This window comes from Prenolepis imparis, unplaced genomic scaffold, assembly GCF_030444845.1.
Source record: "Prenolepis imparis isolate NDT839.2.m4 unplaced genomic scaffold, iyPreImpa1.0 SCAF_13, whole genome shotgun sequence".
Lineage (NCBI taxonomy): Eukaryota > Metazoa > Arthropoda > Insecta > Hymenoptera > Formicidae > Prenolepis > Prenolepis imparis.
Genome location: NW_028141171.1, coordinates 1,805,997 through 1,866,940, shown reverse-complemented (window position 1 = coordinate 1,866,940; position 60,944 = coordinate 1,805,997). Strand labels below are relative to the sequence as shown.

Here is a 60,944-nt window from a genome sequence, read left to right as displayed (position 1 = left end):
AAGCAGTGGTATCAACGCAGAGTACTCAATATAAGATTGCGAGTTAAAAAATATTAATTAATTAAATAATAAAATATTAAATATGAATGATGAAAATTACATTGGCTATGCGAGCCAAACGTGGATGTCAGTACGTATGCTTCCAATGAAATTAATTTTTTCGTTGGAATTTAATTCATTGTGCACGAGGCACGAATTTTTGCTTGATACTTATGCCAAGACTTTATTTGGGAATAATCTCAATTCGAGATTTAATTTCCCGAATCCCCTCTAACCCCCCTACAGAATTATAGGCGAGAAAAATATAGATCCGAAAGTCGCTGAATCGGGAATCGAACCCGAGACCTTTCGCTTGCCGGGCGACTCCTCTCACCATCTGAGCTATTCAGACCCTTCGATTCTATACTTTTCTCTGCCTTGATAAACAAATTTTTGAAAATAACGCCTTTTCTCAGCCGGCGTGAAAGTTAAACCATGTGAATTTATAAACGCTCGTTATATATCAAATATGAATGATGAAAATTACATTGGCTATGCGAGCCAAACGTGGATGTCAGTACGTATGCTTCCAATGAAATTAATTTTTTCGTTGGAATTTAATTAATTCCATATATCCAGAATAAAATATTAATTAAAAAATATTAAAATTATTATTTTAAATAATATTTATTTTTAAATGGTTATTTTTCTTTCTGCAAGAAAATGATAGAGCGCTATCATTTCCACACCACCTTGCGATAGATAGCATGGCGCATTTTTTTTATAGTGGTATCCTCAATAGGTCTAATCCACTTTTTTGCATTAAAATATTCTCATATTTTAAAGTTAATGCAAAAACTGTTCAAAGTGCCTTCCTCGTTCTCGTAAACAGAGTTCGGCGCTTCGAGTGATATTGCGCGTTGCGCGGTACGCCATTTCCGGCGAAATGGTATTGAAAGCTGCGAGAATTTCTTCTCGTACCTCAGCTTCTCTATCTTCACGCCTGTGCTCTACTAAATCTTTGATGTAACCCCAAACGAAATAGTCGAGCACGTTAAGATCCAGCAATCGCGCCGGCCAAATGATTCTCGCAGCTTTCAATACCATTTCGCCGGAAATGGCGTACCGCGCAACGCGTAATATCACTCGAAGCGCCGAACTCTGTTTACGAGAACGAGGAAGGCACTTTGAACAGTTTTTGCATTAACTTTAAAATATGAGAATATTTTAATGTTAATGCAAAAACTGTTCAAAGTGCCTTCCTCGTTCTCGTAAACAGAGTTCGGCGCTTCGAGTGATATTACGCGTTGCGCGGTACGCCATTTCCGGCGAAATGGTATTGAAAAAAAGTGGATTAGACCTATATATTCCGGCGAAATGGTATTGAAAAAAGTGGATTAGACCTATTGAGGATACCACTATAAAAAAAATGCGCCATGCTATCTACCGCAAGGTGGTGTGGAAATGATAGCGCTCTATCATTTTCTTGCAGAAAGAAAAATAACCATTTAAAAATAAATATTATTTAAAATAATAATTTTAATATTTTTTAATTAATATTTTATTATTTAATTAATTAATATTTTTTAGCTCGCAATCTTATATCGCGATTGCTATTGGCGCCGATTGCTATTATGTATACCGTTTTTCATTCTATGTCGTTAGAAAATTTTATTTTCATTGAAAAAAAAAATTATTATAGCATCAATTATCAGAACGGGAGTCCAGCGTTATGCGCCGCTCGTGCGTAGCCGCTGCCGCTTGTAATAAACAACTCTCCGCGCGCCTAGCAACCTCGATCGTTGGGCTGTCGCATCTTGCCGCGCGCTTGCATTCGACAGTAGGCCGGTCTAATACGGCGATTTTTAATAATTAATTATTCGTTAACTATTGCGAAAATTGCAAAGTGGTAGAGGACTTTTCGACTCAGTTTGGTCCGCTCTACCTGCAATTATTAATAAGAAATTAATTTAAAAAGATCGGTCAATTCGCGCGCTTACAAGCACGCGGCGAGAAGAGACAGCCCACTCGGGGATCCAGCGTTATCCGCTGCTCATACATGCTATTGTCTTTTGTAGATCGCTCCTCCCCGCGCTTAGCAACCGCGTAACATTAGACTGTTTCTTTTCGCCGCGTACTTAGTAACCATGTAAGACTGGGCTGTCTCTTCTCGCCGCGTGCTTGTAGGGCGCGCGAATTGGTCAATCTTTTTAAATTAATTTTTCATTAATTATTGCGAATTTTGCAAAATGGTAAAGGACTTTTCTATTCGGTTTCACCCACTCTACCTGCCCACGACAGGTGAAACGCGAACCACTGGACACCCTGTATATATATACATATATCGAGAGAATTTCTTTTCATATGGAAATCAGTGATTACAATATATTTGGTTATACAAAAAATAAAATTGAAAATTTTCATATGTTTTGTTTGTTTGTTTACACATTATTTCTTTTTAGCGAATGTAAAATTATAAATAACTAATTTATATACTTATATATTTATTATATTATACTTTATTCTAATTATATATACTAATTATATATTAATTCATAGAATTATTCCATTTAATAAATAAAAAAATCTGCTTTTACAATATAATTTTACATTATGTATAAGACTTACATTTTTGTTAAATTGTTTTTAACATATAAATTTTATTTGCAAAATTTTTTATTGTAAATATATAATATTGTAAATGCAATATTTATATCAAGTATACTTATATCATTAATAAAAAATAAATAGTGAATTAAATCTTTCTAAAATAGGAAATTTTGTCTTAGGTAACATAATCTCTTATTTTATGCTTGGTTTCTAATAGATTTTTTATTTAATAAAAATTGTTGGAACGCTGTAAATTACACTTGTAATAAATTTGTAATTTTGTAATGAATTTGTAATGAATTTATAGCATAAATATTGTGTGATAACAAATGTAGGAACACGTGAACGGTAGCAATGAATAATTTTTCTAAGTCCTTATACGATAAAATAAGAATATATTTGACTCAATTACAAAGTGATTCGGCGATCTTAGCAGTATCGAAAACGAGCAAGGACTCTCTGCCGTGGCGGTAAATCGGATGTATTTATTTCTTTCGCTTCGGTTTCTAGAACGTTCTTGATTTTTCGGTTACCGTTTTGTCTGTTGACTTCGTCAAGGTACTCGGAGTTATTCTCTTTTACTTATTTGCCTTACGAAACAAAGCGAGTCGACCCACACTGTTTTGTTTACGTTGCTATTATACTACAGAGTTTGTCTCGAACAAATAACGGTTGAAACGAATATTCGGTTTTATCGGTTCGCTTATGAGAGAATTATTCACGCGATTTAATATTACTTCTAAAATAATTCTAATCCTACACAAACATATAACTTTTTATTTTGTAGATTAAAAAATTAGATTAAACTCTATTGGACATCTGACCATAGTTACTTTCGACAAAGTTACAAGGAAAGCGCACACACTAATAAAATAAATTCGATCCAAACTGAGAATTTAATACGCTCGAAAAAGATCCAAAAAAAAGTATCGTTACTTTTACATATAATATTAATAACAATTAACCAATATTTGTCATCTCACATACATTTCTCTCCGTTCGTCAAATAAATCATAAAGTGACAAGTAGAAATACAAAAATAGTATGGAAGATCCCGGTTCTTCTAGACAGCCGAGCGCCACACACAGAGATGAGAAATGATACAAATATAATCTTTGCTCTGATCAATTCAATTGGAAACAAGGTCTGAATTGTCACATGAAGCGTAAACACGGCGAGAAAAATTACTCTTGCGATATATGCAACAAAAAGTATGCTGTGAAGGCTGACGTGAAAGCACATAGACTTACCCATGAACGCACGTACAAATGTAACTCGTGCAAAAAGATTTTCAAGTTTAAAAAGAGTCTTGTTGATCATATAAAGACTCATACAGGCCAGTTACCTTAATATGAGTGCTCCCATTGCTCCAAGAAATTCCACCGGAAAGAATATTTGCAGAATCACATGAGTGTGCACACAGACGAGAAGAATTACAAGTGCACATATGCAAAAAGTGTTTCACCGCTAGAGGCAGCTTGTGGAGGCACAAACAAATTAAACACTCCAAAAAAAATCCGAGTCAGCAACGGGACGAGACCTCCAGGTTGGAAAGTGATCTCGAACATTACAAACTCGATGAATCTTGCGAATACTCGAAAGAATCAAGTCGAGACGAGTTCCAATACAATTTTTGCGACAAGACATTTGGCTGGAAACAGGATTTGCAGGAGCACATGAAGGAGCACACAAGCGAGGAGAATTTCAAATGTGGAAATTGGAACACGAGTTCCGACCAGATGAATAAATGGAACAGCAAATCTAATGGACATGTACACTTCAAGAAAGTGCCGTATAAATGTGAGTGCGGCAATAGATACAGGCATGAAGATGATCTCAAACATTACAAAGATTCATCTCTCCAAGAAATATGCAACTTGGAAAAAAATTATTAGTCCGATTTAATTCCATATAATTTGAATATTTTTCGATATCTAAAATTCAAAAAGTATTCACCTACAAAAAATTTTATGTAATCACATAATTCAACGTACGATATATATGTGCACAAACACATACATATATAAAATAAGCTTTGATATATATTTACATCTGTATATACATCTGTATATACATATATGTATATTCGAAGCATATGTATAAAGTGTGTGTGTGTATTTATAAAGCATATTTTATATACAAAATGAACGTTATTAAAGTACAAAAATAGAAAGGATAATTCCAATTTAAAAAAACAAAAAAAATATACTGTTCAATTGTATCGATTACATAAAATGTTTTGTTTCTTTAAAATTGGATAATTATTTACATCTCTCCACTTTTAAATATAGACAACTCTTAATGATCTTATAACATTATAATTTTATCGTTGTGTCATTAATTATTATTTGATCAATATATCAATATATATATTTTGGTAAATAATAATTATTTTTATGATATAATTATTAATATAATTAATAACAATTATAATATTAAGTATTACATATATTAAGTATATAATAAATATTATACTTATTGTTAGTATAATATTAGTATAATATTATATTAAGTATAATATATAGTATAATATAATATAATATTATAGTATAATATAGTATAAGTATAATATTATATTAAGTATAATATTAAAATTAATATTAAAATTAATATTATTAACAATTAAATTTTATAATTGTTTACATATAATTAATATTAATAATAATTATAAATTATTTATTACAGAATTGTGCATTTGTTTGCGTATTCATACATGTACATATATTTAATAATTATAATTATTACTTTAATATCAATTGATGATTATAAAATTTAATTATTAACATTTTCAATTCTAAAATCAAATTTTCCGAGAATGAAAGTTCGTATAAGAAATTTTTTAATTATATTTTTCATTGAAACTTTCTCTATGAAATTGTCTTCGAAATTGATGGTTTTTATAATACACATTATTTATTTATGCACTAATAATATAATAATATAACAGAAAATTGAATTACAACGACAAAAATTTTATAATTTGAACAACGTAGCGATCATATAGAGGCAGTATATATTTTTATCATAAAACATCATTGAATATAAACTGATAATTATATAGCATCATTAAAAATTGACATTTTAGGTAATACTAATAAAATATGTTCATTCATTTATGTTAATGCTAATTTCCTTTACTTTGTATTTATACTTTGTATTATAAAATATATCACGCAAATCCGGGACGTATGATATTTCAAAGCGCACATTATTATGTCTTTATTAATATTCATTAGTAAATAATAAAATAATAATAATAGTTATTGTATATGTATATATAAAACAAAAAACAATCCAATTTACAAATAACACATTTGGAAATGTATATACATATTTATTAAATGACTAGAGATAGTTCTCTAAACCAAATTGACTTTTATTATTTTGTTAATTTGCATTGTTATTTCCTTTCTGAATGAGTTCTCAGTTGTTGCGTCGTAATCAATTCAGCTTTCAACAGTAAAAAAAATGCAGATTGTATTGATTTTATTGAAAACGTACAAGTTTTAAATATCTTTTCCAATACTATCATTATCCCTAATTAAATATTTGTTAATTCATTTAGACGATATTTGAATAATCGAAGGGTGTTCTCTACAAATCGAAAACAAATTAATATAACAAACTTTTGATGTAAATATAATACAATCTGAAATGACAAAAATCCGTGTATATTTTGATAGTTACAGTCAAAGAAACAATCTTATATGTGTGCGCGCAATAAATAAAAAATTATTCATGTTCGAAATATCGCCGCACCATGACTTTAGCATACAATTCTGGTAAGAGAAGCTACTGAAAAAACCGACGTGTTCTATGATGTTCCACATGTTAAAGCAATCATCTTTCATCACCGATGCATTCCTATCGATCAACGGAGACACGTGTTATCTGAAGAAACAATGCGAAAGTTTTTTACAAAGCCGTAAAGGTTTCTAGAAGGCTTAAATGTGAAAGCAAAAACTGTATGTTTTCCGAAATATCTGGACAGTACTTGTAAAACGTTAATCTATTACTAACAGTTAAGCTTATTAAGTCTGATGACGAATAGTATGTCGATTCAACGTTTTTCTAATTGCTGTGAATTGCAGTGCTGTTTTAATGTTTCGTTTTAATGTTTTCTAATTTGAATTTGAAACTGTTTATCATTATCTACAGTAATCGGAAGATTTAAAAGAAACATCTGCAATCTTCGAATGCTTAAAAAGTGTCTTTTAAAAATAAATTGCACACTGAAACGTCATACGAATCGTGCGAAAATTGCGATGGAACAAGGATCAGACTCCATATCGTTGGAAAAATATTATATCTTCAAAAGCATTCAATTCAGTATAGAATTAAGAATTAATAATTTAGGAAACCGCACATTTGTAACGTGCAGCTGCCATTTTCATATCAAGTACGAAACGACATTCTTTGACCCATTCTAATGATAAATCTTGGTGTTGTACCGTTTGCAGTCTCTCATTTTGATAGAAAAGATATTTATTTAAAGATATTTATTGTTAATTAATTATAAGAGTTTCAATTTTAAACAGGCTCGGCTGCAAAGTAATTTTCACATAGAGACATATACACATAAATATAAACAATATTTAATGTTTATTTGCGGATATGTCCAGACAAGACATAGAACACACTTATACACAGTACCGACCGTTAAATTCGTCGTCGCGGAATTCGAAATATCGATTGTACACGTCGTAACATCATTCTGGTCAAAGTAAAATCTTAATACGAATTATAATATATAAATTACGATATAAATAACGATGATCTTTTAATAATACGTATCTGCGCGAATTCTTCATTAAGAAGTGCAAAATCGGAGAATGTTTAATCGAATAGAATCGTATAAATAAGAAGGAAAAGAAAATCAGGAGCAAAAAATACGAAGGAAAAAACAAAGTTTATGTAAATTTAAGTATGGATTGAAGAGGTTTCTACAGAAAAAAGAATAAATTATACGGAAAATATATATATTGAATATTTTTATCATTATTTTCAAATTTGTTATATATTTTAGACTATTAGATAATTGATGATTAAAAAAACAAAATAAAATAAAAATTAAGCTTTGGAGATTAATGTTATCAAGAAAAAACTAGATAATAACGACATGAAAATGATAACATTCTGTGCAATATTTTGTTATTTTAAAAATTAACTTTTTTTCCAGAGTTCGTTAAATAACATTATTATAGGAGAAAGCTAAGCAAGAAAAAATCTGTAAGTTGAGTTCAGAAAGTATTTTAAAATTATTAAAGAAAAATATTATTAAACGAGTAAATCAGACATTTCTCATATCTTAAAATTTTTAATTGTTTTGAAGCATTGTCGTATATATGTATATGCAACGAGGAAATTTCTATTGATATAGAAATCAGTGATTACAATACATTTGGTTATTCAAAATAATAAAATTAGGAATTTTCTTCATATCTTGTTTATTTGCTCATACATTACTTCTCTTTAGCAAATATACAATTATTAAATTAGTAATGTATATATTCACTATATCATAAGAGCATTTTCTCTTAGTTAGTTAATAAAAAATCTGCTTTTGCAATATAATTACTTTTATAATATAATTACTAATAACATTTTTATAAAATTATTTTTATATGTAATATTTAAATTAGTCATAAGAATTTATTATTGATATATAATTGTATATACAATACTTGTGAAGTAATTGAAAGAAAACAGTGAATTAAATCTCTCGAAAATAGAAAATTTTATTTTGGGCAATATAATCTTATTTTCTGCTCGGTTTTTAATAGATTTTTTATTTAATAAAAATTAATAGAACGATGGATAGATTAATGTAATGAAGACTTGTTGTATAAAATTGTGCGATAACAAACATAAGATTACTTAATTTTTTTATTAAAAAATTAGATTAAGCACGATTGGACAACTGACCATAGTTACTTTCGAAAAAGTTACAAGGAACACGCTGGAAAGCACACATTAATAAAATAAATTCGATCCAAACTGAGAATTCAATACGCTCGACAAAGATCTAAAAAAAAATATCATTATTCTTACATATTGGAAACAGTAGATATACTAGGAGAGTTCTAACTCGGGTCCTCTGAGGGGGGTGCAGGGCGCGGGGAGGTTCTCCGGGGCGAGGGGTATGACGTCACGCGGGGCGGGGGTATCTCGGCGGCGCGGGGCTGACGTCACGCGGGTGGAGGGGATGTTTCGACAAAGAAGGGGAGGGGGTCTAAGCATGTTCGGCAACTGATTATCTTTGTGATTTATAGCTACCCGAAGCCATAAAACTATGTTTTTCATTTTATGGACATTTTATCATTAGGAAAGGAATGAAGATTTTAGGGGCAACGCTGCGACGAACATGTCTAAACGTTATTTATAGGTGCAAATGTAAAAGCGTTGACGTTCGGCAGCTTTGTACCCTCGCGGAAAATCTCCCATAAAAACGAGAGCGAAACATCTTCCTTAATATTTTTTAAGGAAGAATGCAACGTATCGGCGCCAACGTTCAGCAGTTTTGTACCCTAGCAGAAAATCGGTCGTAAACGAGAGCGAAACATTTTCCTTAATATTTTTTAAGGAAGAATTGCGATAATTTTGAGAGGGATGGGGGTTGAAGCTTATGGAGAGAGGGTCTGTCTCCGCATCAAAAAATCTCGAACAGTCGCCGAGCGAAGTGCCAGTGAATAAAGTGTTAAAATGGATTTTGAATCAGGAGACATTTTCGGGCCAAGTTTTTGGAAGAACCTGTTTAGGAGAATATTCACAAATGTTCCTTTCCTAGGATCGAAGGAGATTTTTAAGGATACATTTTTTGGAACGCGGTTTTTTGAGAGCGTCATTAGGACCATATTTTTGATGTTCGTTTCGCCTGTAAGTATTGTTTTTTATTGTGTGTGAATTGAATTATTAAATTTCCTTATGTTACTTATATATAATAAAAATTTTTTTCAGGACGCTATAATAACAATGGACTCAATTAGAATTGATGGCTTTATGAACATTGAGAATCGTCGGTGAATACGCATGGTGCGTCGCGATGATAGGTATTGGTTTGATCACATGTGGGGTGATACTGTGGACGCCCGCGAGTGGGAGGAAAACAACCCGTGGATGCGGGTAGATATATTTGCACTTCGCGAGCTCTTCGGATTGGAACCATATCCTGAGGATATAATAGAAGATTGGAATCCCCAGGAGCCCGAGGAGCCCGAGAATTTGGTGGTGAAGAGGGCAAGATTATATTGTAAGTTTTAATTTTATAATAATAAATAAAAAAATTTTAAGATTATTAATGTTTTTTCTGTTATGCAGGAGTCGCGCCTCGCAGCAGTCCCACGGCCGTCGCCTTACCACCCCCACCATCGTTGGCACAGCCGCCCGGCCGCCTCACCGCCTCGCATCCACAATCGTCGGCTCCACCATAGCCACCTCCACCACCGACAATTTTTATATATTATAATATTCATTTATATTCTCATCTTTATATTCTTATCTTTATATTCATTTATATTTTTTAAAAATTTTATATCCATTTTATATTATAATTTTATATCTTTTTTATATTCACATTTATATATTCACATTTATATACATTTATATACATTTATATCCATTTATATTCTTTTAAACACACACACACACAAATGTATAATACACATTTATTCATAATTAAAAATAATTAATATTAAATTAATATATTCATTTTAAAAATCCTTCTTCTTTTCCTTCACTGCGTCATCTCTCGCGTGCGCCTCTCGCTATCTCTGTCTCTCGCGTTCACCTCGCGCTCTCTCTTTCTCTCCTAAGCGCTATCTCTCTAGCAGTCCCTAACCTCGCGCTATCTCTCTCTCTTTCATGTTTCTCGCTGCGACACCTCTCTTGCGGTCCCTAGTCTCCTCTAAGTGCTATCTCTCGCGATCCCTAGCCTCGCAATCCCTAGCCTCTCGGTCCCTAGCCTCGCGATCCCTAGCCTCTCGGTCCCTAGCCTCGCGATCCCTAGCCTCTCAGTCTCTAGCGTCACGTTCCCCCTTCCCCGCATGACATCATCCCCCGCAAGGACCAAGCAACTATTGGGAGCTATACGTATAAGAGCTAGGGAACTGTTTACAGGTGGGAGAGAGTGTGGAATGGAAATGCGTGCAAAGAAATTACATCATAATTTAGACTTAAAAACTCTTTATTCTTCTTTTAAATATTTTTTTCTTACATATTATGGACTAAAAACTAAAGCTGCCAGCTCGCAATCGATGAGCTGATGCTTGTTGAAGGCGTTGCTAGCGCGTATTACATTTAATACTTCTTTAGGATTCGTTACATTGGACGCGATATTTGAAAATTGCGTAAACTTGATATCGACTGTATTGGTAATTTTAACCAATCGGTCAAAAGTTACATCAATGCATGGATCGAGATCGAACATACGGTGTAACGTCGATTCGATCATCATCATACATACATTTGAAGATTCAAGACTTACGAGGGTTGTCTGAAAAGTTTCCGACCTAACAAAGATACAAGACATTTTTTCTTCAAATTAATTTTTATTTTTCTACATAGTCTCCTTGTAAGTCTATACACTTCTCCCAGCGATGCTCCCATCTCTTCAACCCGTCCAAATAGTACTCGGCGTCTTTCTCTGCAAAATAGTTGTTTACGAAGGTGATGGCCTCCTCATTCGACGAAAATCTCTGTCCTCCGAGCGCAACTTTTAGCTTAGGGAACAAAAAAAAGTCGCTTGGGACTAGATCTGGTGAGTAAGGAGGGTGGTCAAGCAGTTCAAACCGTAATTCGTGGATTTTCGCCATGGCAACCGCTGAGGTGTGAGACGGCGCATTGTCTTGGTAAAACAAAATTTTTTTTTCTGCAAATGTGGCCGTTTTTCCGCAATTTCTGCCTTCAGCTTGTCAAGTACTGATGCGTAGTATGCTCCTGTAATGGTTTTTCCTTTTTGAAGATAATCGATTAAGATAACTCCATGACTATCCCAGAAAACAGTTGCCATCACTTTCCCAGCCGAAGGAACAACCTTTGCTTTTTTTTGGAGCCGATTCCCCCTTCGCAGTCCACTGTTTTGACTGTGTTTTTGTTTCTGGAGTATAATGGTGTATCCAAGTTTCATCTACAGTAATTAATCGGCGCCAAAACTCTGATTTATTGCGCCTAAACTGCGCCAACATAGCGTTGGAAATGTTCATTCGAAACACGTTTTTGGTCCAAAGTGAGCAAACGCGGCACCTAACGCGCGGACAGCTTTCTCATGCCTAAATCTTGATTCAATATGTGACAAACACGTTCTTTGGACATGTTCATAGCCTCTGCTATCTCTCTAACTTTAATTCGACGGTTGTCTAGCACCATTTGGTGAACTTGAGCGATATTATCGTCAGTGGTTGCAGTTTTTGGACGTCCCGAACGTTCATCGTCACCCAAGCTGGTACGGCCACGTTTAAATTCAGCAGCCCAAAATTTCACGGTGGTAAATGATGGTGCAGAGTCCCCGTACACAGCGTCCAACTCGTCTTTGATTTGCGTAGGCCTATCGCCTTTCAAAAACAAATATTTAATGACAGCTCGATACTCGATTTTTTCCATTTTCACAAAAACACTCACATCGACTCACTCAAACGATTGTCAAACAACAACTACGCGTCCAAAATGGCTGAAATTTTGGTGAGTACCTTTCAAAGCATGCGCAAACACATTCCCCAACTTTTGTTTACGAGTGCTGCCATCTTCATGTTGAGGTCGGAAACTTTTCAGACAACCCTCGTATTAACTTGGCGTCGTTAATTGTACGAACTCGCACTGTTAACGGTCCAACGCTTATAAAACTGTAGGCATCTTTAGAGTCGTTCCGAAGCAGATTCTGAATATTGTAACGTTGCTCGTAGAGTCCCTTCCACGCTTCGAGAGATAGTATCAGTTCCTTTCCTCGATGATCTCCTATGGCGATTTCCACGTAACTCGGTGGATCCACTTTGATACCAATTTCGAGGAATTTAAATTCCGTAGCTGTCAATGCATATCGTCTACCTAGTACACGAACTGCACGAGGCTCCAACGAAATGCTGTAAAAATGAAATTAGTTTGAAAAATAATACAATTTGTAAAAATATAAAGACATAAAAATAGAAAAATAGAAAAAGTTAAACTTACTTGTCGCATTTGTTCTCAAACGATGGAGTGTCATCACGACTCGGTACGTAATTATTCACACGTCTGCCGGAGCCACTGCTTCTTTCAGCGTAGTACATATTTCCAGATTTTAAAAGTGAAACCGCCAGTATGAACGGTTAACGCGACACTGATCGTATAAAGAAATTAATCGAGTGTTGTACATGACGCTTATTTTTAAAAGTAGTGGGGTAAATGTGGTGGGAGATTCTAGAATACTATTAGCGCTATGAAATTTAGGAGAAGGGGAAACGACGCTCGGATAAAAAGAATTCTTAGAATCGATTCGTGAGGAAAGGAATGAGGAGGGGAATAAGAGATAAAACACATTAATGTTTAAATATTTTATTTTTCCAAATCTTGCAATTCTTTCTGGCGTTGCGACCACCAGTTAAATATTTTGTAATGCGCAATTCTTAACATGTTTTCCACATCGCATAGTGTTTTTAACATCTAGATTATTTAGAGACTCGATATCGTCGTAATCAGCATCCAAGGTCTCAATAATGAAACCATTTCCCGCATCATCCAATATATCGGCTAACCATTCTCGCTTTTCAAGTCCTTTTACATATACGAGAATGGATTCTTCTTCTTCTTCATGTGGTCCACCAACGATAGCTGTTGTAATCAAACGCTGAGCCATGCTATATGGAACGTTTCCATCTACCCATTGCAATCCATGATGATTTCGAGTCAACCATGAGGCTTGGTGTCTCTCAGATTTTATGAGCACACCCCATGGTACAGGACATGCGAAAAAATAATGTGACAAAATAAATCCTCTTCTCAGGATTGCCGCTTCCTTTACAATGAATTGTTTATTGAGGATAAACCCCTGTAGATCCACAAACGTTGGTACGGACATGACGAGATCTCTCTCTTCGATGCATCAGTTAAAAAGAAGAATGGCAACCATCTCATAACACTTTGATTTATATTCTGCTTCCCCCTCTCTCGCTAAATTGTTGGTGCGTTTAGGTGATTTTGCGCACAACGTTGGTCAACGGGTTGTACTGGATCACGCGATCGTGTATGATGAGACAGTACGCAGTGGTATTCATCGGCACATTCTCCTTACACTCGAATTCCAATCTCACATCCACGGTTGCGCTCTTGACCGATTCGTTTTATCAAGAACAATCGATGATCACGAACGGACCGTTACGTAGAAATATTGAGACGGTGAGACTCGGCTCGAGATACTCATATCCATAATAGTTCTTGCAGAAACGCGCATACGTATCGTACAGAATCGACCATCTGTTTTTATCGAAATCCAGATTCATATCGTCGTACGGATAACATTCCGAGTTCAGATAGAGTTTCACTTTGGTCATCTTGCAATCGTCGAATCGACTCATATCCTCAGACATGATGTTTTTCCGACCTGTCTGCAGAGCGAAGATAACATATCGTGGTTTCTCCAGCTGAGTCGCTGTCTTGATGGCCCATGAATGCTTGGTTGTACGCTGCAATAGCGGATACTCATACAGATCCCACGAGCGAAAACCCATGCTGAGGTAATGTCCGCTTTCCAGAGCGCGCAGCATCGACAGCTTCTTAATCTCGCTCAATAACACATGTGGCATTCGCCATTGTATCTTGAATATGTTGATCACAGACTCCAGCGTCGAATCTCCAACCAGACAATTGTTGTCGTTGCGCGATCGTTTAAGATTAACTCATGACGAGCGTTAATCACCACTCGTCTGTAATCCTCGCAAAATCCCAATAACATGTAAAGCGGTACGCAAAAATTGAAGTTTCCATTTGCAGTAGTCGGATCAGTCCAGCCGGCGTTTCTCATAATCACGCTTCTATCGGGTGATATCGTTACATAGTTTTTGAGAAAACTTGTTATTCCCACGTTTCTGTTGCGATCAATCTCCACGCCATCGAGTTCGTATCGAATCTCATTGAACATGAATGCGACACAATTATTTCCCAGTATCACAGCAGATCCTTCGGCTGGTTTATTTATCTTTAGTTCTCCCTCGATGTATAGGAAACTTTCATACGGCAACGTATACAGATCCTGTTGTTGTATGGGTATTCTTATCTCCATCACTGTGTCCGTATGTTGTGTTAGCGAACGGGTTGTACGTGTGACTCTCGATCTCGACGATGCGATCGTCGAAGATTGGCTCGTCTCCAATGTTGAGGATGTCGGTCATTGTTCAGATGTTTCGCACCGCGAATCCCAAAGATTGTAAAAACGCAACGTTTGATGCGTTCAGTTTCTTTTTCTTAGTGCAACCGGATTGGATATTAGTGAATGTCGACGTTGTTGTTGTTGTCGCTTGCTCCGTAAAGATTGTGTTATCTCTCGTGTCTTTCGATCCGTTCAACACGAGCATCTCATACGCCACACATGTACGTTATCGCTGTCGTCGTCGTACGTGCAATCTAATGGTGATCTCTTCTCCTCGAAAATCGAGCAATCGTCTGTCCTGGTCGACAACGCGTAACGTTAAATCCGTAATGCTCCGCACGATGATCGGCAGGTAAATGATGTGCGCCGGTGTTTCCGATATCTTATAACCTGGTGGTACCCTCGGTGAAAATTCATGTATCGTATGAACGAGTTTGCCATTGCTGTACGCGCCCGCGGTCACATTACATTCTACGCGGATAATGTTCACGTTGATAATATTAATCGGCATGTCCGACTTGTACCATTTTCGCGGCTGCAGTATACGGTTCGAGAATCCCAGCAGCGATCCAATGTTGTTAGGCTTGCTAAAATTCATTCTGTAGGCGCATTTGATCTCGCTCCTCATCGTATTATAAGGCGTATTATAGCGCGGAGCACTATCGGATATTCTCCATCTTCAAAGTCACCGTCGTCATTCGTCCGAATATGCGTGGTGTCAGTGTGTTTTTTTATCATCGTCACGAACAGCGTGTCGCGGACGTTTTCGTGAAATTGCATGTTTCAAAAATCTCATGTATCGCTTGCAGCTCGTATGATCCATCGGGAATCGTAATTTCCGCGTCATCTTTGCCAAGTAAAATTTATTATTCGAGGAATTCACGTTCGATATCGTATGATAAGTCTCAAAATCCGCTAGACCGAGTTCGTATTCATCGTCGCTCAAATCTACGGCGGGAAAGTAGTTTACCGCGAGAACACTACTCTTCCCGGTCAGTGTGAATGTCATAGACATGTTGACAAAACTGTTAAACGAATACTGAGTTAAATAGCGCAATGTCAGTCTTTAAATTCACGTGCATCGACCGCTCGGAGAAACTGTAAGCACAATTGTCCACAGATGCTTTGATTGTAAGTTTGAACAGGTGTGTAATTGTATTGTATCTTTGTCACATTTAAATATCGCACCAATTCATTCGGCGGTCGAAGATTGCCGAAACTGTCAAAATATATAACGCGATCCCCCCTCTTTGCATACGCTACCCAATGAGTACCCGATCCTTTAGCGTTATCCAAATTTACGATGCCGCTCTCGTTTCGATATATACCACCGATCGGTAATGAATCACGCATGAAAACATCTCTAAAATACGGAATGTGCATACGTTTTGCCAGTTGTAGCAATTGTATGTTGGTAGTTAGCAATCCGCAAGAAACATCGCGCTTTGAAGACCGGTAAGATCGATGACGATATCGCGGTCAAGACCCATTTTAGACCTATTATTGAGCCGCTACAAAAGATTGTCGACAACTCGATCGCGGTGAAAAACGAGCCGGAAAGTACCGCAAAGATTAAAATCTCACCCATCAAGCGGTACAAGGAGGAGGAGGAAAAGGAGGAAGAGGAGAAGGATGATGACACATGCGACACCGAAAAAGAGGAAACGGTCAAACCCGAATCGCTCATCGATACCGCGTACATCGGATGCTTTACTGGATGAACCGATGATAACCTCTACACCGTTCGCGACAACGAGAATCGTACAACCTATACCCGAAACACTCGCAAACGAAAATGTTTTCGAAACCTCGGGCAGCACGCTCGAAACATCGTTTGTTCGAAACACATTACAAACGCTGGAAGGTCAAGAAAGCACTTGGGACCACTGGGACAAGAGTACATGAGCACTCTCCTCGGTGGCGACAAAGAAAGGAAAATCGATCAGTACGGTGTCTATTTCGACAAGGATGAAATGCGTCTCGGTAACAAACGATTCGACATTGACAAATATGACTCTATAATTATAGACAAAGTGAGGTACATTGGTACACCAGGATTATACGAGTTGATTTTCAAGAGAATTCCCGATGATGACATTTACACAGAGGATGATATGCATAAATACAAGAGCATATTATTGGCGACGAACGCGCATAAACGCAATTATGACACACAAGGCCAATTACGAAGCAACAGGGGATACAAGTACAAACATATAATCGCACCATTGATACCGATTGAAAAAGAAAAAATCTGGAAAGGGAGTATTCATGCCTCACGCGATGGCGCTAACCGACAATAAGATCGATTACATACACTGGGATCCCAACGAGCTAGTGGATCGGGTACGATTGCTGGACGCTTCGCGCCGAGCTGGCCACAACGCTCACGACAATGAGATCCTGTCGATCATCGAGGAACTTCGCGAAGCAGGCATTATTATAAATTGAATGGTGTCTCGACAAATCTAATCAGTCGATCAGCGTCACTCGTGGTCACTATCGGGAAAAAAAATGCCTATCAACAAATTTGGATTATTCGAACCAAGAAATGATGCAACCGGCACAAGCGATTCTTGGGATAGATTGGTGAAAAGTTATGTGCACGAAAACGCTCTGTGTCGCGTCGTTACGGACTATGACGCAAAGTCGCGGAAGATTCGTCGTGTAGCGCAACCTGAGGCTGACACCGATACCGTCAACAAACTGTATGTGGAATCCTGCGTTAAAAGATTGATGAATCAACAGAAAGAATCAGATGAGAAGCTGACTTCGTTCGAGAAGGATGTGCGGGCAATACAGATTGTGATAAACGAACTTCAACGCGCGGCTAACGCTAACTTAGAAACGGCTATCAACCTGAATGAGCAGCAGTGAACGGGTTAGAAGCGGCTATCGAACGGTTATCGAACATCTATGAAGGGTTATCGAACGGCTACGAACAATTATCGAACAGCTACGAAGGATTATCGAACTACTATCTAACTACAATGAGTGGTAGTGGTAGTGGACGGCCTAGCAACAGCGAACGAGGCTACCAACAACTCAAGCAGGGCTGCGAACGAGGCTACGAAGTCTTTAAAGGCTACATGCAAGGCTACAAACAACTCAAGCAGGGCTGCGAACGGGTCAGTAACGGCTGCGAACGAGTCAGGAAAGGCTACGAACGGGTTAGAAACGACTGTGAACAAGGCAGCGAACGAATCAAGAACGATTTTCGAATGGGTCAAGAACGGAAGTAAACAACGCAGAACGGCTCAAGAACGGCTCAAGAACGGGTCGGGAACGGTTGCGAACGGCTCAAGAACGGGTCAAGAACGGCTACGAACGGGTCAAGAAGGGCTACGAACGGGTCAGGAACGGCTCAAGAACGGCTATTGAAGAACGACAAACGAAAATGAATCATAAAACGAGCGACAAACGGCGATCGAGAAAAACCGACGAAGCAAAGAAACAACATAGTTTGGAGAAACGGCAGTTGGTGAACGAACTGCACGCGCCGGCAAGGAAAAATTTTCCCCGAAGACACGTCATAGTGCGGGGATACGATGACCTGTGGCAAGCTGACATCGTCGAGATGCGTCCGTACTCTCGTTTCAATAGAGGTTACCACTATATACTCACCGTCATCGATGTGTTGAGCAAGCATGCATGGGCCATTCCACTCAAGAGTAAAGGTGGAAGCGAGACGGCTGACGCTATCGCCGAGATAATTCGAGATAGCAAGAGATGCCCGAGAAACATGCAAACCGATATGGGGAAAGAATTTTACAACGCCGACGTGCAACGGCTTATGCGGAAACATAACATCAATCACTATTCTACATATTCAGTAATGAAGGCATCGGTCGTCGAGCGATTCAATCGCACGCTGAAGAACGACATGTGGAAGATGTTTACGCTGAACGGAACTTACAAGTGGATCGACGCGTTGTTGGAACTCGTATCGGATTACAACGCGCGCAAGCATCGAACGATCGGCATGCGACCCGCCGACGTCACCCCCGCGATCGCTGATAAACTTTTAAAAACAGTATATAGTAACATAAAGATTGCTGCTCTGGCAAAGTTCAAAGTAGGTGACCCGGTACGCGTTAGCAAGTACAAGAAACTTTTTGAGAAGGGTTACACACCAAATTGGACAACCGAAGTGTTTAAAATTGTTAAAGTGCAGCGTACTAATCCCGTAACCTATCTACTCGAGGACTATCGCAAAACATCTGCCGCTGGAGCGTTTTACGAGCACGAGTTGCATAGCGCGAATTATCCGGACGTATATCTCGTGGAGAAAGTACTGCGCAGGAGGGGTGACGAGTTTACGTAAAATGGCTGGGATTTGACAATTCGCACAACTCTTGGATACATAAGGACAATGTGATTTAATTCATACAAGCTGTATTTATTAATTACTCAAAATTTAAAAAATATATAATGTGTACAACATATAAAAGTATTTGAAATATAAAAATATACATGAAATATATATGAAATACAAAATCTTTATTAAAACATCCTTTCCGTTCCAATATATGAAATACATATACATATGTTATAACATTATATCGCACATACATTATATTACATTATATTTTATAAGGGTATCTGGTAATGTCCCCATGGTAATGTGTCGGTCGAATCAGGTATGATATACCGCTTGTCATCGTACGGACTTAGAGCAATTTTCGTCTCGCGAATGGTGTATACTTCGTGCAATTTCGATCTTATACAAGACTGACTACGTGTCATTTCAATATCATCATTCAAACACCGCGTATAATCGTCAAACGTTATCGTTCTCGCGACGACGTTACTCTTGACACCTTTTACTTTTTTGGTATCTTTCTTGCCATCCACTCGCAAGGCATACATTTTTGCTCTAAGCCCTACAAATTCAGTCATAATCGCACCGTTATTTTCGTCCTTCATAAGACCCGGTATCTTTTTATTCACGAGCGGTATACCATATGCATTGTCAATTGGATAATCGCTCGTATCAAATTTGCTTATGTCACACTTCATATTCTCATACACGTCTTCACATTCAATGTGATATATTATGCTGTCTGTATCAGTGTACATTACCCGGCATCTGTCACGATAGAGCGGTGACATGTACTCGTGATGAAATTCATACAAACACGTTTTAGAGATGTCGAGTATGCACATACCGACATAGATTGGTTTGTACAATTTTACTTCAAGTTTACATAATTCAATGGCGATTAGGTTTTCAGCAAAGACGCTCCTGCTATGGAAATTTGGTTTCGCGATCATCGCCTCCGCACCGTATCGTCCGTCCCACTTTGTCAATAATTTTACATCCACATGATTTTGAACGTTTTCCATAGTTTTACCGAATACCGCGTTGTTCATCAGTTTATACAAATTTTTCTCAAAATCATTTTTCGCTTGTGTTCTAAATTTTGTATTTAGTTCGATGTAATCGCGGAGCCATGCGGATTGAGTAAATTGTAATACGCGATGTATTTTTGTAACGCGAAGGCCGTGTCGCATACATTGTTGCAGGTTGCGGTAGTGTATGACATAACGCTTCTTATCATATAGCGTTGCGAGAAGCTTATCTTCCCGCTTGCCAGGCGGCTTGTCGCGCGTCGGGCAAAACGGTAGGTTAGCGTGCGTGTCGTGAAGATGTTGTGGATATTCTAAATCTACTTCGAGGATATAGCCTATAGGCGAATCGAGCGTGATAGATGATATGTCAAAATTAGATACATCGTCGACCCATCGAAAATCGGCATATGGCAACGGTTGACACATTGCCCATCCGTATAAATTATTTACATCGAAATACATAAGGTACGACGATGGTTTCGATGAGTCGTACGATTACATGTACTTGTTATTAGCATGGGCGTATCTGTTGGAACATTGACTTAGACCACCGCGTATACCCTGTTCGATAAACATGACCATGTCGATATCGGTAAGCAATTCGAATGTTATATTTGTATGTTTTAACATGGCGTCCCACGTAAAACCGGGAAGAGTATAATAATACGCAGAGTCGAGTCCGTAACTCGCGATGCAAGTGTCGCGAAAGTTTTCAAATATATCTGCTAATAACAAGACATCAGTTTTTAAGTACAGATCGCTGTATTCACCCAAGGTTTGAATGGAGAATCGATTCCATACGTTTTCGGCGTGCGCGTAATCGCTCTCGGATACAGTGTCACCGGTCAAGGAACTATAAAATGATTCGCGCGGTGGTAAACGCGTGTCCTGCAGCCTGTCCACGCAGTCAATGTACTCATACGGAAAGACACCTTTTCGCGTCAATAATTCGAAATTGTGAGCGGATAATGTGGAAAAATTGGAACATAAAATTTTGAGTTTATCTTTGTTTAAAAAAGATGCTAATTTGTCAAGACTAGCACTGAGAAATTTGTATGAATCGATGAATCGTAATTTTACGTAATTTTACGCAAGTTTTCCGATCTTTGTCCTCGGTACTATTGACAGTCTTTGTAAATGAAATATATTTTTCCTTCGTTATCGGAAGTAATTCGATTTCCCCTTCGAACGCTGTAGCTATATCCCCGATAATGAAATGTGCGTCGTAGCCGGATAAATTGTGGAAAACTATAGGAATGACATAAGAGTCTTTGTAATTTAGATTACAGTTTGAGTGTGCGGGACCTCTGTATTGCCCGGTCAGATGACAATGATCGCGTACGCGTATATCGTCTTGTACAAACGGTTTTTCGCAAATGTGACATTGCGTGGCGCTATGAAATTTTTCCCATTCATCTTGCGTTAATTTTGTCATGGGCACATTATCAGACAAAATACCCTTTACGCGATGCGCTAAATTTTTAAGTTTGTTGGCGAACCACGCGACACAATCGACGCCGCGATAAAATCGGTAGGCGAATAATGTTTTATCGTACGAACATTGCACGTAGTACCCGACGCTAAATACCTCGTGATGTTGATCGTATGACACGTGTTCCGGTATCTTCCTCAGTACACATTCCAAGTCGGCATATACTACAAACAGAAGCCGCTCCTTTCTGTTGTAGTTGTTGAAGCTGAGCCACTTATCCTTATCGCTTGGTAATCTGAGTCGTTCATCTCTCCGCAGTCTACCATGTGTGATTGCAACTTGTCCTCCGATCCGAAATAGTGCAAGCATCTATGAAAGAAAAAATTAAAATTTTATTTATGATTATTTTTATATATAATTTTATTGCAATAAATATACGTACCGATCGCAGATATATTTTTGACCATTGTGTTTGCTCAGTTGCGTGCTGACAAGCCGGGATAGATTTTTGATATACGTGAAATGCCCAACGTTGTCGTCCTCCTCCACATACAGCAAATTCACATGTTTTTCTCTTTTCCGATCGGCGAGTCGTATCGGAACAATTGATAGTTCCTTCTTCCTCTCGATGCAGTAGACGTTGATTGAGATATCGTTTATATGTTCAAACTTTTTTATTTGGTTCAGCGTCATCGGAAACTCAATGTTTTGTAAATTTAGCACTGTCGTATAGTGCGGATATGAAGATTCCCGTTCCATATGTCTTTCAGCGGGGTACAGAGCGGCCACCACTGACCACGCGAAACACGCATTGTCTCTGGATTGCACATTAATTACCGCTCTCTTCGTCATAATTTCTCGCGGTAATTTAATATGGCATCCCGCGCGCATTGAATTATACTTGTTTATATTTATAGTCAAGTTAATTATTTGTGATAACGCCCAACCACTATCGCGTTCTTGAAACTCTTCTAGCGATGCTAGCGTGGGCTCGATAACGCGGCGCTCGTACCACTCGTGTAAATCGGACGTGCGAAAGAGTTCATAGTTTCTTGTATTGACACTTTTGTTGGCGCGTTTATCACCGGACACAAACTCGCCATTAAACACGGTGTTCACTTTTACATTAATGTGTTTTTGCATCACTTTCTGCACGTGTTCGATCACAATGTCTTTGGCATCTTCGAGAAATTGACGAGGTTCGATGTAATTATTGTTTATTACCGCACCGGTTAAGATGCGACTCTCGAACGCCGTATCAATCTCTCGCCAAACTAGTCTTTCCACGTTATTGTCGCCGCTGTATTCACCACCATTGGATATAAATTGTTTCTGCAATCGAATTTTTGCACCCTCGAGTCGCGTGATTCTAGCCACCAAAGATTGTCTATTTCCAATCGAGAGTCGCGGACGCTTGTTACGGCTGTTTTCTTCGAGCAATTTGATAAATTCCTCGCAGCGCAGCACCCATGCAAAATATTCACTCAAGGTGGTGACTTGGCGGGACCGCTCCAACAAGTCGCGTTCGTTCTGCTCGATGTTTTCCATTATTTCTTTTATTCACTATTATACCACTAACACTTCTAATACAAGAAAGTAACCACTAAACTTTTTTCACCGCTGCATCTATGCGCTTTCAAATCGTACTATGGTTTGACGCGCTCTCATCCTCCTTATATATATATTTCACCTAATTCTATCTCCTTTTCTAACATTTGGCGTATCTCAAAAGATAGTTTCCCGAGATATTGGTTTTATGGATAGAGGAGTAAGGACACAAGCTGCCAAACGTTGGCGCCGATACGTTGCATTCTTCCTTAAAAAATATTAAGAAAAATGTTTCGCTCTCGTTTTTATGGGAGATTTTCCGCGAGGGTACAAAGCTGCCGAACGTCAACGCTTTTACATTTACACCTATAAATAACGTTTGACATGTTCGTCGCAGCGTCGGCCCTAAAATCTTCATTCCTTTCCATAATATCCTAATGATTTTATGGACATTTAATGGACATTTTGTCCATAAATGAAAAAAAAACATAGTTTTATGGATTCTAGAATGCTCCGGTTACAAGCAGCCGGACATCGGCGCTTCCGTAATAAAATTATACTAACGAGGGTACAAAATTGTCAATCATCGGCGCTTGTTCTATACCTTTTTTTGGGAAAATGTCTAAGAACCCTCATAAAAAAGTTGTAAAGATACCATCTACAAATATTGCACTCAGAAAACTCCCCCCCCCCTTCTTTGTCGAAACATCCCCTCCACCCGCGTGACGTCAGCCCCCGCGCCGCCGAGATACCCCCGCCCCGCGTGACATCATACCCCTCGCCGTGGAGAACCCCCCGCGCCCCGCACCCCCCTCAGAGGACCCGTTAGAACTCTCCTAGTATATCTACTGGTAACGATCAACCAATATTTATCGTCTTACATACATTTCTCTCCGTTCGTCGGATAAGTTACAAAGTGACAAAGAAGTAGAAGACAAAGTGAAATAGAAAAACAAAAATAAGATGGACGAAGGTCCGGTCCTTCTAGACAGCCGAGTGCCACACACAGAGATAAGAAACAGTACAAATGTATAATTTCTGCTCTGATTAATTCAATTCGAAAACCAATCTGAATCGTCACTGACCTGAAGCGTAGACATGAGCGAGAAAAGTTATGTTTACGACATATGCACAGTATTGTGCTTAGATGATTTTAAAATTAGCTAGATAAAGATGAGATAAAAATATGTAAATTTATCTTACAATTAGATAAGATGAAGATGATTGTGTTTTAAATATATCTAGATAAAAGATAAAATTATATGGCGATTCATCTAGATAACTTCCAGATAATATTATTTTTAAAACCGCTTATGTAAACAGTTAAATAATGTAAATAAATAAAAATGTAATGTAAAATAAAAAAATGTAAATTATAAAAATATATTCATACTTTTATTTATAAGTTTTTATCGTTTACTGTTCAAGTTCTACTACTTAAATATTTTCATGTGCTATGAAACTCTAAACCAAATTATCTGAATGTTATTTTAGATAATTTAGGAAAGATAACACTTCTTTTCATCTAAGATGCAGATATAGATAATACATATTTTTATTATCTATATAAAGATAAGATGACGCTAAAATTTCATCTAGATGATCATCTATATAATTTTATTTAGATAACAGCAAACACTGCATATGCAAGTGTAGGATGGCTCTTTATTTCAAACTTATAGATGTGTACAGATGTATTATAGTTCTCTCGGAAGAATGATCGAATAGTGACCGATCGCTGTCGGGCGCTCGCTTCTTATACGCTGGCTTCTTTAAGGGATAGAGTTACGCGATAAGTCGCCGGCTCAATCCTAATTGAAAAAATTGACTTGGGTTTCATTCGGCCCAAAATTTAAATATTTTTTTTAATAGTCCCTTTGAAACCCTACAACTTTTATTTGAAATTTTTTTTGCAAATGCTTTGGTTTTGAGATATTTGAGTGTATAAGTTAAAATGGGACACCCTGTATATATATATATATATATATATATATGTATATATGTATATATATATATATAATGTGTGGTGTGTGTGTGTGTATCACACAACACAATGATATCTATATAATTTCTATAGAATATATATATCTACATAGTAATACAATAAAAGTTCTTAATAAAGATTCATTTTTAAATGATATGGCACATAATTCAACGAAAAGAAATATCTTCAAAGGAATATAACGATTGAAATATGATATAGAACTGAACAAAAGCAACCGCTATGGGTCCTAAAATCTGTCTTGTATGTTTACGCAATTCTTTGTGCTGTGTGTGTTGTGTGTGTAAGAAAAAAATAATTTTATATTTCTCCGTCAATCTTCACATTTTGGTTTTATTTTTGCTAAGAATACAAAATAAAAATAATTATTATTATTAATATTAATTTTACATATACATTACTGCATTAATTATTACATCTATTCTTCAAAATTGTTTTAGATAATTATTTTAGTACTTTATCAAAGTTTATTAAATTTTTTTAAAAATATAATTATTTTAATATTTTACATAACACTATTTTAATAATTTATTATCGTATTTTAATTTACAATGCTTCGTTAATAAATGATGCTATCTTGTTATTTTTCATCATTGTCACATGAGTACCTTCCACGTAATGGATTTGTACTGTACTTTCCGTAACCTAAAAGATATTTTTCTTATAAGAAATATCTTAAATATGATAAAACACTACGTAATTGCACAAACCTTACCTTATATAAACCATAATCTTCTTCGTTATAACTGATAGGTGCAAGTGTAGGTTTTAATAATATTATAGATGATTTAAGGCGTGGCAATAAAGATATATTATAATCTTGTACAGCGATTATATGATCGTAAGTTGTTGAACATAAAAATTTTTGATTTTCAACAGTTAATTCATTGATCTCCTTTGAAAAGTGAGTCAATACTTCTAATTTTTCCTCCCATGTATTGCACTTATTCAGCTCTAATGCAAGCTATAAATAATAATACTGTATTATGCACAATTAATAAAGAAATAACAATTTGTATTTTAAACTGACAATGAGACAATAATATATTTATACTATCAGTATATATATATATATATATATATATATATATATTATTATAGTAATATACATATTTATACTATTTATATTATATTATCGTGTACTAGAAGTAATGAATATGCCTGTGTATTCTTATTCAATTACTTTTTCTACAGTTCAAAATTATACATATATTATAACTCGAATTATTTTTTCTTCTTTTGATCATTAGCAAAAATTTATATTAGCTGAAAGTATTATTGTTATAATTTATTATTCAACTTATATATATACTCAAATAATAAATGCTGTATTCTAATTATTATAAATATTATATAATTTGTTGCTTATTCAATAAATCGTTAAAGAAACTTTCCAAAACTTCTGTAATCTATATAAAGTAAGATAATAAAAACGTCCAAAATAATTCTTAGCTTCTAATAATCTTGTTAATTCAATAGCAAGTAAAGCTCCAAATGAATAACCCACAAATAGAAATTCTTTTTGACTTTTTATTTTCTCCAATATATGCTAAAAAAATAAACATAAACATATGTGACATAATATGTAAAAAAGTAGACGAGCATGGGCGTACGTATGTGTATGTGTATTCAAATGTTATTATTCAAATACACAGCAATTTTAATGAATATCTAAAAGTTTGTAGATTATCTTATAATTTCGTACAGGCAGAAGATATGTTGCTGATTTCATTATTGAATGAGTAACACCTGGCATATTAAGTGTACCATGTTGCAAACACATTGCTGAAAATTTAATTTCTGATTCCATTAGTTTATATACACTTGCACATCCATCAATTCCTGGTATAAGGAATATTTCGCTTCGCGCAATTTCCTTCTTTGTACCTATTTCTACATAAATATGTGAACTCAAATCTGAATCGTTAAATTTTCGAGACAATATTTTTAAACCGTCATTTATATCAGCTTCAGTGGAGTCGTACTTCTTTTCTTCCTCAGTTATATTTGTCATTTTTTTAAGTTTAGCAAAATTGAGATTTCGAATATCTTGTACTGTTAATAAAATATCGAATTCTCTCTCCAACGTCTGTTTAATTTCCACTGCCATCATTGAGTCCATTCCTAGTTTAGCCAGTGACATATTTGGCGTCACTAGGTTTGGATTTTTTAATCCTATTTTATAAATTAGAGAAATAAATATTTAGTCATTTTAACCGAACCTTACTCTGTATTGAAACAGCAATCTAACAATTATTGAAATTTCATTAACATTTTTTTCTTTAAAGCTCTGGATTATTCTATTATGATATACTCTTAATGATATATATTGTGTAATAAAAATTTACTTCGTGTAAATAAATGTTTTTGTACGAATCTTTTACGTAATAGTTGCTTATGAACTCACCCATAATATTTGCAACCACTTCAAGTGGATTCGTCGCTTGGCTTTTCTTTTCTCAGCCACAATCATGCTACTTACAATTGATCGATCTTGTAGTAAAAATATTCCTAATGTATTCAAACAAGAGAATATTTCTTGTTGCAATGTACCTCCAATAACAAGTTCTTTAACGTCTTCTTGCATGTCTGCGACAATCCCAACATTACCAATAGCACCCCATTGTATTGCCAAACCATGTAAACCTTCTTTCATTCTTTTTTCACAAATTCTTTCCATTACAGAATTAGCCATTCCGTAATTCGTTTGGCCCGCGTTACCTCTTCCACATGAACCGGAAGAAAAACCGACAAAATGTCGAAGTTGGGGGCAAATGGTTCTTGATAATTCATCCATCATTTTTGTTGTCCATGCCTTTGACAAGAAGGAATCTTCGAATGTTTGCGGGGTCTGATTTTTGAATATGCTATCTTTCAATACAACTGCAAGATTAAATATAGCATCCACAGGACCTTGTTCTTCAGCAAATTTTAATATAGATTTACAGTCTTCGTATTTCGAAGTATCAGCAGCTGTGACGATTTGTACATTCACACCATAAGATTGCCATAACGTTACTCTTGATCGCTGATAACCGTTCATTATCCCAGTTCGAGAAGTCAGTACTAGATTTTTTGCACCATGTTGAATTAACCAATTAATTAATTCTAGACCGATACCACCTAGGCCACCTAAAACGATGTAGCATTTGTGTTCCAGGCAGTAGTAACGGGGATGTGCGAGTATAGACGCATTCAAGAGTTCATCTTCTTCATGAATTTTTATCATTATCTACAAATAATATTGATTTAAAATGATAGTATATGTATATATTCTAAAATATCAAGAAGAAAGAAAAATGAGAAAAAAGATGAGAATAAGAACCCCAAAAAAGGACGAGAAGCTGTTAGAAAGAACGAAGACAGATTGAAATAAAGATTACAGTTAGAGTAAATACAATCGGCACAAGATCTATAAGAATGAAGAAACTGCCAAATGAAGTGTGGCTGTACAATAAATGAGTAAGAAGAAAGAATTAAATGTTAAATAATTAATAATTAGATGAAACAGTTTTAAAAAATCAGTTTAAAAGAAAGAGGGTTATTCTAAATGAACGAATGAAAAAAAGCGATAATTATGTCCGCAAAGATTTAAAAAAAAATTAAAGTAAAATAAAAATTTCTAACAATGTTTTACTGCTGTGTACGTACATACAATATACAAGTTGCATCTTGATTAACAGATGATATAGACGGAGAGATTGAAAAAAAAGATAAAGAACAAAAAGATGGAAATACAAAATGAAAGAATTAAAGATTAATGAAATACAATGGATAACTTGTACATATTACAGATTACAGCATAATTAAGCAAATACAACACGCGAATACAAGAAAAATATGATGTTTAATTTTTTTTATCTCAAACTCTTTTTTAGCTCAACTTAAATATGGAAATAAAGATAGGGTATATAATAAATTAAATTGAAGGCAGATTGCAACTTTTGATTGCTGACACATATTGATAATATAATGACAATTTAATTAAAAAAGATTGCGTGCACACACACACATTTTTTGAACTTATTATTTCGATTAATAAACTCCCTCCATTGTAAGTATAATTGAAAAATAATCGTACCTTGCCAATATGCTTCCCAGCAGCCATATATCTAAACGCAACTTCTACTTGATCCTTTTTGAAGACTTTTCTGCATAATGGTTTGATAGCACCGTTTTTTAAACCTTCTGTTATTTTATTCCTCAGTATTGTCTTACTCTCTGGTTTCGCAAAAAATAATTTATCTAATAGGATGCCGTAGAAATTAATGCCTTTTGATGTGAATAAAGTTAATTCTAAAGGACTATTAGCAAACATGTCAAATTTTCCAATTTCGAGGAAACGACCGCCCTTTGCTAAGCAACGAACGGATGCTTGCAGTTTCTCTTCGGCTAAAGAATTCAAAACGATATCCACTCCGCGATCTCCCGTTTTCTGGATAATCATTTGTTCAAAACTCGTGTCTCGAGAATTTCCGATATGATCCTCGGGTATAGAGGGAAACGTTTCTCTTATAAAGTTTCGTTTCTCGATACTCCCGACCGTTGTAAACACTTCGCAACCTTCGTAAAGCGCGAGATGAATCGCAGCTTGGCCAACGCCTCCCGTACCAGAGTGAATTAATACTTTGTCGCCCTTCTTCATTTTACCTCTCAGATATAAAGCGTAATAGCACGTGCTATATACGCAAGGAACCGTCGCCGCGTCTTCCATCGTCCAGTTGTCAGGTATGATCCAGCTGAAATGTTTGTCAGCTACGCGAATATTTGCCATTCCTCTGAAAATAATGATTTAGAAAATGTATTATTTATTATATTAAAGTTACATTAAAAAATTTTTTTTATTTTAAAGTATATATATTGTTATTTTATTTTATTTATTTATATTTATTTTATTTTAAGTATTGTATATATATAAGAAGTATAAGTAAAAAGAAATATAAAGTATAGCAATTCTTTTAGTTTTTATATCATATAAGCATTTCTAATTAAAATTATAAGAAATATATAATAAAAATTGATAGAAATATAAAATATATGAAATATAGCAACTCCTTTACTTCTTATATCATTATAAGCATTTCTATAATTAAAAGTATAATAAAAAATATATATAATACATTTATTTTAAACAATTTATTTACTAAAATTATGTTAAATAAAACTATGTGTGTATTATACCCAGATGAACACAATCCCATAATTCTTTGTTTATTATTATTAAAACCAACAAATTCCATTCCAATTAAAGAACTATTATTTGCTTCGTCTGAGCTAGATTCGCGATTGAGTCTACCGCTGGCTATCATGACATCTTTAAAATTGATAGCCGCATAGACTATCCTTATTAAATTTTCTTTATCCTCATCGTTGACAAAAGATAATTTGTCTTGCATCCAACAAAGAGTACTCAGATCACCTGGCACCTAACATAAATAAATATAAGAAATTATATAACAAACTATTTTAATTCTATTAAAGTTACAGCAGATTGTTATTTCATTTATGAATGAACAAGCAATATCAATTATTTCAGTTTTTCTTAAATAAGGAATTTTCTGAACGTACCATCTGAGTAATATAGGCACTCTTTACGAGTTTCGGTTTTAATGGTGGTAACGGAAAATGCCTGTAAGATCCCCAGATCTTACCGGAACGTATAACATTGATGGGTAAATCCAGCTGTAGCTGTTCCATGTACAACGATTCTTGTAATGAAAATATAGGCACATCTTTATCTTGAATAAATACACCTCTAATCATTTCACCGCCCGGTTCTTTTCGCAAACAATTGACAAGGCCAATTAATCCACATTCAAAGTCTCCTTCTGCGACGACTATTATATTCATATTTGGTTTCTCTTTTTCTACATCCATGAATGATTTAAGCTTGTTTACCCATGAGAATTCATAATTGTTTACATGCACTATCTGTTGAATACTGCTAATATATTGTATTTTCCTTAATAATATAAACGTTTTATCATTGGTGCATTTCTCCAAAATTACTTTTAACCCATATTTCTCCAAACATGAATAGTCGTAGATAGCATCCAGTTCTTCCAATGTTAGAAGAAATCCCTTTGGCGTTATGACAGACAACAATTGTTCATATAATTCGTTTTTATTTTTTGTTAAAATTCCGAAACCTATGATCATCAAATAATTTTCATTTTTTGTCAGTTTATTAAATTCTATTGTAGAAATATTGTCAGGAAAAACGATATCTTTAAATCGCTCGTGTGTTGCTACTAGTTTGATATCAGATTGAATTTGCGGTGAATCAGCTAGAACTTTATTCACAAGTAAACAATTTAAATTTTCCGGCACTTGATCGCTATCCTCAATAAATTCGATGACTTTTATGTTTATCATATTGTAACATTCAAGCGCAATGTGCATCGACATTCTTATTGCATCTTGCAAAGATATCATATTCATATCTCGATGAGCAATAAACTTGTATTCTTCAAGAACGGGATGGGCTGCTCTTTGTCGGCGAAATATAGGTGTAGCCACGATGCCGGATATTTCTATTCCTCCAGATATTAAGACATCCAAATACTTATAATTTTGTACAAGGACTTCTGCAATATAACACACATACGATGACATATTAGATATATATTTTCTAAGAAATAACAGTCAGCTATAAATTGTAATCTCATTTGTATCTCACATTTATAATACTGCAAACTTACGTTTTTCTTCATTTGGAAGTTTTTTGATATGTTTCATGTGAGATTCCGGGTCAATTACTACTTTGCAAATTCTTGTTGGTACAAGAAGACTTCTCGAATTCTGCCCTAAAATCATCAACTGTAACATGTTGTCCATGAATGTTACCCAGTTATCAGTCCAAGCAATATGACCATTCTTTCCCGTAATTGACGCGCTTTTTAGTCCACGAAATTCGCCGGTGTATTGATAACCACGAAGTTTCAATTCTTTATAGATATCTTTTATACTCATTTCCTCTTCATCATTGTCATTTCGATCAATAAATGTAGTACACATTTTTTCGTCTTCAATATTAGCTGGAATTCGTACTGTTCCAGTAACAATGGCATTATTTCCTTCGATTATTTCGAATTTGTTACTACCTATAACAATACAGATGTTAATGTATGTATATATATATATATATATATATATATATATACTAAGAATATAAAGGCTCGATATATATATCAAATATAAATCGATAATAGATAGGCTATTCGAGCCGTACGCGGATGTCGGTGCGTCGATACCAACGAAAATTAATTTTTCGTTGGAATTAATTAATTGTGCACGGGGCACACATTTTGCTTGGTACACCGCCAAGACTTTATTACGGAACATTCGAGATTTTTAATTCCAAAGATCCCCTCTAACCCCCCTACAGAATTATAAGCGAGAAAAGTTAATTCCAACGAAAAATTAATTTTCGTTGGTATCGACGCACCGACATCCGCGTACGGCTCGAATAGCCTATCTATTACCGATTTATATTTGATATATATATATATATATAGTTTAGAAAAATATAATTTTTGCTATGTTTTATAATTAGATTTTGAAGTATTAATTAGTGAATTATGGAAAGGTAATATATTAAACATAAGGAATAGAAATGATATACATCATCAGTTACTCTTGTATGTAATTTTAAATAAACTAAAAAAATTAATTTTTTTAAATAAAAGTATAATTAAGTAATTAAATGCACGATTTGATATGATATATTTTTATAAGAAAACTAGAATAATGGTTTAATATTGATAAACTGTAAAAGACCGAGTTAGTTGTGATATCTGTGGATCGAAATCTTTCGGGTGTGCTCAAAAATTGCCTAGACTATTGCTTCGCAGAACAACAAGATTACCCAGATAGCAAAAGTAGTCATTTTGACGTAATTTAATATCAAAATAACATCATAATGATTATTATTGCTATCTGGGTACTTTAGTATGTAATAGTTTCTAATTGTAAGATAGAGTTTATTCCTTGTTTATATGTAGTAGTTACTAAGATAGAGTTTATTCCTTGTTTTATAATATTATTTGTTCAAAGCTGCAATAAATAATTATACATTATTTCTGCAATTTGAAAAAGATCGGTTAATTTGCGACTTTGAGGACAAAAACAAATAGGCAATAAATCTGCGATGACAGATACGCCAATAAAAAACAACACAAACATATAAACACGTAACAGCCACCGCGCCGGAACACAACCACCGACGTCGCGAAAAGCATGCGCGGCCGCATCACGTGGGCACTGTAAGGCCAATCGATCGCGCGATCTAAAGACTCGCGCATGACAGGCACGTGCCTACTCTGCGCGGATCCCGAGGCAGCCTATAGCGTACGGCGCCTTCGAGTCACCTCTAAATGTTTGAAAATTAAGGATGATTATTGGCGCTCGGCGAAAAGGGTGACTCCTGGCCCGAATCAATAAAAGGAGCTCACCCATGATCATCCAGGCCTTATCGCAGTTATCCGTCGTGAAACCGCATATCGCACGCTTGTTATACCGCTTATACCTAATTAGAACCGCAGTCGACACCCGCTATCAACCAACTAACGATTTCGAATTACGGACTAGAATTCTATTACGGCATTATTGTTAGTAGTGACAAATACTGTTTTGTTGTATATGTTAATTTTTGTGCTAATACAGTAAACATTGTTAAACTAATATCTGAGAGCACTTATCGCTTCGCTTCCTTAATATATCCGCTTTCCTGCACGCGCTCGTGAACATATTGATGGTCCTTCGAGCCGGATTTTCGTCATAAAGCCGGCATCCGCACGTTCGCGAGTGTTCTCTCTCGTGGCGGGAGTGAAGTGATTACTCAACTATAACAGGAACATTTGTGAGTGTCAATCATGGATGCAGCTACGCTTCACGATAGTCAAAGCGAAATTCAAAGTCGCATATCGCGTTCAGTGGAGTACCTCAAGAAGTTGGGTGCCGCCAACATCACCGCCAGTGCCGTCGCAACACGCATCCGGATCCTCGACCAACTGTGGGTGAAATTCGAGGAGCAGCATGATCTCCTTCGGGCCGCCCTGAAAGATAAATTCAAGGAGAGTGCGTACGTAACCTCTGGTCTCTTCGAGATAACGGAGAATGCTTACGTGATGCAAAGGAGCACGCTGGATGGCTACGCCGAACATATCAAGGCTCAGGTCGTAGGCACACCGCCTACCTCTGACAGCGCCCCGAAGACCACGCTGCCTCGCATCAAACTCCCGCAATTCTCAGGCTCGTACGCCGACTGGCCTTCATTTCGGGACCTCTTCCTGTCCGTCATCGGTGGCAACTCCTCAGTCTCCAAGATCGAGCGGTTCCACTATCTTCGCTCGAGTGTGCAAGGCCAAGCTGAAATGTTAATCAGATCATTACCGGTTACGGGCGAGAACTATGATCGCGCGTGGGCGATATTGTGCAAACACTTCGATAACAAAAAGGAGCTGATCCGCTTGAACTTCGCCGCATTCACTGCCACGTCGAAGATGAAGGGGGAAAGCGCCGAAGAACTGAGTATCATCCACAATGCGGTCACCACCGCCGTAAACGCTCAAGAAAGTATCGGCCGCCCCATAAACTCGCACGGGATGGATCTCTTCAACCACTTAGTCATCGAACTATTCGACGCACGCACCCGGCTGGAATGGGAGTCTTCCACGTCGGACTCCGCTGAACCTCCACGTCACGAGGCACTTCTCGAGTTCATAAGCCGACGAATGCGAACACTCAACGCCGCGCGACCGAAGAACTTCGTGAAGACTTCCAGTGATTTACCACGCACCGCCAAAACTCACGTCGCGAAGCACGGAACTGATACGCCGCAGTGTGCACTTTGTCACGAGAAACACTCACTAATGACGTGCCGTGATTTCAAGGGCAAATCAGCTGCCGATCGGAAAGCATTGGTCGAGACAAAGCGACTATGCTTTAATTGTCTCGGTAACCACTTCATGGCAAAATGTCAATCGAAGAAGAGCTGTTTCACTTGCAACGCACGGCACCACACCATGTTGCACGACGCATACACTACACGCTCACAACCCGAGGCCACCACACTCACTACGGTTCACACGAACGTAGACAAGAAGGCAGTCCTCCTCGCAACCGCTCGCGTGAAAATCGCCGACCGCAATGGATCACCGCACGACGTCCGAGCTTTGATCGATCAAGGCTCCGAGGTGTCACTAGTCTCCGAGACGCTAGCACAGCGACTACGGCTGCCACGATCCCACACGAACATGGCCATCTTCGGGATTGGAGGCACACGTGCAGGATCAACCCGCGGCAAAGTCACGTTGAACATCAACTCCAACGTGACCGACGCCAACCTGTGTGTAGCAGCATTCGTGCTGCCACGCCTTTCGCTGCAACAAGGTATCGCAGCAAAACGCCACCGCAACTGGCCGCATATTCAAGGTCTTCAGCTGGCTGACCCTCAATACCAGGAGGGCGATCCAGCGGAGCTTCTCCTGGGAGCGGAAGTATGCTCTCTAATCTTTGAAGAGGGCCTACGCAAGGGCGGACCCCAGATGCCGATCGCCCAGAAGACGTCTTTCGGATGGATTCTCTCTGGGGGCTCCGACGCAGCATCCGCAGAGGAACAACGCCACACATTCCAGTGCTCCGCTGACCGCGACCTAGTTGAGCTGGTTCAACAATTTTGGCAGCTAGAAAAGGAACCCACCGCAGTAGCTCCGCTCACCCCTGACGAAGAACGATGTGAGGAGCTCTTTGTGCGTACACACACACGCACCACCGCCGGGAGATACGTGGTGAGGTTGCCATTCTCCTCGCCGCCGACAACCCTCAGCGAGACCCGCAAATCGGCCGAACGCCTTCTGCTGGTGATGGAACGACGCTGCGACCGAGATCCTCGATTCGGTGACTTCTATCGAAGCTTCATGCGGGAATTCGAGGATCTGCAACACATGGAGGCGATAAGCACACTGCCAAGTGACTCGGAGAGCAAGTGCTACTTACCGCACCACGGCGTCCTCAAGGAGTCCAGCACCACCACTAAACTCAGGGTGGTCTTCAACGGATCGCAACGAACACAGTCGGGTGAGTCGTTGAATGCTCATCTGCTCATCGGAGCAAATCTCTTGCCAGCACTTAACGACATACTGCTACGATGGCGTTGGCACCGGTACGTCTTCGTCACGGACATCGAGAAGATGTACCGGCAAGTCCTCGTGCATCCGGACGACTGCGGCTTTCAGACGATCCTGTGGCGCCACTCTGTCGATGATGAGGTACTGGAATATCGGCTGAAGACAGTAACCTACGGGCTCGCTTGCGCACCCTTTCTTGCCATCCGAACGCTGCAGCAACTCGCGGTGGATGAAGGAGGTCAGTTTCCCCGCGGTGCTGTCGCACTAAACCGTGACTGCTACGTGGACGACGTGGTCACCGGCGCGAACACCTTGGCGGACGCGACCACGCTGCAAAATGAACTTCGCAATCTCTGCACGGCGGGGGGTTCCCCTTAAGAAAATGGGCAGCGAACGACGAGAGGGTCTTGACGGGAATCCCACAGGAACATCGGCTTCAACGCTCACCACACTCGTGGGAAGGAGAAACTCACTCCACCTTAGGACTCCACTGGCACCCGCACGGGGATCAATTCTCCTTCGTGTTTCATCCACGCACGATCGCGGAATTCACGAAGAGACGAGTCCTCGCCGAAACCGCTAGGCTGTTCGATCCGATGGGCTGGCTAGCACCAGTCGTGATCCGGGCGAAGATCATGATCCAGACGACGTGGCTGCAGCGATTGGATTGGGACGCCCCACTCCCACCAGCTGACGTACGACAGTGGAAAAGCCTGCTGGAAGAGCTTCCGCTTCTCGATCGCATACGGATGACTCGCTGGTTCTGCACTGGAGATGCCGACACACATCTTCAACTGCATGGCTTCGCAGACGCATCAGAACGAGGTTATGCCGCCGCTGTGTATCTCCGCGTATCTGAAAGGACCAAGGTTTCAGTTAGATTGATGATGGCTAAAAGCAAGGTAGCTCCCGTCAAACAAGTAACCTTGCCAAGACTGGAACTTTGCGCCGCCACTCTACTCACCAATTTAATGCATCACGTCTGCAACATGCTCGACCTTGCCACAGTGCCGATCTATCTCTGGTCTGATTCCCAGGTCACCCTCCACTGGATCCGCGGGCACGCCTCAAAGTGGAAGACCTTCGTCGCCAACAGGGTAGTTCACATCCAAACGCAACTGCCCAACGCACAATGGAGACACGTGGCCGGACGAGACAATCCTGCAGACTGTGCATCGCGAGGAATCAATCCAAGCGAACTCATCAACCACGCATTGTGGTGGACAGGACCTACCTGGCTGCTGAGGACAGAAGCTGCATGGCCGAGCACCGAGATGGGAGCATCTGAAGAGGACCTTCCAGAGAGCAGAGCCACCAGCCTGCTGATCAAGAGGGACGTCGTTGTCGAACCGGAACTCCTTCTTCGGTTTTCCACTCTGCAACGCCTGCTGCGAGTCTCGGCATGGTGTCTGCGCTGGCGTCGCACATCGAAACCCGCTGACACCCCTGGACTACCACTGGATCCGGATGAACTGGACGCTGCGCTGTTTCGTTGGCTTCGATTGATACAAGCGCTCCATTTTACTGAAGAGGTCGCCGCCATCACCGCCGGACGCAGACTATCACCACGCAGCTCGCTGGTGAAGCTCAATCCATTCCTCGATGACCACGGCGTACTGAGAGTGGGAGGACGACTCAAAAATGCTCTGCTGCCGCATGATGAGAAGCACCCGATGATCGCTCCGCCAACGTCATGGTTGACGCGATTGATAGTTGACTCCTGTCACCGCCGGACTCTGCACGGAGGAGTGCAACTCACGCTCGGATTGCTTCGTCTCCGCTTCTGGGTGCCACGAGGAAGAGCCGTCGTCAAACAGCTACTTCATCGCTGTGTCACTTGCACCAGGTGGCGGGCGGCTGCTCCACAACCGCCGATGGGCAATTTACCGCCCGATCGAGTCACTCCAGCACGACCATTTCTACGCACTGGGGTGGATTATGCAGGGCCAATACTCATTCGGACGAGCAAAGGTCGTGGACATCGCGCTTACAAGGGCTACATCGCAGTATTCATCTGCTTTTGGTCGAAGGCCATCCACCTGGAGCTCGTCTCGGATTATTCCTCCGACGCATTCATCGCCGCACTTCGCCGCTTTGTCTCTCGCCGGGGCCTGTGTACCGACATTTACAGCGACTGTGGCACAACTTTCGTTGGAGCTGACCGCACCCTGCGGGAGCTCCTCATTGCAGCGTCCTCCGATGGCCGTGGAATCGCACGTGCAGCAGCCGCTCAGGGAATCCGCTGGCACTTCAATCCACCAGCGGCCCCGCACTTCGGCGGATTGTGGGAGGCAGCCGTGAAATCCGCCAAGTATCATCTTCGTAGAGTGATCGGCGAGACCACCCTCACCTTCGAGGAGTTAAGCACGCTCCTCGCTCAAATCGAAGCCTGTCTTAATTCCAGACCGTTGCAGGCACTCTCAGATGATCCAGATGACGTCGCCGCTCTCACACCGGGACACTTTCTCATCGGGGCACCTCTCCTCGCCGTACCCGAGCCGTCTCAGATCGAGAAACCTGGAAACACGGGGTCACGATGGCGTCACCTGCAAACCATGAGGGACCATTTTTGGGGGAGATGGTCGAGCGAGTACATTCATGGACTTACCTCCCGATCAAAGTGGTTCAAGGACGAGGCATCACCCCGCATCGGAGCACTCTGTCTGGCACGCTCCGAGAACACCCCTCCGAGCCGATGGCCTCTTGCAAGGATCACGCGACTGCATCCAGGAGATGACGGCGTCGTGCGCGTAGTCACCATTCGAACGGCGACTTCCGAACTCGTACGTCCGCTCGTGAAGCTCGTGTTACTTCCGGGCGTCGACGACACCGATTCGTTACACACTGACACATAAATCACACTGCAATTTACATATCTGACACTTTACACACTACACTTCCGGTTACTCTCTCACACCATCTCACATTCTCATACGCTTTCGTGCTCTGCACTGCACCAGCCCCTCATTTCTTCGTCACAGGCACACCGCACTGTACTCACACAACACCTTTGCGAGAATGGACCCCGACTTCGATACACCACATCTCACCTTATCGTCTCACTGTCACTGCACTCACTGCAATTCACCTCACTCACCACGAAATCTCGTTGCGACCACGTGTTTCACAGTATCACCGACAATACTCACCCATCGCGGCACGCGACCACACGTACATCGCAATGCGCAGCCGCGACCGCTTCAATCATCGATCACGAATCATTTGAGATCCGCGACCGGATATCACTAACAACTCATGTTGTCACGTAGTGACAAGGCGGGCGGGATGTTCAAAGCTGCAATAAATAATTATACATTATTTCTGCAATTTGAAAAAGATCGGTTAATTTGCGACTTTGAGGACAAAAACAAATAGGCAATAAATCTGCGATGACAGATACGCCAATAAAAAACAACACAAACATATAAACACGTAACAGCCACCGCGCCGGAACACCACCACCGACGTCGCGAAAAGCATGCGCGGCCGCATCACGTGGGCACTGTAAGGCCAATCGATCGCGCGATCTAAAGACTCGCGCATGACAGGCACGTGCCTACTCTGCGCGGATCCCGAGGCAGCCTATAGCGTACGGCGCCTTCGAGTCACCTCTAAATGTTTGAAAATTAAGGATGATTATTGGCGCTCGGCGAAAAGGGTGACTCCTGGCCCGAATCAATAAAAGGAGCTCACCCATGATCATCCAGGCCTTATCGCAGTTATCCGTCGTGAAACCGCATATCGCACGCTTGTTATACCGCTTATACCTAATTAGAACCGCAGTCGACACCCGCTATCAACCAACTAACGATTTCGAATTACGGACTAGAATTCTATTACGGCATTATTGTTAGTAGTGACAAATACTGTTTTGTTGTATATGTTAATTTTTGTGCTAATACAGTAAACATTGTTAAACTAATATCTGAGAGCACTTATCGCTTCGCTTCCTTAATATATCCGCTTTCCTGCACGCGCTCGTGAACATTATTCCAAAATATACTATTTTACTGATTAAATTTTTACACTAATAAAACTATAATTATAATACAATTTTTCAAGTTTGTCAGCAGAAAACAAATACAGACGCAGTTAGTGCCAATATACTACAATCAGTGCTAACAATTTGTTAGATATAAATATTTTTTAAATTTATTTTTCTAAATTAATTTTTTTCTCTTATTCATATTTTATGTAAAATTTTTCATTTACTTTTGTATGCACAGTTTACAAAATTAATTTAATTTCACAATAAGTTACCTCTCTGAATCATAAGAGTTAAATCAACTGGACTTTGTGACAAAATCGTAGAACGTAGAAAATTAACATCTTCAAATACAATTGGTATGTTGAGATAAGATTGTTTTTTTAACCAGCCGATCATTTGCCATATAAGTAAAAGATATCCTGTAGCTGGCAATACATTTTTTCCATTAATGACCTGCCCGGTCATATACATGAATTCTTTCTTTGTTATATCAATAGTATCAATTGTTTCTTTTTTGTCAAGTTTTTTTTGTCCGGTATAATGATATGTATACCAATCTTCGGAATGATCCCATCTGCAAAGCATGTTACTAATTCAATAATGTGTAAAATATTAGGCTTTGTTTCTTACCAGTTAAAAATAACATAATTTAATTTTCTACTTTATAAAATTTAATTGTGTTTTTTGCTCTTCTATAATATATAAAAACTTATGCTATTTCAAACAGAATTTACCTCACAAGGTGAGAAATCATCGGTGTGCCACGACTTACAGGAAACTTTACTTCCGGATATAAATTTGCGATTTGCGGCTGTAATCCTGCATTATAAAGTTTTCCAATTCCGTCTAAAATTATTTCAATACTCGGTTTGTCAGAGAATTTGTATAACGCGACATTTGTCACTGTTGTCTCTAAGGATTTATTAAGAATGTATTGTAACATATCGTGCGGCGCTATTTCAATCGCCACTGCGTCGTTTGGAATAAAACGCACAGCTTCTGAGAATAATACCGGGGCTAGCAGATAGTTTGCATAATATTTAGCCAGACAAAATTCTGCAGATGTGCTTTCATAAGAGAACACATTCAACCACTTTGAGCTCGGAGATACTTTTTGTGGCAATATTTGATTCAAATATTCCAAAAGTTTAACTTTTGCAGGCTCTACATAACGACTATGAAAAGGTATGCATCCACAAGAAATTTCTTTTACAGAAATGTTATTATTCTAAATAAAAATAAATTTTATCATTTATTTAATTCAATATAATTATGCATATATATAAGCATGATAAATATTATTTATATTATTTTCAAACCTGTAGCTTAGCGAGGAATGCTCTTACAGAGTTTGTTGGTCCACTCACAATAGAATTATGTGAACTATTAAAACAAGCTACATCAATGTCCGCTGGACATACTTTCTTCATAGTTTTGAAATCGATATTAATTTCAGCCATTGAACCATCTATTATTTTTGACTTAAGAAATGCTATGCCGACATAATATGCCAACATGATTGTTTCTTCGATCGTCAAGCATCCATCGGCATATCCACAAACTAATTCACCAATGGAATGACCTATTATAATATCAGGAGTGATACCAATGCTTGTTAAAAGATCAACTATTCCGATCTGCAATACATATAAAACATTTAACTTTTTATTTCTTTGAAACTGAACAATATTAACAATATTATAAAATATTACAAATTGAGAGCCTTCTGCATATAATTATACATGTATAACAGGGGTTTCTTTTAATTTCAGTTTTTTTTTTACAAGAAGCTTTAGCTTTTATGACATAAACGTTGGTCTTTAAAAATATATTTTATGAAAAATTAAACTCAATATAAAAAAACCTGTAACATAAATAGACACACATATTTTATTTATACATATATATGCTTATACCTGTAGTCCAATAAGACCTACAAATAAATTGACTACGTTGTCGAGAATATGTTTGTCTTTATTTATTAGAATATCTGTGACACATATACCGTGAGGTTTTAAAACAATGTTGCATTTCTGAATTGCTTTAGTGAATGTTGGAAATTCCATTAAAGCTCGACCTATCAATGTTTTAAAAGAATATATTTACATTATTACATAATGTTATTGATACATTGTTAAAAATAATGCAATATTTTTACATAATTAATCTAAACATACTTAAATAAAACTTCTTATCTTTAAAATTGCTTATCTTTATTTATTATATAGTACCTCTTACACACTATCATTATATTTTATAATATAATTTATACCAAAATTTATAGTAATTATACTTAATAAATGTAATTTCAAGAATTACAAAATTCACAAACTGGAAATATGTTTATATAATTATATTGTAATATAATATTTGATTTACTTACCGATGTTAAGACATTGAGATCCAATTCCAGAAAATATGAAGCAAATTGGTCTTTTTGTATACAAATTGCGTTCTATTTTAATTATTGTGTTATCTGATACTTTAGATCCAGCAATTATGTATCCTCTGTAGGGATGACCTTCTATATTGCTGCTATGAATATGATGTAGCAGAGAGATATATTCTACATCTATCGATCGATTCTGCACCTATATAGATTATCGTTATTGTAAGTATACAACAATTATCTTATATCTTAAAATAGCATCGCGCGTGCGAGTAATTACAATCATTTCCGTGTATAAGCATTCGATTTCTAGAATATGAAACTAAAATATAATATAATGATTATAAAATAATAGAATACATAATTATAGAAATAAAAATAAGGAAAAAGAAACAAAGCTTAGTTGTTAAAACAAATCTGAATGTGCCAGTTCTATGCGATATCATTGGCAAACTTTGATTACTTATAACTCTTTGATTACTTATAAAAAAATTTTATTGTAGCTTTGGTATTTTGTATTAGAATTTTGTATTCTATTTTACTTCTAGTATAAGATACTATTAATGTATTGTATAGAAATTGTAAAATATTCTGTATATACAGGGTGATTCAGAACAAATGCGACAAACTCTGAGGAATGATAAGTTTTGCAGAAAGGATCATTTTTTGTTAAGCAACCCATGTTCTCTGACACGTCATTTAGTTAATACAGAAACTGCAGCATTTTTTCCTTAAGGCTGGTTCTACATTAGTCGCAGTCGTAAGAATCGTAAGAAATTGACGAATCACAGTCTATTATTCTCTTTGCGATTGAAGAATAATATACTGTGATTGGTCAATGGTTCTTACGATTCTTACGACTGCGACTAATGTAGATCCAGCCTAAGGTGACATTTTATCCCAGTCTATCCTATTTACATAATAATTACATAATAATTTTAGTATTTACGTAATAATTTTTTTCCAATACTTTATTACTATTATTTTATAGTTTTATATACATATGAATGCTATAATATATTGCGTAGTTTTTTTCTTACTTTTATTTTTATTATAATATATTGTAGTATATGATAAAATATATATTTTATATGTATATGTTTGTGTATACATATATATATATATATATATATATATATATATATATATATTATATTTGCAGTTATTTTTATTTTTTTATTGTTGCTTTTTAATGAAGATTTGTAAATAAATTAAAATGACATAAATAATAATAACATATGAGATAAGTATAAGAAAAATTATAGATTAATTTCTAGAATAAATGTGTACTTACGTTATCTAATATAATTTTAATTGCTTCCTCGGTACGTCCAGATATAGCTACAAGCCTGGGTAAATCGTCCGTTCTATTATTAACTTTAATTTTCGGATTTGATTTCAATAATATATGGCAATTAGCACCGCCAAATCCGAAAGAATTAATACCGATATAACCTCCCTTCCATTCTGTTGGTTCAGTGACTATTTTTATTCTTCCTTCAATGATAGCAGTCAAATTTTTTCGTGGACGTTTAAAATGTATAGTAGGCGCGATTATACCAGTTTCCATCGCTATTAATACCTTTATGAGATGAATATATATCTTATAATAGAAATAATATGTTCTACAATTATAATAAATAGACAAAAATAAAGCAACTAAAAAAGCACTTGCATAAGCTTACATATAGCATTATATTGTTAGTTGTAATAACTCTATTTTGTTGTAAAACTCACCTTTGCAATTTGACAGAGGCCGCTAACGGGTTCAGAGTGTCCAATATTCGATTTTACTGAACCCAATAACAAGGGTAAATCTCTTTTGGCGCATAAAGTTTCATCAATGGCTTGAAGTTCCACATGATCGCCGGCTAGAGTACCAGTTGCATGAGCCTCCATGTAAGATAGCTCAAGAGGTGAGATACCACATTCTTCATAAAATTCTTCCAGTAACATTTTTTGCTTGTCAAATGATGGAAAGGTAATTCCTTCTTCTTTAAAACCATCACAATTGGTTTTACCATAGATGAAGGTCGCATAGATCCTTCTTGCATCCTTCGCCTTTTGTAAATACACTACCACAGCTGCATCGCTACGCATGTAACCAGTGCCCTCTTCATCATAAGGTTTACAGTAGCCATCAGCAGAAAGAATGCCTGAAAGAATATCAATAGTTTATTTGTTTCAATTAATATGAAAAATATATAATTTGAAATTAATAAATAAACGGGCTAATAAGAGCCGAGCGCGGATAGAAGCGCGACAAAAAAAAGGAACGAACTTATAGTTACAAAGTTAATTTATTCAAACGTTTCGGTCCCTGATTCGGGCCATCCTCAGTAAACTGTACAAACATAAAATAAAAATAAAAGGTAAAAAATACAAAATTGAAAAAATGGCAAAAATTATTTAACAAAAAACGGTGAGGCGATTATTTTTATTTTATGTTTGTACAGCTTACTGAGGATGGCCCGAATCAGGGACCGAAACGTTTGAATAAATTAACTTTGTAACTATAAGTTCGTTCCTTTTTTTTGTCGCGCTTCTATCCGCGCTCGGCTCTTATTAGCCCGTTTATTTATTAATTTTGAATAGTCAGAGCCTTGACATTATATGTTTATTATATATAATTTGGTTTTTTTATTCCCAGTTTCTCGATTAATATACCAAGTATTTGAAAATTTTGATAAATATACATATGTAAGCGAATTAATTATGTCATTTAAAAACAGATACTACTATAAATTTAGCGAAACATGATCAAACAAATATTGACTAAATATTATTATCATAATGAATATAATATTTGAATAAGTCAATAAATACTTAAGTACATTATACGCAACAACTTTGAACACAGTAATATATTATTTGTCGCACATACCCATACGAAAAAAATTATGAGTTAGATTTGGATTCACGCACAAATTGACACTAGCAACAATAGCTGCTTCACAAATGCCAGATCGAATCATTCTATAAGCCTCCACCATAGCATAATCACTTGAGCTACATGCAGTATCGATGTTATATGATGGGCCAGTAACGCCGAGCCAATAAGAAATTCTATTTGCTATCATGGCTTTACTGCATCCAAGAATGGGTAATCCAGCAATCTATTAGCATTTACGATATAGTTTTCATATGAAAAGTATTTTCCGCATATTTGTGATATCTTTGCGTATACATATAAACATGTTTATACAATTGTAAAAAAAATATGTTTCTTATTGATTTTTTTATATTTAAATTATTGAATAATCATTACGTGAACCACATACGTGAGGCTTTTCGTATATTAAGTCTATGTAAGTATCGAAAACATTTATGCCTGCAATTACGCTTGTTTTTGTCCCTTGTAATTCTACGGGATTTACACCCGCATCAATTATTGCTTCATAAGTATGCTCGAGTAATATTCTCATTCCAGGATCAAGTACATGAACTTCTGGGGCCGATATATCGAAGAATTCTGAATCAAACTTCTCCGTATTGTCGATTTTTCCTATTCGAGCTGGCATATCACAATTATCTGTCAGAATTTAAAATAATTTATATAAAAGTAATATTGCCATATTGTTAAGTCATGGATAAACATAATAATTGTATTAAAATATTTTTAAAGAGATACAGTATTTATGTCCTTGAATGGTAATAAACCAAAAAAATTATAAAAATATTAAGAAAAAATAATTGATGTAAATAATAAATTGCACGGAGCACTAATTATATGAAAAATTTTGATTGCGATTTTTTTGATTTTAATATGTTATACTTATAGATATACTGCTACAGATATTACAAATTTCTAATTACGATTAATATACATTTTTGCGATATCTTTCCACTAAAAATTAAAAAATATTTAAAATTTTGAGAAATAAATATTATTACAATTAATCCAGCGCTGATGATCGTTCGAACCAAGATCCATCTTATTTAAAATATTTTCTTGAAATTCTTTTATATCGTCAGATTTAGGAAATCGCCCGGCAATACCAGAGATAACGATTTCTTCTTCAGCATCAACGCTGACATATGGATTGAATCGCTTGTTTTTATCCATCTTTTAAAAATTCTAGTAATTCTGAAAAGAGATATCAAAACTTTATTTCAAAGTTACATACATGTTTATTTAGAATAAAAGAGAATAAAATTTTATAAACAATTTTTGGAACAACGGAAAATTTAGTATAAAAATATGTAGTACATACAAAGAAGAGAATAGTCATACAGTCATATAAAAGAGTCATATAGTTTTAAATAATATAGTTTTCCAAATAAGTATATTGTATAATATAAAAATTTTTTAAGTTTTTCAAATCAATGTCTTTGTAGTATAACAAAATTGGTTTAATTAAATCAAAATTTTATTTTTACTATTTAATAATTTGCTGATGGAATAAATGAATAAAAATAAAATTGGGTTGTGAAATATTCTAATATAATAAGATAATATATAAGTATACAAAATTTTAAAAATAAAAATTTCTAGTAAAAAATAAAATAAAAATAAGATTATAAAAATATATTTTGCTTCCTCATAGAGGAAGCTTTGTTTTCGTGAAAAAATTTTTTTTTCGGATTTCTATGCCAATGTGTTTAGAATGTTCCAAAACATCGAAAAATAACATTTAAAAAAAATGTCTGTATGTGTGTGTGTATGTATGTATGTGCCCACCCATTTTTTTTAAATTTAAATATCTCAAAAACTATTTGACTTGTAGCGTTCCAATTTGGCATACAAGTAAAGTAGAACAACACTTTTATTTATTGTCATTTTTATAAAAATTTATACAATGTTTCATTTTTTATAAAATTTTGAATTTTTTGAGAAATGTCTGTAGTTGCTCTAATTTAAATATCTCAAAAACTATTTGACTTGTAGCGCTCCAATTTGGCATACAAGTAAAGTAGAACAACACTTTTATTTATTGTCATTTTTATAAAAATTTATACAATGTTTCATTTTTTATAAAATTTTGAATTTTTTGAGAAATGTCTGTAGTTGCTCTAATTTAAATATCTCAAAAACTATTTGACTTGTAGCGCTCCAATTTGGCATACAAGTAAAGTAGAACAACACTTTTATTTATTGTCATTTTTATAAAAATTTATACAATGTTTCATTTTTTATAAAATTTTGAATTTTTTGAGAAATGTCTGTAGTTGCTCTAACTTCCGTAAATTTTAAAATATCGGGATACATTTTTTTATATAAATAAACTATCATTAAAGAATTGTTGGTATTGAATTGGACGAGAATTTGTAAAAGGGTTTATTTTTTATAAAATTTTGAATTTTTTGAAAAATGTCTGTGGTTGCTCTAACTTTCGTAAATTTTAAAATATCGAGATAAATTTTTTCACATGAATAGACTATCATTAGAGGATGGTTGGTATTGAATTTGACGAGAATCGGTGAAAGGATTCGATTTTTATAAAATTTTAGATTTTATAAAAAATGTCTGTGGTTGCTCTAATTTCCGTAAATTTTAAGATATCTGTATAAATTTTTTTACATAAATAGACTATCATTTAAAGATATTTGGTATTGAGTTTGACGATGATTCGTGAAAGGATTCATTTTTTATAAAATTTTGAATTTTTAAGAAATGTGCATTTATATTTTTCGCAAATTTTGAGATATCGAACTAATTTTATTTTATATGAATAAAGTACCAATAAAGGATATTTGGTATTGAATTTAACATGGATCGGTGAAAGGGTTCATTTTTTATATTATACAATTTTTTGAAAATTTATGTGATTATTTTATCCTCTGTGAATTTTGAGATATCAGTCAAATATTTTTACATAAATAGAGTATTATTAAAGGATGTTTGCTATTTAATTTGACGAGGATCAGTGAAAGTGTTTTTTTTTTATAAAATAATTATCTTTTTGTAAATTTCTAAATATTTTTTAATTATTTTAAAATTAAAAATATTAATTTTTGGAAGTCCTGAATAAAATATCATTAAAGCGTGATTGATATTAAATTTGTTGAGAATTGGTCAATTTCTTTAAATTGTAAATTGACAATTTATACAATATTCAGAACACATTAGCATAAAAATCTTTTAAAAAATTTTTTAAGAAAATATTTTTTTATTATATATAGAGTTTGCTAATATTGGAAATATTAAAACATATTCGTCTGATAGCTTTACAATTCATACGAATTTATAAAGCTATTTACTAAACTGAGTCTCTGATTGTCATATCATAAATGACTGTTGCTGAGTTCACATATTATTGTGAACACATATTAAATGAAATAATGAAGATAATTGAAAATAACAGTCAATTTAATCGTGTTGATGTACTATTTATTACTGGTTTACATTGGGTTGATCCAATTTTTACTCTGGATGTTCAAATTATTGGAGGTCAACAAGCAAACAACCATTGGCATTGTATTTATTATGATGGTGTGAGGCTTCATATATATGATAGTTTGTACTTTGTCATACACTCTTATGAAAATTTAACATTATTTGAACGAAACTACATTAAAAAGCGATACCCTAATCTAACCCAGAATAATATAATATTTGAAAAAGTTACAAAGCAACCAGATTTTACATCGTGTGGTATATTTGCAGCAGCATTTGCTGTATCAATAGCGTTAGGAGAAAATCCATCTCGGGGCCCACTTCCCCGTCAGACCTTCGGCTCGTATGTGATAAGGGATGGCGACCCGGAATACAAACGCCCGATGGCATGGCACCGTTAGGAGAGGACATTGCACGGCGCCTCGGCGCTGTCCTCCCTCCATGCAATCTGCGGCCTTGGCCGCTGGGGTTTTCCGCTTCGTGTCTCGGGGTGAGGTGTTTTCGGGGTTACTCCCGGGGGTGCTCCCCCCGCGGTTTCGGGGCGGGTTTTCTCGGCGGCGAGGGCCGCAGAGGAGGGGGACCGGCCGTGATTCCCGAGGGGCGTTGCCCGGAGGGCTCACCCGAAGGGCATTGCCCGGAGGGGGTCACGGCGGTCGGTTGCCGGGGCCGCCCGGAAGTTATCCGGGGCGGGGCCCGGCGGCGAGCGGAACCCCGGGGGCCGGGTTTGGGGTCCCAGGCTGGGTAGCCTGGGTCTCTGTCCCGGTGACCCTGGGGCCACTCATGTATGAGTATGGGGCTCGCTAAGCTGTCTGGCGAGGATTCCGGCGGGCCAGACCGGCGGGATTCGTCCCGGTAGGGCCTCCCATGCCGAGTGGGCTGCCGGATGAGCCGGCAGCTTGGTGAGCTATGAATGAATGTGTGGATGATGGTAGCAGGGGGTTACCGAAGGGCTTAGGCCCACCGCCCTAGGGGAGATACCTCGAACCAAAAACCAACCATGGGCAGGAAAAAGAACAGGAAAGTCTTACCGACTCAGGGGGACTCGGATATCCCAGAGTCCGGCGAGAGGGGTGGCGTCCCGGGCGCCCCATCGTCGTCATCAGGCGACGGGACTGGACGAGTGGTGGGAACAGGCCCACGTCCAGGACGAACTACTGAACTCCAAGAGTTCGGGGAGGGTCCACTGCTTGTGGACAGCAAACAAGCAGTATGGACCGAAATGATGGAAGAGTTGGACTGCTGGAACACTGAAGAACTACAACGATATCCAGTAGAGGTGGTCTTCATGAAGACATTGGAAGCTCATCATAAGTGTTTCAGCGGCCTAAGAGAAATCGCCGATAGGATAATCGATTCGGGGAAGGCTACGTCTACGGACATAGAAAGTCTTATCGGTCTTCAGGAGACGACGAACATCATCGCAGATGGCGTCGTCGAAATGACTCGAAGGCTGGTAGGATTACAGGAAGATCCACAATGCAGGATCAACAAGAAGGTATTCCGTTCCGGTATTCCGCTTCGGTCCTGATGCGGCGCGCATGGCATGCGATGCCGGGCCGGACCCAGTACGCAACATGCGGGACGTGGCGTTGGACCCTATTCCTCTGAGTAAAGTGAATGTGGGATTGGACCCAATTCCTCTAAACAAAGTGGACAGGGGGACCAACATGGAAGGAACAAATGGTCCAGTAACTCAGGACAGCGAGAAACTGGACCATTCACTGGGATGGCAAACGAGCGTGGAGGCCAGGTTCAGTGAAATCATTGGGAGACTGGATCAGGCAGAGAGATGGATTGGAAGGATCAATGATAGTCGGAGAAAGGAAGGGAAAATAGAATTTTTACCTTTGTCGTCCTCCGGAGAAAAAACTGGAGGTAAGACAAGGAAGAGAAGAAGAGGTAAGGAAGAGACAAGAAGAAATGACTTACCTTGCGAGTCGGACTCAAATATGAATCCAGACTCGGGAGTGGGAACCGGAAAAGGATCAAGATCAAGATCGGGATCGGGAGTGGGAAGAGGATCAAGATCAGGATCAGGATCCGGATCCGAAGAGGAATTACGATCTAGGACGGAGCCGACGGAGGAGTGGGCGAAGGTGGTAGGAAGACTGCACAGGCGATTACGGCCAAGGAGGGAATATATGGCCTCTCCCCATCCGCATATATTAGAGGGAGGGAGAATGGTGGAGATGGGCTGAGGTGCTACCGATGCCTGTGTGTTGGTCACACATGGCGCCGGTGCACCTCGGCCACCGACAGGAGTTCCCGGTGCTATAGGTGTGGGACATCGGGACACAGGGCGAGGTGGTGCTCCGCCGGCCTGAACTGTCCGCTCTGTGCGGACATGGGAGGACCGACGGGGCACCAACTGGGAGGAGAAGGATGCATAAATAATGCACCACTGTTGGGGGTGAGGGAGCCCGGCCGGGGATCTTCCCTCCGGGGAAGATGCTCTCCTGAGAAGGCAAGGCCAGGTGGCAAGAAGTAATGCTTCAGCAGTTCCTTGCCACCCCCATAAGCGCCAGTGAAGGCACCCGCTGTGGTTTTAGTGCGGTAGATCTTGGACCCCACCGCCGATCCATACGTGGATCGGTGACGGGGGACAAGGAGTCCCACATAACCCTCATCCCTTACCCGGGGCGTGGGTGGTACCATGAGGTTTCCACAGCGCAAAAAAAAAAAAAGGAGAAAATCCATCTAGTAAAAAATATTCGATAAATATGCAAAAAATGCATAAACATTGTTTGAGGGTTATTAAAGAGAAAATATTATTGCCATTCCCGGAAGAAGAATAATTTGTTTTAAATATGTCAGTAAACAAAAAGGGAAACTCCTTCGAGAGAGCGCGGTGTGGGGGTGCAATCCTCTTGCACCGCAACATGCGACAAGATCAGTGTTGCCAGATGAAATTCTGTTTCATCACCAACTTTTAAGCATAAAGTTTCCAAATTTCACCATTTTTGATAATATTTCACCAAATTTATATAATTTTTCACCAACTGTACTATAGAGAACACTCGACTGCGATTGGTCATTGTTTTAAAGCTTAAGGCTTCAATTATCTATTGTAGACCCGGCCTAATTGGGACTTAGGGCTTAAATCACTTATTCTAAATCCGGATTTAATATATTTATTGACTATAGACAAAATAAGGAATAAAATAATTGTAATTAATATACTTTATTGCTTTATTTATATAAAAATTTATTTTTATTGACAAATTTGCACAAAATATAACATTATATATAATATAATAAATATTATATAATATAATAAATATATTAAACATAATATATTGCACAAAACAAAATCACAAGTCTTTAACAAAACTATATTATTTCCATATTTAAAGCAAAATAATATAATATTGCACAAAACAAAAATCATAAGTCTTTCATCAAATAATACTATTGTGCTGTTTGAAACAAAAGAAAAATTGCTCTTGGAGATCAAATCAGTTTTTAAAAAAAGTTTATATTTATTTATAAGTTAATAATTTATTTATTTCTTAAAATTTCTATTTTGATTAATAAACACAAAAAAATTGTTTTAATTTTCATGTCGTTGATTAATTAACAAGAATTAGTTCAATCAGATCTCAATAATATATCTGATAATTTAATATTCCAAATATTTACTTTTATTGGAATAACTCTTAATATTACACAAAAAATTAATACATCATCTTATTATGATGTTCAAGCATATTGGAGGTGACTTGAAAATTAAAACAATTTTTTCCATGTTCATTTATTAAATTTTTAGTATGTAGAATACCTGATAATGTTTCACTGTTCAGTCTATTCCTAATTTTAGTTTTATTAAGATTAATTGCACTAAAAATTCTTTCCACACAAGCACTGCTATGTGGTAATATCAAAAGATATGACACCAATTTATTAATTTCTGGATATGCTAAACTCTCATCACCCTTTCTTCTCTCACAAATTGTTTTCCAATAATTTACATCTTTAGTCTCTAATTTATTTGACGTATTCAGAAATGATCTCCATTCTCTGTCTAATGCATTTAAGTCAGTAATTAAATATGGCATTTTTACAGATAAATGTGCCAATGTTTCGGGTGAATTATCTTTATCTGGATTTAGAAATGAAAGCAATTTCAGTACTGACATTTCGAAGGAATTGAATGGAAATCTTTTATAAATTTCATGAGCGCTACTAATATAAAAATCAAGACATCGTAATCTAAAAAGCTTTTTCTCTTCATTAGACAAACTATTTCCTTCTAGTGCTATTGCAACTTTTGGGCCACAATATATTTTATCAAGAGGCATATAATTTGCTGGATTTCTATACTCAATTTGTGTTACATCTGTTCTTTTTAAATATTCTGGATTCATATAATAACTTAGTAATGTCCGGTAAGCATCTTCTACATTATCGTATAAGAGATAGATTTTTGGAGATTCAGATTGAAACTCGAGATTTAAATTATTAAAAATTGGTAAGACATATTCTAAAAATTCTAAATATAATTTATTCACGGGATTCATTAAATTCTCATAGATTTCAGAAGCAGCATTTATTCCATCATATTGTTCTACTCGAAAGTAAAGAATAAGTGCTTCATATTGTTCTAAAACTCTTTTTATTGCTGACTGCACAGATAACCAACGTGTTTGTGCTGGTTGGAGAAGTTTATGAGGTTTTAAATTCAAGAAAACTTAGAAATCTTTAAATTGTGATTGTCTCTTAAAGCTGTATTGCATATACAAATAAATATTCCTGACAAGTTTTTTCAGGTTCATTAGGAAGACTTGCACATGCATGTGAAGCACATAATGCCAAAGAATGGCATACACATTTCATAACAAATAAATGAGGTATATCATTAATAAGTAAAGTTTTTAAAGAATGATTACGACCCATCATTGCATGAGCACCATCAGAAGCAAAAGCAATCATATTTAATTTGTAAGGTATATCATATTTTTTAAAGAAATTAACAATGGCTTTCAATTTATTTCTATGAAAAAAAAATTTTTTTTTAATGAAGAATTTATACTCACATTCAATTTTTAGAGTTTTTTATGAAACTAACAGCAGCTATGATTCTATTAAAAACCGAATTTTATAAAACTGTTTAACTTTATAAAATTGTTTAATATGATGACACTTATAGTATACAACAAAACATGTTCTACTCTCTGCTAAATCAAATATAAACTGTGTTACAACCACTCAATATATTTATAGTCTCACTTCGGGAAAAAATATTGTAATATTACAGTTGTATAATTAATATAATTACATATTCATTTATAATCAACTTAATATACATTGTCAAAGTTCAGCGGATATTCTCATATCCTCAGTCACAAAATTAAAATAAACATTATAATGCCATTTTTGCGTTGTTTTGCGTTCCTTTAGAAATATATTCAAATGTATAATGCATTTTTCATAATGTCTACGTGCTGTTGTAAAATATCAGAAAATATGCAATACATATGTTTTTTCCTAAGTAAAGATAGAATGTTAAAAGGATTAAAACGTCCTTTTAAAATTCATAACAGTCAAAATTATTTTTCTGCGTTAAATATTAAATTATTATTAATTTATATAGAATTTTAGAATTAGAAAAGTTTATTGCTGCCCCAATTGGGGATTACAAGGCGCTTTTTCCCTTAAGGAGCGGTCCCAAACCTTTACACACTTTTTACATCCACTTATAATCTATCCTTAACCTATAACTTAGCCTATAAAAATATATAAAAAAATATAAAAAACGCCACGCAACTCCGCCTTACTCTCGCCCTATCTCGTCGCACCATTTACCTCTCTCTCACCTTTCTCTTTTCGCTCTATCTACCCCTACACACACACTCGCCCTTCCCCCCCTTACGCAATCTTATTACTAGCTTAATCTAATGTGGGACCTCCGCTTCCGATTACTTCTGCCTTTCCTCCTCCACTTTCTCTCTCTCTCTCTCTCTCACTCTCCCCCTTTCCCCTCACCTCCTTCCCCGTCTCCTCTCGCTTCCTCCAACAATTTCACCCACAATTCCTCTTCTCCTTCCTCTCCCAGTACCTCCCTTACCATTTCCTGCCAGCTCTCTCCCCTTCCCCATTCCATACATTCCTCCCATACATGTTCCCATGTCTCCACCCCTCCCCCACACATCCTACACCTCCTTTCCTCCTCCTTCTCCCAATATCTATTTCCCCTCATCCCATTCCCCAATCTGTACTTCGCCATCCTCTGCCACCTTCCTTCCGTCCACCCTTTCCTCAGATATGTCGGTACTCCCTCCCCCTTTACCTGCTTGTACCATTTATTATATACCGAATTCTCAATCTTTTCCCATCTCTCCTCCCTCTGTCCTTTCTTTTCCCATTCCTCAACCTCCTCCCACCTAAACTCCCCTCTTTCCCTTCTTTCCTCCACCTCCCTTAAATTCATCCCTTTACCCTCAAAAAACTCTTTTCTTTCTTTCTCCCACTCCAATATTTCCCCTCCCTTTTTAGCCCTCTCCTTAATTTCCTCTAAACATACTTTTGCCAACCCCCCTCCCTTACCCTCCTCCAACCTCTTCTCATATCCCCACGCCCTTCTTCCCATCCTTGATCTTAACTTTTCCCTTTGGAGCTCCTCCCTTATCATATACCCCGGCGTTCCCCAATCCGCTCCTAACATCCATCTCATATACCTTTCCTGTACCCTTTCCAATCCCTCTCTCTCCTTCCACCCCCATATCTCAACCCCATACCCTAAAACCGTCCACACTAACGCATCAAAAAGCCATAATCTCCTCCCCCAATTACCCCCAAATCTCCTCTTTCCTATCCCCCATACTTGCCCCATTACTGCTGCCCCCCTCCTCATCCTCTCCCTCACCTGTCCATCCTGCCTCCCATTCCTTTGTACTACATAGCCTAAATACTTGTACTCCTTTACCTCCTCCAACTTCTTTCTCTTCCAATACCAACTAGCTTTCTTCAGCCTCCCTCCCCTCTTCCTGCATCTCATCACCTTCGACTTGCTCTCATTCAACTCCAATCCCTTCTCCTCCAAATATCTACCTAATCTTTCCATCATACACCTCATTCCCCCCTCATCCTCTGCCATCATCGCACATCATCCGCGTACGCTAGCGTGTATATCCTATCCTCTCCCAACCTCACTCCTCCCCATCTCCCTTTCCTCATCTCCTCCTCCAAGTCCGCCATCATCATATTAAAAAGCAGCGGACCCATCCCTTCCTTCACCCCCCTGCCTCTCAACGCCGCTATTAATTTCACCCTGTCTACCGAATCAAACGCCGCCCTCAGGTCCACAACAAATAGTACCAATTGTCTTTCTTTCCTGCTTATCTGTCTATTTATCAGATAGTTTAAAACGTAAATATTATCTACTGTCCCCATCCCTCTCCTGAACCCCGTTTGATTCGGTGGCACCATCCCTCCTTCCTCCACTTCGCCTCTCAGCCTCTCTGCTAACATCGTCGCATACACTTTGTATAACGACGGTGCCAGCGTTACTCCCCTGTAATCTGAGACCTCCCTTCCCTCTCCTCTTTTCAAAATTGGTATCACCAACTCCTCACACCATTCTCTAATCCACCCTTCCCCCTTCCATATCCTATTACATAATTCCCACACCCACTCTTCTAGCCCCTCTCCGCCATATTTCCACACTTCTCCTGGTATTCCATCCACCCCCACCGCCTTCCTATCTTTTATCCTTCCTATCGCCCTCCTAATTTCTCCCCTTTCTATCTGGTCTTCCTGATCTTCCACCTTCTCCCTTATCCTCCTGCTTCCTCCCAACACCACTCTCGACTCCACCCCCCCTAATACATCCCTAAAATAACTGTTCCATTCTTCCATCTCAATCCCTTCTCCCCCCCCACCTTTCCCCCTTCTCCTCTCTTTCCTAATTACCTCCCATACCTGCCCCTCCGTCCTCGCTTCCATTGCCCTCCTAGTCCATTCTTCATTCTTCTCCTCTTTCTTCTTCCTACATAATCCCTTGTACTCCTTCTTTCTTCTCTTATATTCTTTTCCCTCCCCCCTTTCCTCTTCCATCTTTTCAACTCCTTTGCCACCTCCCCCTTATCTTCTCTGCACTCCTCATCAAACCACCCTCCCCTTTTTCTTCTCTCCTCCCTACTTTCCCCCCCATTTCCCTTACTTAGAACTTCCTGTATTTTTCTTTCCATCCTCTCCCACTCCTCCTCTACCCCTCTCTCTTCTTGTTCATCTCCCTGCCTCTCCCCTATCACTCCTAACCTCTCCCTGAATTCCTTCTTCCCCTCGCCCGACCAGTTCCACCTCCTTTCCCTCTTTTTTACCTTCTTCTCCAATCCTCCTCTTTCCCCTCTGATCCTTACCACTACCGGCATGTGGTCCGAGTCAATCCTATCTCCTATCTCTACCCTCATAATTTCCTCCCTCACCTCCTCCTTTGCTATCACATAATCAATGACTGATCTCCCATTCGGCCCCATGTACGTCCAGCTCCCCTCCTCATCTCCTGCTACCACTCCATTCACAATTGCCCACCCTATCTCCTCTAATCTTCTCACTAACAATTTCCCTTCCCCATTTACCTTTGCATCCTTCGACCTTCTTTCCTTTCCCTCCTCTTCTCCCTCCTCCCCTATCCTTACCTTTCCCCCCAATTCTCCTGTTCTAGCATTAAAATCCCCCCTATTATCGTTCTAATCCCACCTCCCTCCTCCTCCATCCACTCCCTCATCTCTCCTAATTTTTCTTCTAAATCCCCATTTACGTACACACCCACCAATCTCCATCCATCCCCCTTTTTCTTTATCATCACCTCCATCATTCCTTCCTTATCCGCCCCGCCCTTTCCTTCTATTCCTAACCCTTTTCTTACCCCTACTATTATTCCCCCCCCATTGCCCTTCCTTTCCTATTTTTCTTCCTCGCATATTGCACCTCCCACTTAAATCCCAAAGACAACCTCCCTCTTATCTTCTCCCACCCTTTTTCATCTACCCATGTTTCTAACAAGAACATTACGTCCCATTCCCTTATCGCTTCCCAGAATTCCGCATCCTTATTCTTTAGCCCCGCCATATTCCAGAATGCCACTTTCCATCCTTCCTCCCTTCCCTCTTCTTCGCTCTTACTTTCTTCCCCTCCTCTCCCCAACTCTCCATCTCTCCCTACCTCTCTCTCTCTCTACCTTTTCCCTTTTTCACCTTCCTTCTCCTACTCATTCTCTCCCTTCCTTTTTTGCCTCCTGCAATATGTCAACCTCCATTTCCCCCTCGTCCCCTCCTCTCCTTTCTACCCCCTTCCCTTCTTCTCCCCCTTCCACCTTCAGCTCCTCTCTCACCTCATCCCACCTCCACCATTTACCCCTCATCCATATTCTTCCATATCGTACCCACGCCCTCCCTTCCTCTCTTTCTTCTCCCCTAGCGATCTCTCCTAATCTCCACATCATCCTTCTTTCTTTCCACGTAAGATCTTCCTCAATCCTCTCCTCTCTCCCCCTCAATCTTCTTTTCTTTTCCATTATTTCCCTCTTAACCTCCATATTTCCTACCCTTACTAATGCCATACTAGTCCCATCTCTCCTTTCCTCCCCTATTTTCCTCACCTCCCCCACCGGCTCCTCTACCCCTATCTCTTTTAATATTCTCTCCACTTCCCCTTTTACTCCTCCTTCCCCACCCTTTATACCTTTTACTATAATGTTCCCTCTCTTTTCCTCCCTTTCCTTCCTCTCCCACCTCCATTCCATCATATTAATCCTACCTTTCATCTCAACCATCTCCTCTCCCTTTCCCTCCCCCCTCCTCTCCCCCCTCTTCCTCAGCTCCAATTCTTCCACTTTCATTCCTAATTCTAAAAGCCTCCCCTCCAACCCCTCCTTCTCCCTCCCCCACCTTCTCTCCTTCTCCTCCATTTCTTTCTTCAGCTCCCTTATCTCCTCTCTTATTTCTTCCTGTCCTCTTATTCCCTCCTTAATCTCCTCTTTAATTTCTCTTCTTATCTCTCTCATCTCTCTGATTATTTCCTCCTTCCATTCCCTCCCCATCTCTCTTATGCTCTCCCCCATCCCTCCTGCCTCCTCTCTCCTTTCTGTCTCTGGCGATCTTATCACCTTTTTACTTTTCCTAAATATTCACTGTAAATCCCCTTTCTCCTCCATCTCTTTTCTCAATCCTATATCTTCTAATTCATCCCTTTTCCTTTTCAAAACCTCTTCCGGCGTCCCCGTGCTACCCCTTCTCTCCCTCTTCTCAATATTCTTTATTCTTTGCACCTCATCCATTTCCCTTCTATACTTCCCTTACTCTATGTCTAGTGACTTTTCTCGCGCCACCTACCTCTTTCTCTTTCCCTATACCTACTACACCTGCTCCGATCTCTCTACTGTTCTCACCTTTCCTAGTTCCCCTCCTCTCCCCCTACGCCCCTGACCTATCTCCCTAACTGCTGACTCACTCCACCTGCACCACTTTACTCTCTTCTCACCGCTCTTTTCCCTTCTCACCCAACTCGCCTGCATTCCCCCGGCATGCATTCACTCCAGACTCTCACTGACTCATTCTCTCTCACCTCTTCTCCTCCTCCTACCTCTAATAATCACTCAAAACACACTCTTTGACAGCACTTCAACCTTCTATCACGCAACCGGAAACGGAAGTCCTATTATTATTAATTTATATAATATTTATTAATTAATTAATATTTTAAATAATAAATAATAAATAAAAAATAATTAATATCTTAAATAATATTTTTTGATAAAAATTTTATTCTATTTAATACTTCTTATACAGGGTGATTCAAAACAACCGTTTGTCCTTAAAATGTCGTATTCCTGACTGGATTCTAAGACGATTTTTCCTTTGCCAAAATTTGATCCGAAGCTTAGTTTTCAAATTATTAAAAGAAATATTAAGCGAATTACGGCACGAGTACGGGCGGTAGGCAGGAGCGGCGCAACTCATTATCCGACGCGGGCGACTGTGTGAGGCGCTCGCTGCGATCAGCTGTTCGCTACACGCGATGTGTTTGTGTGTGTGTCTGTGTTTTGCGTGTGTGCGTACACACACACACACACACACTCTCTCTCTCTCTCTCTCTCTCTCTCTCTCTCTCTCTCTCACTTACTCACTTTTATTCTTACCTTGTAGAGGTGTTTGATGACTTTTACTTCTAATGAATAATTGTTGCACGACTGTTAACAATGAGACATTCCCATCTGACACACCGAATAATAAACAAATTTTTCTTCTTTCAGAAATTGTATCCACATTTAGAACGAATACACTCACGCACTTGATCGAAAATAAAGAATTTATTTATTGATTGTAACAGTTAATCACAATCTCGGTTACTACTGATTGATTATTAAAATCACTCACAAAAACGCGTTAAATGCAAAGCGCACGTTACTCGATGCGGATGACAATAGTCTGCGACGATGACAACAGACTGCGGTGACGCGACGCGACGCGATGACGCGACGCGACGCGACGATAACAATCACGGCGTTGCCGAACGTGAACGTGTACATGTACATACATACATTACATGTGATAATAATATGTATAATTTATAAGTTATTAAAAAAAAACATTATAACGTATTATAATACGTTATACTTTTTTTTTTAATAACTTAACATTATCTACTGTTTTGCTATTTTTCGCAATCGAGACATGAGAAAAATTAATTTTATGTTTTTGCGAACAAGATGTTCCACGTATGAATGTGTTGGTCGCTATGAAAAGAGCGAGTTGTTTTTTGGTCGCTCTGAAAAGAGCGGATTGACTTTGGTCGCTCTAAAAAGAGCGGATTTTTAGTTAGTACTCTGCGTTGATACCACTGCTT

At 37.7% G+C, this 60,944-nt stretch overlaps 3 protein-coding genes across 4 annotated transcripts; all 3 read right to left on the bottom strand.

The window, feature by feature from the left end:
• Positions 1–19,513: 19,513 nt before the first annotated feature.
• On the bottom strand, positions 19,514–20,089 carry LOC145944841 (uncharacterized). Its single transcript, XM_083053417.1, has one exon. The coding sequence runs from the start codon at positions 20,087–20,089 to the stop codon at positions 19,514–19,516; it is 576 nt and encodes a 191-aa protein (XP_082909543.1).
• Positions 20,090–21,472: 1,383 nt separating this feature from the next.
• LOC145944799 (uncharacterized) lies at positions 21,473–23,255 on the bottom strand. The gene is made up of 3 exons (XM_083053352.1): positions 22,272–23,255; positions 21,864–22,076; positions 21,473–21,523 (listed from the first exon to the last, which is right to left on the bottom strand). The coding sequence occupies exons 1-3, from the start codon at positions 23,253–23,255 to the stop codon at positions 21,473–21,475; spliced, it is 1,248 nt and encodes a 415-aa protein (XP_082909478.1).
• A 4,039-nt stretch (positions 23,256–27,294) lies between these two features.
• LOC145944490 (fatty acid synthase-like) lies at positions 27,295–54,274 on the bottom strand. 2 transcript variants are annotated; one of them, XM_083052839.1, is made up of 17 exons: positions 54,134–54,274; positions 46,658–46,850; positions 46,045–46,295; positions 45,648–45,879; positions 44,501–44,919; positions 44,058–44,345; positions 42,758–42,965; positions 42,291–42,451; positions 41,694–42,011; positions 41,109–41,602; positions 40,647–40,948; positions 31,959–32,360; positions 30,826–31,844; positions 30,439–30,683; positions 29,339–30,035; positions 27,665–28,489; positions 27,295–27,432 (listed from the first exon to the last, which is right to left on the bottom strand). In XM_083052839.1, the coding sequence occupies exons 2-17, from the start codon at positions 46,827–46,829 to the stop codon at positions 27,427–27,429; spliced, it is 6,039 nt and encodes a 2,012-aa protein (XP_082908965.1). In that variant the 5' UTR covers positions 46,830–46,850; positions 54,134–54,274; the 3' UTR covers positions 27,295–27,426. The 2 variants fall into 2 exon arrangements, with proteins under 2 accessions (XP_082908965.1, XP_082908964.1); XM_083052838.1 differs by having other exon boundaries at positions 27,398–28,489.
• Positions 54,275–60,944: the final 6,670 nt, after the last annotated feature.

What these genes read in the sequence shown, in the direction of transcription:
- LOC145944799 (XM_083053352.1), bottom strand. Translation starts at nt 23,255, where the DNA reads ATGGAAAACATCGAGCAGAACGAACGCGACTTGTTGGAGCGGTCCCGC. An exon ending in ATCGGAAAAGAGAAAAACAT is followed by an intron (nt 22,077 to 22,271) that starts GTGAATTTGCTG and finishes TTTCTTTCATAG; the next exon opens with ATGCTTGCACTATTTCGGAT. An exon ending in CATACGATCAACATCACGAG is followed by an intron (nt 21,524 to 21,863) that starts GTATTTAGCGTC and finishes TCATTCCTATAG; the next exon opens with TTTTCCACAATTTATCCGGC.
- LOC145944841 (XM_083053417.1), bottom strand. Translation starts at nt 20,089, where the DNA reads ATGTGCATACTCGACATCTCTAAAACGTGTTTGTATGAATTTCATCAC.
- LOC145944490 (XM_083052838.1), bottom strand. Translation starts at nt 46,829, where the DNA reads ATGGATAAAAACAAGCGATTCAATCCATATGTCAGCGTTGATGCTGAA. An exon ending in TCATCAGCGCTGGATTAATT is followed by an intron (nt 46,296 to 46,657) that starts GTAATAATATTT and finishes AAATTCTGACAG; the next exon opens with ATAATTGTGATATGCCAGCT. An exon ending in CTGGGAAGCATATTGGCAAG is followed by an intron (nt 28,490 to 29,338) that starts GTACGATTATTT and finishes TATTATTTGTAG; the next exon opens with ATAATGATAAAAATTCATGA.